Raw genomic sequence first — 61,067 nt, 5'->3', positions numbered from 1 at the left:
ATGATAAGTAGACTAGGTTAAGGTAATTATAAAATGCCTTTTTTATATATATATGAACCAATAATAGAACATTAAAGAAAAAAGAAAGGGACAGGAGAGAGTTTTATTAAGCCTGAGACTATTTTTTATTCTTTCAAGAGATGTGGGCTTCACTGACTAGTCCAGCATTTATTGTCCATCCCTAATTGCCCTTGAGAAGGGCTAATTATTAGAGAGTTGTTTCGATATATCTTGAAGAAAACGAACAACTTTTACAATGCACAAAATCAGATGGTAACAAAACAGGGCATTATGGATTTTGTATTCCGCCAATACAGATATTAATAATACCATAATACTCCCTTTCATAAATAGGTTCAATGTTCAATAGGTAGGTTCTTTACTCAGAGAGTAGTAAGGGCGTGGAATGCCCTGCCTGCAGCAGTAGTGGACTCATCAACATTAAGAACATTCAAATGGTTATTGGATAAACATATGGATGATATTGGAGTAGTGTAGATTAGAGGGGCTTTAGATTGGTTCCACTGGTCAGCGCAACATCGAGGGCCGAAGGGCCTGTACTGTGCTGTAATGTTCTATGTTCTATATAGTGAGAATTCACAATATGCCTGGAACAAAATATGTAAAGTTGTTATAAACTGCAAAGGTATATAAACTGTACAACCACAAATTAACCAAGTATTATAAGCTAAATTGTATTTTCAATATACATGTACTGTGCGCCTTGGCCAACTTTGTTCTCAATACAGCGTGATGGGAAACACAGTGGTAGACAGACCAAATTCTTTTAATACAATGGAGCACAGAAAGGCAGCTTCTGTTATCTGTATTTGGATACACGAAAACAAGTTTAATCATAGGCCTGCTATTTAAGGGAGCAAATTCATTCATGGGTAGCGAGGTTGGAGCAGTCTCTCAAGAGCTGATAAAGGAGGCCCCGGTTCCAGCGAAAGAATGACTCCTTTCACCAATTAAAATCACAGATGTTGACTATGGCCTTGGACATTGCTAATGATGTGGGTTAGGTTTCCTAGGTAGCGGGGAAGGAACCTACATGGGCAATAAGCTCCTATTCCTGTTGACAGGTGGAACGTTATTGGCTGAGGTAATAATGTACGATGTTGTGATTGGGCCCTCCAGTCTGATTGACGAGACTAGGCAGGATATTGAAATGTTCAGAATAATATAATAATTTTACCTTGCAATATTAGCTCAGAGAGGACAGTCAGCCCTCATTGACTGTGTGTCTCTTCTGTTGCATGCATTGGCAAATAAATCCCTTTTTGTTCGTTAACTATATACTGTCTTTCACAGTATATGTATTAGTTGAGTGAGGTTCAACAAATACAGAGCACCCCAGGGGATACCTGAGAAAATTCCTCTTACAATAGACCATCAGTAGATCAACAAAAGATCATCAATAGCAATGCATCAGCAATAGGTCATCAATTGATCATCTATAGATTATCAAAAAATCATTGATTGATCATCGATAGATCATCAGTCAATCTCCCTGTGGGCTTCGTGGAATACGAACTGCCTTATTGAATGAGCGGATGCTTGCCCAATGAGAAGCATGGTGTGGAGGTGCCGGCGTTGGACTGGGGTGGGCACAGTAAGGAGTCTCACAATGCCAGGTTAAAGTCCAACAGGTTTATTTGGTATCACAAGCTTTCGAAGCGCTGTCCCTTCATCAGGTGAGTCAATGAGAAGCGCTCAGCGGGGGTTTTAAATCCTGTTTCTCTACCTGGACTGATGTTGTAGGTCCCGAGGTGAAGACTACTGACTATAAGCTGCAGTCGCGGCCTTTTCCTTTGATGCACAATAAAGGGTGTTGGTGATGGGAAATTGTCGTTCAGCTGAAATACTACATTGACAATGAAGACAACATTTTCTTTTCTCCATCTTTCTCTCCGAACAAACTCTGTAAGTCAAGAATCTTCTCCGAAAAGAAGAAAGCCATTATGTCTCTTTTCAGGAAACCTGAGTCCTATGACACCATCGAATCCCTACAGTGCAGAAGGAGGCCATTCGGCCCATCAAGTCTGCACCGACAACAACCCACCAAGGCTCTATCCCTGTAACCCCACATATTTACCCTACTAATTCCTCTAACCTATGCATCCCGGGGCAATTTAACATAGCCAATACACCTGAACTGCACATCTTTGGATTGTGGGAGGAAACTGGAGCACCCGGAGGAAACCCACGCAGACACAGGGAGAATGTGCAAACTCCGCTTCTTTGGGTGACTCGGTGGCACAGTGGTTAGCATTGCTGCCTCACAGATCCAAGCACCTAGGTTCAATTCGGGCCTCGGGTCACTGTCTGTGTGGAGTTTGCACTTTCTCCTCGTGTCTGCATAGGTTTCCTCTGGGTGCTGCGGTTTCTTCCCACAATCCAAAGATGTGCAGGTTAGGTTGATTGGCCATGCTAAATTGACTCTAGTGTCAGGGAGATAGGGTAAATGTGGGGGGTTACAGAAATAGGACCTGTGTGGGATGTGGTTGGTACAGTCTCGATGGACCGAATGGCCTCCTGTACCGTAGGGATTCTATTCTATGATATCAGTGGGGAAGACTGGACCCAATATACTGAGCACATGCATTACTTCTTCCGTGCTAACAACATTGAAGGAGACAAAAAGCAAAAAGTGATATTGTTGACAGCATGTAGGGCCCTGACTTCCAGCATGATAAGAAGTCTGACCTGGCCGGATGCTTCCTACTCCAAAACATTTAATGAGCTAATAGACCTGGTAAAAAACCACTACAACCCAAAGCTCTCCAGAGGTGTTACTTCAACATGGCTGGGAGAACTCCTGGAGAATCTGTAAGTTCTTGGTAAATTCCAAATTGCAAATTTGGACTGCCTCTTATTGAAATGTTACAGGGCAGATTAGTATGTAGCATAAATGACCGAACCATCCAAAACAACCTATTGACAGTGTAAGCGGACACAAATTTCTGTGATTCCTTAGATTAAATATTTCTTAGAATAAAATCAAATAAATGAAACAGGACAAAGCAGCACCCAGGCACAAAGTGTGAACAGACAAGCAGGTCTTTTAAAATGCAGAAACAAGGCTGACAAAGGGACTCAGGAACTCACATTAGCATAACCTTCCATTTAATTAAATTGGCTCCAAGGATATCAGCGAGCCCTTATCAAACAGAAGGTCTCCTAGACATGAAAGACTTCCTGATAAAACACCTATTGTATAAGAAACTCCGGAGATCTCAGACAGGGTGGCACCAAAGGAAACTCATCTAATCAAATCAGCACCACTGACCTAATCAAGTGATATCAGGAAGCCTTCTTAGCCTCAAAAGACTTCCTGAGATCAGCCAAACACCCATTGATAATCCCATCGGACAGAAACGATTACCATACTTAAACATTGATACTGTACTTAAAACATCAAAACAGAATGGTCAGAGTCAAATACTGTAAACAAAACATTAACATTTGAATCATACAACGTGTCAAAGTTCGAGTATAACTGTAGGCCATTGCGGCAGGCCTTCAGAGTGCTTTCGGGACAGTGCTGTTTGTATGTCCTGATTGCACCTCCGTCGACGTTAATAAAGATGTACCGCTGTTGAACCTGACTCTGAGTCCGAAGTGGTCGTGTTCGCCCACTCGCGCTAACAATTGGGGGCTCGTCCGGGATCATGACCGTCGCTGGAACATCGTCTCTGGGCACTGGGTGAGTATCTTTACTCATTTAAGTCCGCGGGCATCCCCAGTGTCAGAGCGGTGTTTCACGGCTGCCGTGATCTGAACCTGTGAACAGAGTCCGTTCGATAGCTGTACAGCGGTAAAGTAGCGTTTAAGTTTCTTTTTGGGCAGGCGAGTTGGGTCGTGAACTGTGATTGATTGTGTTGCCATTACATTCCGTGTACCCCTGACGATGAACCCAACCATAAACTAACTGACCTATAGGTACCTGACAGGACAGAGTTTGAGAATAGTAGAAGCCGGGAGGACGTCTAGGTTTGGGCCACTGTGATCGGGCTCTCGGAGTTCGGTACAAGTCCGGGCGCTGCAAGTCGGGTAGGACCTCTGCAGGCGCGAAAGGTTCGGGCCACTGGGGGCTGAATCCGCGAGGAGTCTGCTACATGTCCGGGCGCTACTAAGTCTGGAGCCTCTGTGAGTGCCTCGACCACTACAAGCAGGAGACCTCTGGTAGCGCAAAAGAATGGCTATAAGCCAGGGGAACTCCTATCTGCGGTCAATTCCACGCCTGTCTGCACCCAGGTCAGGGTGATCCCGAGGAGATAGGGAAAACGGCGAGCCTCTGAGGATTGACTTAGCGATAGGAGTTGGCAAGGAAAGGGTGGCCCGGCCCCTGTAGTCGTGGTCAGAGCTCACCTGCCTCTGTGCGCGGTAATCTCCCCACTACACGCAGGACGGGCTCTGCGTGTTGCTGATGAAAGTTTAAACACACTGACAGTGGGAACACCAAACCAGTAACCTCAGAGATACCCACACAAGTATCCGTGAGAAGCACCAAGCCAGGATTAGTATACCACTGGTCCTAGTTAAGAGACCCGACATGGATAGCAATGATACCACCTTCGAATGGGGACCAGAAGGGTCCCTCACCCGCTATCTAACAGACAAAAATAAGACACTAATTAAAAGCCTGATCAAAGCAGGGTGGAAACCCCAAGACCCACTTGAAAACCAACGGGAATGGTGGGCGAAAGAAAAGAGGAATAAAGATGATAAGGTTTGGATCCTGATATTAAAATCCCACATCACTCTAGCAGGGCGAGTTCATAAATATGTTCAGGACAAGCAAGAACAGTCCGCACAGCGAAAGCGCGCCGCTGTGATGGCTGCTAACCCCGTGCTGCCAGCACTGTCCGACTCCTCACATGAATTTCCAAGTGTGGAGTGTCCCGATTGGGAATGCTTAATGGATGAAACGGGCTCACTGTGTCCGACAGGGGGGAACCTCCCGTTGACCACCGACCTCCCTCCGCCCCAGGACGCTATGGCAGCTCCCTTAAAGATCGAACGCGTTCCTAGGGGACAAGGGAGAGATGGGCGAGGGCGGCAGACCCAGATTAAAATGATCTATGTGTCACTCACACCGGGAGACACAATGAAATTATTAGAGAAACTCCTGACCCTCCAGCCCAGACACAGTAATACGATCTTCTGGCAGAAGATTAAGGAAATGCAACTGTGTCATAACCTACATTACCGGGACATAGCATGGCTGGTGAGAGCCAAGATGCCCGAGAATTATTGGACCCGGCTTCAGGCAGAGCACCAGAATGGGTCCTGGTGTGCAAACCTGGATGAGAGTCGCCGAGAGCAGGATCAGGCTCTGGCAGACTTTAAAAATGATATCGTCCAGACCAAAGGGACCTTGGGAAAACCTCCAAGTAGATTTCATCGGCCCCCTACCCACCAGCCGCGGGAAGAAGTACCACCTAGTCCTCATAGACCAGTTCACCCGATGGGTAGAAGCCTTTCCAACTCGGGATTGCGGGGCGACCACTGTAGCCCGCATCCTAGCATACGAAATAATACCAAGGTGGGGAGTCCCGCTGCAACTGGACTCCGACCAGGGGACACACTTTACAGGCAAGGTGATGAAGCATGCTTGCAAAGCGCTAGGAATCCGACAGCGATTCCACATCCCATACTACCCTCAAAGTGCTGGAGTGGTAGAGCGGATGAACCGCACTCTCAAAAATGCAATAGCCAAATCCATCGCAGAGACAGGTCAGGGGTGGGTAGATGTCCTTCCTTGTCTTTTGATGCGCCTACGGGCCACCCCAGGTCGTACCGTAGGGCTCACCCCATTTGAGCTAATGACCGGGAGGGCAATGCGACTCCCAGAAAACATTGCCGTGGGAGGGGAAGAAATGGCACCCCTTCAGGTCAAAATCAAGAGATATGTACAGCAACTAGACTTACAGCTCCGAGATTTGCACCACGCAGTCAGAGAGCAGCAAGCCATTAGAGACCAGGCTCGAGATCAAAATGTCAGTCACACCACCACCCTCCCACAAGTAGGGGATAAAGTTTTAATTCGGGTTGCCCCAGACCGACCCGGGTTTGCACCAAAATGGATAGGACCCCACGAGATTATCCTTACCAGCGACACATGTGCCTGTGTCGATGTTAAGGGAAAGGGCCGCTGGAAACATTGGTCACAATTAAAATCCTACCACCACGGGAAAGAGACAGGACAGACTGACTGTAAAGACAGGGATGCTCCGACCACTCCACGTATTGGCCCCTAACCATCTTTGTCCAGACAGCAGAGGTCGGAATAACAACTTTTATTTTTGGCACAAAGGAGTCGTGCGCCAACCGTGGCACGGATGTATATATGTATATAGGAATATAAACATGAATAGATAAATAGATTAAGTTAGTCATTTGATATCAATCTAACGTCTGGTGGCCACCAGGTTTTATATACCCTCCCCCAACCCCCTCTCCAGGACCATGTGGACCACTTAGAGGATGATCCTCACGGCGACCTTCCTGACGGGTATTGCACCCAAAGAACACCCCATCTACCCATGATTCCACGGGGCAGTCTTCAACACATCCGAGGCACTATGTGTGCTAGCTGAACCGGACCCTATGGACAGTAGAACTTATTTTAATGCATGGCTACAAATTTACCCGGGTATCAACGAGATCTGCTTCACTTGCACCTTAGAAGGACTCCAAACATGCATTCAATGATCGGACCTTCGGAACAGAGACGGCTGCACTTTCGGGACCATCTGCGCCCTCCCCGACAACCCATTGATTACAACACCACAGGACATTTTAAAGCCGGACATGGACATTTGCGGCTATTACAGAGTTGTTGAGGCTCCCGCAGTCTCACTGTATGCATGCTTTGCGCCGCTTCCAACGCGGGCCCCCACGACTACAACATCCGAAATCTTACCCTGTCCCTTGCAAAGCAAGGGACCGGAGGGAGGACTGGTGTTGTGGAACGAGGGGGAGATTGTATATGAAAATGTGAAACATGAGGTCGTACCTGTCCTGATTGATATTTCAGGAATTCAGGTGCCAGAGTATTGCTCGGAGCAGACACAAAACTTGTACCGAAGGTTGGGAAGGGAGACCATAAAACCGGCCATTGACTCAATGGGGGCTACACATTACAGGGGAGACACAAACACATACAGGAATAAAAGGGACATTGTCAATGACATATTCACGGGGTTAAACACAGGATCCACAGTGGTTAACTCCATTGACGTCCAGGGCCTTAACAACAAAATTGAACAACTAAAAGGGGTGATGAAGAACATCTTACGGCGATCACTAGTCCAACAGTCTGAGCAAACCTTTCTAGGGGAAGCGGGTGCCCACATCCAATTAGATGGGATTGCAGTAGTAGAAGCGCACGCCCGGACCATTAATCGTCTCATAGACAGGGAGAGGGAGGACACTGCCCGGTACAACCGGGGCAGCTATGCCATGCGTATGGTCCGTGGATGGTAGCACAAGTATGACACAATCTGGACCAGGTACACAGGGTGGAGGTGCCCGACTGGATCGACAGCGCCCAGCTAGTGCAACTCGCAGATCAGAAGGGGGTGCTGGATGACCGGACCCTGAAAGTGACGACACGGGTGTATCCAGTGATCCCCGACTGCGAGGTTAGTTAGGGCACCGGGATAGGAATGGTTTTGTTGGTTCCAACAGTCACACAGGACGCGGGGCCATTCCCTATCTTCCGGATTGAAAACATTGGTGTTGTTAGGGGCAATGCCTCCCTCCGCTACCACATAACTGAAACCATGGCCATCTCCAGGCATGGTGTAATGTCCAGTGTCTCTCTCGCAGGGTGCAATCAGCGGGGAGAGATCACCATCTGTCCCCACCCACTGAGACAAGGAGAGGCAGCAGAGTGTAGGACTGCACCCTAGAAATTACACCCATAGATCCACACTTCCCCCGGGCAGGATATGGGGGACGGGGTAGATACTGTGTGGCCAACACATGTACATCATTTATATACAATGGACTAACATGCCGAATCCCCAACTCAAACTTCTGTTTCACCCCTCGCAGACCAGTCACCATTGGCCAGGCCCACATCACCAACATTCGAGGTAGGCAGACTCTGACACTTAATGCCATGGACCCACTGAGAGATGACCTCAAATACGACCGAGAGCCAGAACAGGCTCCCATCCCACACCGAGCCGAAGTGCTGAGGGAGCTCCGCCTCAAAGTGGGACACTCCGTCCGGTTATACCATCAGCTACAATCACATATCAAAACCTTGGAGCAGGACACCGAAACAGCATTACAAAGCCAAACATGGGCACAGAAGGTGTAGGACTGGGGTCTAAACATAAACATTCACCCCTGGATCCGAATCATTTCATATACACTGGTTGTCATCCAACTCATCTTAGCACTTTCCTGGGGAGTACATGCGGCACATACCGCCAGCGGAAGAAAACAAAATCACGTGAAAACTTAGTTAGGACAATTGGCGTGGTCGGACAGTTAACAAATTGGGAGGATTACTCTCGCATAGACGTAATTTGACAAGCTCCCGGGGCTCCCCCAAACTGTACGACTGCAGCGTGCAGAAGCAGGGAGCACCGGACACAAATTTGTAAAAAGGGAAAGAAAATTCAGTCTGCGGGAGGTGGAACAAGTCCACTCCCGACTGGCAGGGGGGAGCTGTAAGCGGACACAAATTTCTGTGATTCCTTAGATTAAATATTTCTTAGAATAAAATCAAATAAATGAAACAGGACAAAGCAGCACCCAGGCACAAAGTGTGAACAGACAAGCAGGTCTTTTAAAATGCAGAAACAAGGCTGACAAAGGGACTCAGGAACTCACATTAGCATAACCTTCCATTTAATTAAATTGGCTCCAAGGATATCAGGGAGCCCTTATCAAACAAAAGGTCTCCTAGACATGAAAGACTTCCTGATAAAACACCTATTGTATAAGAAACTCCGGAGATCTCAGACAGGGTGGCACCAAAGGAAACTCATCTAATCAAATCAGCACCACTGACCTAATCAAGTGATATCAGGAAGCCTTCTTAGCCTCAAAAGACTTCCTGAGATCAGCCAAACACCCATTGATAAACTCATCGGACCATACCTAAACATTGATACTGTACTTAAAACATCAAACAGAATGGTCAGAGTCAAATACTGTAAACAAAACATTAACATTTGAATCATACAACGTGTCAAAGTTCGAGTATAACTGCAGCCCATTGCGGCGGGCTTTCAGAGTGCTTTCGGGACAGTGCTGTTTGTATGTCCTGATTGCACCTCCGTCGACGTTAATAAAGCTGTACCGCTGTTGAACTTGACTCTGAGTCCGAAGTGGTCGTGTTCACCCACTCGCGCTAACAACAGAACCCAATGTGGGCCTAAAAAAAGCTACTTAAATAACCTTGTCACTTGAGAATGCAGAATTAAGGGCTCAGGAACAACAAGGGGCATCAGACAGCAATGTCCTCCAATTAAGGGGAGAGACCTCATGTCATCAGTCCTCAATGGAGAGTGCTTGTGTCAATCAGGTTTAAGGAGCCCCTTTTGATACAGGAATCCTAATGTCACCACCAGACAGTCAAGGAAAGGCAGTGACACCCTAATAGTATTAGAGAACATACTTCAGAAAGGTGCAGTTGCCAGATGATGAATTCTTGGAAGCACTATCAAAGGACACAGCCACAACAAAGTTTCAGGAACAGGCAAAATGCGTATTGCCTAGGAAGAAAGCTGAGGCCAGTACCTGAGCATGCCATGCAGCTATCCCCTTTTCCAGTTACAGGAACAATACAACTGAATCATATTATCACAACAAAAGTTGCCCTGTTAGAATCACTGGCCATCCCTTGAAGATGGAGGTGGACACGGGAGCTGCAGATTTATAAGCACCTCCAATCAGGCATCCAACTCCTGAGGTTGGAAGTTACAAAGGCCAGACTAGCCACTTACACTGGGGGAAACTTTACAGATAAATGGCACCACAGTGGCCAAAATGCAACAATCAGTTCATCTCCCACTCATTGTTGTACCAAGCCTCTTGAGGAGAGATTGGCTCCAGCCGATTTGGCTCAACGGGTTGGAGATGTTCAGGCTACATGTGAGAGGACTGTACAAAGTTATCAGTAGATTCCTTGGAGTTTTTCAGGAGGGCCTGGGAAAAATAGAAGGAATCAATAGAAGGCCAAGATCTACCGTAAGACATAGGAGCAGAATTAGGCCACTCGGCCCATCAAGTCTGTTCTGCCATTCAATCTTGGCTGATATTTTTCTCATCCCTGTTCTCTTGCCTTTTCCCCATAACCCCTAATGCCCTTATTAATCAAGAACCTATCTATCTCTGTCTTAAGAAGTGTTAGTGAGGGATCACTTTGGGACCAGTGACCATCATTCTATTAGTTTTAAGATAGCTATGGAAAATGATAGGTCTGGCCCAAAAGTTAAAATTCTAAATTGGGGCAAGGCCAATTTTGATGGTATCAGGCAGGAACTTTCAAAAGTTAATTGGGGGAGTTTGTGGGAAGGCAAAGGGACGTCTGGTAAGTGGGAGGCTTTCAAAAGTGTGTTAACCAGGGTTCAGGGTAAGCACATTCCTCTTAGAGTGAAGGGCAAGGCTGGTAGAAGTAGGAACCCTGGATGACTCAGGATATTGAGGCCCTGGTCAAGAAGAAGAAGGCAGCTAGGATCAGGTGAATCCCTTGAAGAGTATAGGGGGTGTAGAAGTAGAGTTAAGAGAGAAAGAGCAAAAAGGGGACCCAAGATTGTTTTGGCAGATAAGGCAAAGGAGAATCCAAAGAACTTCTACAAAAATATAAAGGGCAAAAGAGTAACTAGGGAGAGAGTAGGGCCTCTTAAGGATCAACAAGGTCATCTATGTGCGGATCCACAAGAGATGGGTGAGATCCTAAATGAATATTTCTCATCAGTATTTACTGTTAGGGAACTTGGGGAAATAAATAGTGATGTCTTCAGGAGTGTACATATTACAAAGAAAGAGGTGCTGGAAGTCTTGAAGCATATCAAAGTAGATAAATCCCCAAGACCTGATGAGGTGTATCCCAGGATATTGTGGGAGGCTAGGGAGGAAATTGCGGGTCCCCAGCAGAGATATTTGAATCATCGATAGTCACAGGTGAGGTGCCTGAAGATTGCAGGGTGGCAAATGTGCCTTTGTTTAAAAAGGGCTGCAGGGAAAAGCCTGGGAACTACAGGCCGGTGGGCCTCACATCTGTGGTGGGCAAGTTGTTGGAAGGTATTTTGAGAGACAGGATCTACAGGCATTTAGAGACGCAAGGACTGATTAGGGACAGTCAGCATGGCTTTGTGAGTGGAAAATCATGTCTCACAAATTTGATTGAGTTTTTTGAAAGGTTAACCAAGAAGGTAGATGAGGGCAGTGCAGTTGATGTTGTCTTTAGCAAGGCCTTTGAGAAGGTACTGCATGGTAGGTTGTTGCATGAGGAAATCTAATGGGATCCAGGGTCAGGTAGCTAAATGGATACAAAATTGGCTTGATGACAGAAGCCAGAGGGTGGTTGTAGAGGGTTGTTTTTCAAACTGGAGACCTGTGACCAGCAGTGTGCTGGGTCCACTGTTATTTGTCATTTACATTAATGATTTGGATGAGAATATAGGAGGCATGGTTAGTAAGTTTGCAGATGACACCAAGATTGGTGGCATAGTGGACAGTGAAGAAGGTTATCTCGGATTGCAATGGGATCTTGATCAATTGGACCAGTGGGCTGACGAATGGCAGATGGAGTTTAATATAGATAAATGCGAGGTGATGCATTTTGGTAGATTGAACCAGGGTAGGACTTACTCAGTTAATGATAGGGCATTGGGGAGAGTTACAGAACAAAGAGATTTAGGGGTTCAGGTTCATAACTTCTTGAAAGTGGAGTCACAGGTGGACAGAGTGGTGAAGAAGGCATTCGGCATGCTTGGTTTCATTGGTCAGAACATTGAATACAGGAGTTGCGACGTCTTGTTGAAACTGTACAAGACATTGGTAAAGTCACACTTGGAATACTGTGTACAGTTTTGGTCACCCTATTATAAAAAGGATATTATTAAACTAGAAAGAGTGCAGAAGAGATTTACTGGGATGCTACTGGGACTTGATGGTTTGAGTTATAAAGAGAAGCTGGATAGAATGGAACCTTTTTCTCTGGGTCGTTGTTGTATGTAAAAATACCTCTGAGACTAGTCGTAGGTCAAAGTACAGTGTTTATTTTCACAATTGTGGGAGAGGTCCGATGCTTAACACGGCCTCAGACATCTCACTGAATACAGGTCAAGATTAAACATTTATACATAATTTTCCGCCCCTGGTTGCGTCCTCATCTTCCCATGATTACTGCTTTCTCAGCTATTCCATCCTTCGCATAGTCCGTGTCACGGTGGCAGTGTCAAGGCTGTGTTTTGTCTTATGTGGACTCCTGTGGGTTGTTTAGATTATAAGTTTGCACAAACAGGTTAACAAAAACATAAGAGCCTATTATAGCAATTTATATCAGTTTAAAATAGTATAGATGAATAGCATATAATGAATATATATGAATCTATTGTTATACAAAGACAGAAGGCATACATGTCAGCTTCACCGTGTTAAACAAAGGTACATGAAAATGGAGTCTGTTTAGCTGATTCTGCTAGCTCAGTTAGCCACATTCCTGAGCACAATTGGCAGAGACAGCTGTGTCTCTTATCTGGTACAGACATGAAAACACTGAACTCTGACGAAAACATGAACTCTGCAGTGTTTCTGACAAAATCACAGAGTTCGGGTCTCAATACTTAAGTGTTACAAAGTTCGTTAACCCATTCCCGTCTTCAAGCACAGAAGGCTGAGGGATGATCTTATAGAGGTCTATAAAATAATGAGGGGCATAGATCATCTAGATAGTCAATATATTTTCCCAAAGGTAGGGGAGTCTAAAACTAGAGGGCTTAAGTTGAGAAGGGAGAGATACAAAAGGGTCCAGAGGCGCAGTTTATTCACACAGAGGGTGGTGAGTGTCTGGAACAAGCTGCCAGAGGTAGTAGTAGAGGTGGATACAATTTTGTCTTTTAAAAAGCGTTTAGACAGTTACATGGGTAAGATGGGTATAGAGGGATATGGGCCAAATGTGGGCAATTGGGAATAGCTTAGGGGTTTAAAAAAAAGGGTGGCATGGACAAGTTGGGCCGAAGGGCCTGTTTCCATGCTCTAAACTTCTATGACTCTATGACTCTAATGACCTGGCCTCCACCTGGCCTTTTGCGGCAAAGAGTTCCACAGATTCACCACTCTCTGGCTGAAGAAATTTCTCCTCATCTCTATTCTAAAGGAACATCCCTTTAGCCTGAGGTTGTGGCCTCTGCTTCTAGTTTTTCTTGCAAGTGGAAACATTTTCTCCACATCCACTCTATCCAGGCCTGTAAGTTTCAATACAATCCCCCCTCATTCTCCTAAACTCCGAGTACAGACCCAGAGTCCTCAACCGTTCCTCATACGACAAGCTCTTCATTCCGGGGATCCTTCATATGAACCTCCTCTGGACCCTTTCCAAGGTCAGCACATCCTCCTTTAGATATGGGGCCCAAAACTCACAATACTCCAAATGGGGTTTAACCTGACCCGTATACAGCTGAGAAGTACATCCCTGCTCTTGTATTCTAGCTCTCTCAACATGAATGCTAACATTGCATTTGCCTTCCTAACTGCCAACTGAACCTGCACGTTAACCTTAAAGAAATCTTGAACCAGGACTCCCAAGTCCCTTTGTGCTTCTGAGTTCCTAAGCATTTTCTCATTTAGAAAATAGACTATGCCTCCATTCCTCCTTCCAAAGTGCATAGCCTCCCACTTTTCCACATCGTATTCCATCTGCCACTTCCTTGCCCACTCTCCTAACCTGTCAAAGTCCTTCTGCAGCCCCCCTGCTTCCTCAATACTACCTGTCCCTCTACATATCTTTGTATCATCTGCAAACTTAGCAACAGTGCCTTCAATTCCTTCTTCCAAATCGTTAATCTACATTGTGAAAAGTTGTGGTCCCAGCACCAACTCCTGAGGCACACCACTAGTCACTGGCTGACATCCTGAAAAAGACCCCTTTATCCCCACTCTCTGCCTTCTGCCAGTCAGCCAATCCTCTATCCATGCCAGGATCTTACCTTTAACACCATGGGCTCTTAACTTATTTAACAGTCTCCTATGCAGCATCTTTTCAAAGGCCTTTTGGAAATCTAAATAAATCACGTCCACTGGTTCTCCTTTACCTAACTTCCTTGACCCCAATGTTACACCGAGGTACCTCAGAGCCACACCAGTCCCATACTCCATGCTGGAGAAGGTGGAAACTGAAGTAGGGCACCTTGAAAGTTTGGGTATAATAAGGCCGGTTAAATTTGCAGAATGGGCCTTGCCTGTAGTCCCTGTTCTTAAGCCCAATGGGCTTAAACTGATGGTGCATCAGGCCTCCAAACTTGATAGATACCCCATGCCCCGTCTTAAAGTTCTGAATGCTAAGTTAATAGGTGGCAAGGCATTCTCTAAGTTGGACATGAACCAAGCCTATCTTCAGCTTGAATTGGATGAGTCCTCCCGGAAATATGTGGTCAGCTCAAGTAAGGGACTCTATGAGTATATCTGTTTGCCCTTTGAGTTCTTATTAGTGTGTGCCATCTTCCAAAGAGTTATGGAGAACATCTTGGTCACAGAGGCTTCAGAACAGGAACATCTGACTAACTTAGAGATTTTCCAGAGCAGGAGTTCACTTGAAGAAGGAGAAATGGAATTAGTAAATTATTATGGAAAATGGATCCTGAATTTGGTTTCCATGCTGGTCCCCTTGCACGCCCTGCTACGAAATATTAGAGGTGGCCCTGGGAAAATCCGCAGGCAGAGACTTTTTCTGAAATTAAACATCAGTTACTGTCATCCAACTTACATTTTGACCCTAAGAAAGAATTTACTTTAACTGATGAGGCTTCCCTGTATGGGACTGGTGCGGCGATGCCACATCGCTGGACAGATGGGAAGGAAAAGCCCATCACATTTGTCTCCAGGACCCTTTCAGCCCTTTCAGGTATGGAGCAACGGTATTCTCAAATTGAGAAGGCAGAGTTGGCGGTCATACTTGGTGTGAAAAAGTTCCATCAATATGTCTATGGTCAAATGGTTTTTTATAGTTACCAACGATAAACCTTTACTGGGCCTCTTCAAAGAGGACAAGGCAATTCCCCCCTTTACGACTGCTCAGATACAGCACTGGGCATTGTTATTGGTGGTTTATGAATACATTCTGGAACAGCACCCTGGAACCCAGATAGCTAATGCCATTGCCCACAAGCCCGGCTCCTTTATCAGCATTGGAAGAGGTTGTGATGGGTCTGATGTTTTTGGAAACCTTGTCAGTGTCAGCAAGGCAGATTAAAGCCTCGACCCAAAAAGATCCAGCCTTATCCAGAATAAGGCACACAATCTTACACGGTGGATTCCAAGGACGACCCTCCGAAGAAATGAAACTCTACCTCATTAAGAAAGCTGAACTTAGTGTTGAAGACAGGATCATTCTGTGGGAGTCCTGAGTAATTGTTCCACCGCCCCCCGCCCCCCGCCCCCGGGAACAATGTCCAATAGTAACAGAGCTACATAATGGCCACCCAGTGTATCAAAAATGAAGATGCTGCCAGGAAGTACTGGTGGTTTGGTCTTGATTCTGACATCAGACTTGCTGACATCACCAGACTTGCTGAAGCGAATTGATGTTGGGGAGCCAGGAGGTTATGGCCCAATATTTTGGTGGAATATTCTGCTGATTTACTCTGACAGATCTGAACTGACTGCTGTCTCAACAGTACCCAATAGCTTGTGCACTGCCTTTTTACTATTACAAAAGAAATAATCCTTCACAATTTTGCAATCTCACTTCCTTCCGACTGCTTTGTTAACTATTGTAGAGCAACCACGCATTCTAACGGTGGCCAGAAGTGTACGTTGCTCGGGTGGGTGGACACACCCCTGATCCGGAAGCAGGTGAAATCGCTCACTCATGCAACATTTAAGGGGCGCGGTTGGATGGCTGGACGCTAATGGGAGTCGGAAGTGTGCCCGCCGCAATCAAGATGACAATTAGCTCATTGAGGGGCCAACTCAATGCAATTTTATGTGACCCATCTATTCTTACGGTTGGCGGACGCATTTACATTTTAGCTGCAACTTCAATCCAGGGTAGGATGAAATGTCGGGGCTATAAGGAAAGGTGTCTGGGGACTGAGCCTTGTATTTGAATGTGCTGCCTCGACACTCTTTTTGTAGTTTTTCCATCACAATTTATTTTTCATGGGTCCTCAGGTTCCACAGTGCCTTCCCCCACCCCCCCGCCCCGAGGTAGAACAATAGTAGTGCAAGCCTGTACCCTCCCTCTTCTTGCTGCCCACTCTCTCCAGCAGTGCTGAGTCTTTTCTGGCATGTCTTTCATGCTGGCTCCTTCGTCAGATGGAGTGGATATGCCCTGTTTGAGAGCAGATATCCACTCCATCTGACGAAGGAGCAGCGCTCCGAAAGCTAATGGCATTTGCTACCAAATAAACCTGTTGGACTTTAACCTGGTGTTGTTAAAACTCTTACTTCATTGGTCAGCCAGTGTGAAATCACATTCTGGAGTAGAACCAACATATGAGGCCCTCTTCTGGGTCCTCCGAGTGCGCACATCCAACAGCTGAAAAGTCATACCCATGTTAATAGAGACTCCGGAAAACTAAGAAGAGTTCATGTACTGTCATTGAGGATATGCTTTGTGAAGGGGTGATTTCTAATGAACAGCCGAGACAGGCCAAGTTACTGCAAAGGACAATTTCACAGTCCACAAAGTTGGGATGAAGACAGCTATGACCTGAGGAACATCAAAGACCCTATCTCCTGACCATTCGCACTGCACCATCAGTCTGCAAATGTTTCTGTGGTCAGTGGTCAAAATTCAGTTTCCTGCTCTGAAACAATAATTGCAGCAGCTGTGAACTAACTAGTCAAGCCCCTCTGGAATATACAACCAGCAAGACATTTCAAGGGACACCTTCCCACCTTCACCCCCACCACCACACCCCCCCCCCCCATCACCCCCACCACACCACCCCTGCCACATCCCCCCCCACCACAGCCACCCCCACCACACACCCCCACCCCCCCATCACACCTCCCCCACCCCCCCCACCCCACCCCCCCACCCCACACCCCCCCACCACACCCCCACACCCCACCCACTCCCCCACCACACCCCCCACCACACCCCACCCACCCCCCCATCCCACTCCACACACCCCCCCATCCCACTCCACACCCCCCAACCCCACCACCACACCCCCCCCACCCCACCCCACCACCACACCCCCCCACCACACTCCCACCCACACCCCCACCCCCCCACCACACCCCCCATCCCACACCACCCCCCAACCCACCCCCAACCCACCCCCCCCAACCCACCCCCCCCACCGCCCCACCACCCCACACCAACCCCTCACACACACCCCCCCCCCCACACACACACCCCCCCCCCCCACACACACACCCCCCACACACACACACACACCCCCACACACACACACACCCCCCCACACACACCCCACCCACACACACCCCACCCACACACACCCCACCCACACACACCCACCCCACACACACCCACCCCACACACACAGCCCACCCACACACACACCCCACACACACATCCCCCACACACACACACCCACACCCAGCCCCCCCCACACACACACACCCACAACCCTCCACCCCACCCCCTGGTTGGCAGGCAAGCATGCATGAGTCTGAATGCTTCTCCCAACAGTAATGAAGAAAATTTAAATGAATTAAACACCCATTAGCTGGGATTTTACGTTGCCCATCTCCCATCATAATTGGCAGAAGGGCTGATTGGCCAGGCAGCCTTTACATTTTAGCTGTAACCTCGATCCAGGGAGGGATGAAAGGTCAGAGTTCAAATAAAATTAACATACATGTCTGGGGGGCTGAGGTCTGTGACAGTTCCACAGTGGTTGACCATTGAAGGAACATGTTGAAGCCCACACCCTCCCTTGTCTTGGCACCTGTGCTCCCCAACGTGCTCACCCTCTCAAAGCATGTGTTAATTGGACCTCATTGACACATTCAGTCTCACAGCTCTCCTCTCACACAACCCGGTGTCCCAGCTTTTCCCTATTTACATTGACATGTTCAGTCTCACAGCTCTCCTCCCACACAACCCAGTGTCCTTTAATGCCAAAGATGTGTTGGTTAGGGGGATTAGCTATGCTGAATTGCCCCTTAGTAAGCAAAGGTGTGCAGGTTAAGTCGAATGGCCATGGTAAATGTGCAGTGTTATCATGATAGGGTGGTGGTGGGCTGGGGTAAGATTCTTTGTTGGAGAGTCGATGTAGACTCCATGGGCTGAATGGCCTCCTTCTGCACTGTAGCAATTCTAAGAATTAACTCCCAAATCTTCAGAAAGGTACATATCTGACACATGGATGTAAAAGATCCCATGACCCTGTGAATGGCCCCATGATCCAAGGGGCTGCTGCCCGGTGGATCCAGAACTGGCTTGCCCAAAGGAGGCAGAGAGTGGGTATAGATGGGTCTTTTTCTAAATGGAGGTCGGTCACCAGTGGTGTGCCCCAGGGATCTGTTCTGGGACCCTTGCTGTTTGTCATTTTCATAAATGACCTGGATGAGGAAGCGGAGGGATGGGTTGGTAAGTTTGCCGACGACACGAAGGTTGGCGGGGTTGTGAATAGTCTGGAGGGATGTCAGAAGTTACGGAGGGACATAGGATGCAAGACTGGGCCGACAAGTGGCAGATGGACTTCAACCCAGATAAATGTGTCGTGGTCCATTTTGGTAGGTCAAATGGGATGAAGGAGTACAATATAAAGGGAAAGACTCTTAGTACTGTAGAGGATCAGAAGGACCTTGGGGTCCGGGTCCATAGGACTCTAAAATCGGCCCTGCAGGTGAAGGAGGTGGTTAAGAGGGCGTATGGTGTGCTGGCCTTTATCAATCGAGGGATTGAGTTTAGGAGTCCGGGGATAATGATGCAGCTATATAAGACCCTCGTCAGACCCCACTTCTTATTTAAGCTGCAAGTCTGTGGGTTGCAAACTGCAGCACTATAAGCTGCAAGTCTGTGGATTGCAAACTGAGCAGAATAACCTTCCACTTTTCGTCAGTTGTTAATTCATTTCCTACTACAAAGTAATGTACTTGCTCAATACAGTGACCCCAGTTTTCGACATTGGGTTTGAAATGTTCTAATTTTCCGAACTCTTGCAGCTTAGAGTACTGTGCTCAGTTCTGGTCGCCTCACTATAGGAAGGATGTGGAAAAGATTGAAAGGGTGCAGAGGAGATTTACAAGGATGTTGCCTGGATTGAGTGGCATGCCTTATGAGGATAGGCTGAGGGAACTCGGTCTTTTCTCCTTGGAGAGACGAAGGATGAGAGGAGACCTAATAGAGGTGTATAAGATGTTGAGAGGCATAGATCGGGTGGATTCTCAGAGGCTTTTTCCCAGGGTGGAAATGTCTGCTACGAGAGGACACAGGTTTAAGGTGCTGGGGGGTAGGTACAGGGGAGATGTTAGAGGTAAGTTTTTCACACAGAGGGTGGTGGGCGAGTGGAATCGGCTGCCATCATTGGTGGTGGAGGTGAACTCAATAGGGTCTTTTAAGAGACTCCTGGATGAGTACATGGAGCTTAATAGGATGGAGGGTTATAGGTAGGTCTAGAAGGTAGAGATGTGTTCGGCACAACTTGTGGGCCGAAGGGCCTGTTTGTGCTGTAGTTTTTCTATGTTTCCATGACTCCATGTTGAAGAGCATGGAAGCACACTCTGTCATGTCTGATATTAATCCATACAAGGCAAATTGGACACTGAGAAATCTGTGGAAAGTAACTCACCTCCTGACTCATCAAACCCTGTCCACCATCTACAAGACATCAGTCAGGAGTGTAATGGAATTGCTTCGATGTGCGGCTCCAACAACTCTCAAGATTCTCAACACCATCCAGAACAAAGCAGTCCACTTGCTCAACAAACATTCACTCCCTCTACCACCCATGCAGTGGCAGTGGTGTGTAACATGGCTCACTAAGGCTTACAAAAGAAATTCAGGATAGAGGAATTCAATAAATTTGCTTGAAAAAATAGCAAGAGGATTGGGAGTTCAGTATTCAGCAAAGGGGGAAAAAAGAGATTAAGGGGGGCCTTCCCTAATAGCCCTGTGGAATGTTGAGATTGGATTCAGAAAGGAGTAGTGTAGAGTCGTCTTGCTATTCTGTCTGATCCGGTTGTAAATGTAGTTATTTTGTTCATTGGTAGTGAAGCCTTTTATTCTTTAGCCTCATCCAGTCACCTGCTATTTATTACACTGGAGATGAGGAAAAACTTTCCAAGTCCTTGCGGATTGCAGTGCACAGCTGGAGGAAGGAGAGACTGGAGTGTTGAAAATAAGAAGCAAGATATGGGCACAGAGTTCGGAAAATTAGAACATTTCAAACCCAATGTAGAAAACTGGGGTCACTGTATTGAGCAAGTACCTTACTTTGTAGTAGGAAATGAATTAACAACTGAAGAAAAGTGGAAGGTTATTCTGCTCAGTTTGCAACCCACAGACTTGCAGCTTATTGAAAAGTTTAAAACAGCCTGATGTTCCAGACACCAAGGCTGGAATTTTACCAGCACACCCACCCCAATTCCGGGGATGGGTGAGGCTTGAAGAACAGCATTCTTCGTTGGCCGCAGCGGGATTGTACGAACCTCAGGTGGATGTGCTGGAAAAATTTTGCCCCAAGTCTTTTAACCAGACAGTTGAGCTGGTTAAGAATCAGTTCAACCCCTTACCCTCAATCATTATGTTGAGGTACAAATTTCACTCAACAGTCTGAGAGCTGAGGGGGGGTGGGGGGAAGCAGTCTCAGGCTTCATAACCAGGTTGATAGGATTAGCAGAATAGTTTGGAGAAATGTTGAGGGACCTTCTGGTGTGTGATGCAAACAGCCTAATTATACAAAAGTTACTGGCCGAGACCAAAATCTCTCTAGAGAAAGCTGTGGAGCTGAGCCAGGCAACTGAATGTGCAGAACAGAGCGTGAGAGTTTCAAGATGTGCCAAAAAAGGTTAAGTGCTGGTGGTAGGAAACGGCTGTTTTGAAGAACAACCCGAATGTGGTTACTAGAGTCCAATAAAAGGAATACAGCATCGAGAGCAGAAGCTTGCTTTTGGTGTGGATGAGAACATTCCCAAGAAGCTCACTGATGTAGGAATTGTTTGTTTGAGGTGCAATATAAAGGGTCACTTACAAGAGTGAAACTGTCAAGACAGAATGTACAAAAAAATTACCCCACAATGACGAGTTTAACTCCTTTGAAGAAATTGGGTAAGGAGCCTGACAAGAGAGCCGAATCAGTTACCCTAAACCAAGTCCAACTAATTAAAGTGCCGCCATCGAGGTAGCCTTGATGGTAAATGGCAGATCTCTTAAAATGGAATTTGACACAGGGGCTGTGACTAGTCATAAGGGAGCAGGTATTATGTTACCTTTGTCTCTTCAAAAAGATTCCCGACCATTGAGATTAAATGAATCAGAAGCCATATTATCTACCTATAACCGGAGAAACATTGCAGACTTTAGGGGCAGCCATAATTACAATGTCATATAAGTATCAGACAGCAGTTACCTGGCTTGGTAATTAAGGGACATTGACTTTGTTTAAATGGGAGTGGGCCTGAGTCTCCCTCAATCTATACAGTATATGACAGTAAACTTGCAAGTAACACGAAACTGGACTGTAATATCAAAATGTACATAAAAAGATTAGTGAAGATAAATGTTGGTCTCTCATAATTCATAATAGCGAACAAGGAAATGGAAGAGCAATTAAACTTTAGTTCTGTCTTCAGGAAGGCTCAAATAACTTCCCAGAAATGCTAGGGAATCTAGCGTCTTAGTATTATTAGAAAAATAGTGCTAGTGAAATTAAAACTGATAAATCCCATGGGCCTGATAATCTAACTCCCAGGTAGTTAGGTGGTGGTCATGGAAATAGTGGATGCATTGGTTGTCGAAGTCTGGAATTAAGAATCTACCGATGATCACGAAACCATCGATGGTCGGAAAAACCCATCTGGTTCACTAATCTCCCCTTTAGAGCAGGAAATCTGCCATCCTTACCCAGTCTGGCCTGGATGCAACTCCAGAGCCACAGCAATGCAGTTGACACTTAACTGCCCTCTGAACTAGGGATGGGCAATAAATGCTGGCCAGTCAGCACCACTCATGTTCCATGAATGAATTTTTAAAAAAATCATATTTCAAAATTCTGTCCCGACTGATTGGAGGAAGGCAAATCTAACAGCACTATTAAAAAAGGAAGGAGAAAACAGGGAATTATGGACAGGTTAGTTCAACATCAGTAGCAGGGAAAATTCTAGTGCTTATTAATTGGATGTGGTAACAAGACATTTGAAAAATATCAATGGGATTAAATAAGTACAACTTGAATTAATAAAAGGGAAAAAGGAAAAGCTGGAGTTTTTTTTTGAGGATGTAACCAATAGAATAAATAGAGGGAGAACGAGTGAACATGGTGTATTTGGATTTTCAGGAAGCTTCTGATAAAATCCCACATAAGAAGTTAGTGTGCAAAATTAAAGCACATGGGATGGGGGAGTAATATATTGATATTGACATGGATTGAGAATTGGTTAGCAGACAGCGAACAGAGTAAGGATAAATGGGTCTTTTTAGAAGTGGCACACAGTGACTAGTGAGGTCCCGCAGGGATCAGTGTTTGGGCCCCTGGTGTTCACAATATACAATGATTTGAATGGAGGAACCAAAATTAATATTTCCAATTTTGCTGGTGACAAAATTGAGTGGGAATGTCAGCAGTGAGAAGGATATTAAGAGGCTTCTTTTGCACTGTAAGGATTCTATGAATATGATTCTATGAATTAAATGGCCAAATCCTGAATTCTAGAATGGTGCCAGAAGATTGGAAGGTAGCGAATGTCAGCCCACTCTTAAGAAGGGAGGGGAGAGAGAAAACAGAACTCCAGACCTTGCATCAGCAGCAGGGAAAATGCTGGAATCGATTATAAAAGAATGTGATAAATGGACCCTTGGACAATCGTAATCCGATTGAGCATAGTCAGCATGGATTATTAATGGAAAATCATGTTCCTGCTGATAACTTTGGGAGTTTTTTGGAAAATGTTACTAATAAAAATTGAAAATGGCGCATCAGTGGACGAGGCCTATTGGATTTTCAGAAGACGTTTGATAAATTCCCCCAGAGGAGGTTGAGAGGCAAAATAAAAACACATGGAATTACTCCCATCAATTAAGGATTGGCTAACGGGCCATTCTTGCATTGGCAGGCTGTGGCTAGTGAAGTACCACAAGGATCAATTCTTGGGCTCCAGCTGTTCACATACGTTTTACTGATTTGGATGTGGGGCCAAAATTTAATATTTCCAAGTTTGCATGTTATACAAAGTTAGGCAGGGACGTGTGTTGAGAGGAAGATGCAAAGTGGCTACACAAGAATTTGGACAGATTTAATGAGTGGGCAAGAGTATGGCGCATGGAATATAATGTGGAAAAATATGAGGTAATCCACTTTGTAGGAGGAACAGATTTGGAGAGCATTTCCTAAATGGTAAATTAAGAAATGTAGATATACAAAGGGACCTGAATGCTCTTATCCAGAAGTCCAAGATGCAGTTGCAGCAAGCTATTTGGAAGGCTAATAGAATATTAACTTTCATTGCAAGAGGATATGGGTACAGGAATAGTTTGGTCTTGCTTTAATTGTGTAGGGGCTTGGTGGAAATGTGGAAGAAATGGGTTAGAATGGTTACAGGGACAAAACATCAAGTGGATAGACTCAGCAAAGAACCACTTGAAGAAATGTGCAGATTTCTTTTTGCAACAAATGCACTGCCTGATAGTATTGTGAACTCTACTGGCGTTCAATGCATTCCCAATTCCCCAAAGGAAAACCAGAATACTGGTTCTTTATTTATTTCTGCAATATGGAAACAGTAAGGGGATGAAACCTGGTGAGGAAAGGTGTCAGTGTTGTAAAGTATTCAAATAACAAGATGTTTATTAAACTTTAAGACACACAAGAGCAACAGTCAAGAACGTTTAAAATTGACAATATCCTTCAACTACTTCCTCCCAATCAATCTACTCTGAGAATACATCTTTCCAAAACAACATCTCATTGGTGTTAACACAATGAGCCAAGTCCAGCAATTAGCACACATGACATGTAGCTTGTTTTTAGACAAGTTTGTCGAATTTAGAGTAGGATTTCTGGTCTACCGGACAGCAGCTGCTTCCTTTAGCACAATAACTTGACTTTTGGGGAGGGGGAGGGGGAGGGGGAGGGGGAGGGGGAGGGGGTGTGTGTGGCAGAGGAGAAACTCTGCAAACCTGCTGTGATCGAGGTCTCTGGACTGTTAGACTCCTACTTCGCTTAAAGTACAAGTTTCACCCTACTCAGTGTAGTTTACATGACTATCTTTACAATTATTCACTTTTCATTTAATTCAAACTTCCTACTAGGATAATGGATACAGACAATTTTATTAAATAAGTTCTTGGGAGAAAAGTTGCTGTTATATGGGAAAAGAGCAGAGAAGTGAGACTAACTAGACTGCATTTCAAAAACAAATAGTGCACCCAATGACCTGTATTTGCTGCACTATTCTGAGTCCTGCTACAGTTAAGGGAGAATTTTGTTTGTAAACTAATTTCTCCTGTTTGGAAGTGCAGTGTTAACTGCGCAACTTTCTCCAAGAAAACACAACAAGCTTTGTGAAAATTTTTATTGAACACACACTTTACAAAAAGTGCCTCAAAACATCTGCAAGAGAGGTTATAGCCCTCACTAAGGAAAACATTTTACATTTATGTGCTTCAGCTATACTGTATTCCAACAGATATACAGAAGGTTTAGCTATACACACAAGTTTACAAGAAAAATAAAATTCCCCCAAAATCAACTGACGAAAAAAGGGGAAGGGGAGGGGAGCAGGGAAACCCTTCAAAGGTATATAGCCATTTCTAATTTGGCTACCTGAGCAGAGATGTAGTTGGTACCTGATACTAGAGGGCTGTATGGCCAAAGTAGTGAGCAACAATGGTATGCATACCACCACTGCCACTAATAAGCCACGGACAGGTCCCACATGCATTGCAGGTTGCATATACAAATGGTGTCAAGGACAGGGTCTCACCCAGCTTAACAAGATAAACTTTTGGCCTTCTGCTCAGTTTATGACTGATTTGCTACGTGAATAGCTGTCTCAAACATCTGCTTATTCACATCAATCACCCAAGGTTGCTTTTTGCTCATTGCTGGTCAACTTTCTTCTCAGCCTTTGCATTGTCCCAAGAGATTAGAAGCCATTAACTTTTGAGGAGCCAACATTACATCTTTAACTCCTTTCCTAAACTCCTTGACAAAAAGTTAGTTGCAGTACTATTTTGAATAAACACCAATAACCTAATTTCATTAAAACTTTTTGTTTTCCCCCTTTGTGAACTATTTTGCAGTTGTAAGGTTGAATGAAGAATGCCTCCACCATTTTGTGAACAGGTAGAGAAAGGGGAGGCACATGTCTCAATCTCTTCATTTCCAATCCAGAGTATATTCTTTTCCAGTTACCAAACGGAGGCAACTCATCATTTACCCGAGTAAAAATTGGATGTCACAGCACCAGGATGTAGCCAGCAGTTAAGACATTTAAAAGGCCACAGCCCACATTCCAGTGAAGGATCATTCTGGTCAGGTCCCTCCATTTCATAAAGAGCAAGGTTTCCCAGTTTCTTTGTGAAGTCTACACTTCTGTTGAGTAGATGTTCAGTGGTATCGTTGGCCATGATCTTCAACCAAGTCTATAGAAAATCAAGATCCTAACAAGTCACCCTAGTACTTGCCCCATCACTCCACAATTGAGAATTCAGTTTGGCAGCATTTTACAGAAATCCAATCTTTCTCTGTCCTTCTGGGATGATATAATTTCTCTCCAACTGCAGTATGAATTGTCTCACATTTAGCTTATAACAGAATCACAGAGCTGGACTTCCAAATTTTAAAATATTTAATTGCCTTTAAAAAGCATTACTGTCATTACCATGACAAGTTGACAGCTACAGGTATGGTCTGGAGACAGAGATCACTAGCAAGACAGCACAAGAGTGTAAAGAGACAGGATAGAAACTAAGGAGAGAGGAATGAACACAAAACAGTTAGAAGACAAGGTGTTGATGCATCGCAAATATAGGATCATTGCACTCCTAACCCCCTTAATCAAGCCTAATAAACACACACTAGTTTGGATACAGCTCAGCTCTTTCTACATGGCTCCACATTTAACAGGAGCAGTGCATTAGAATTAAATTTTTCATGCTTGGATGCTGGGTGCAACTTTGATCCTACTTGTGTTTTTCTCTTGAACAGATGATTGAAAGGTTTAATATGGCACAAACCTCCTTTTAGAATCCCCCTCCTAGCTCTGAGAGTCTGATTAAAAGGCACTGAAGCACACAGCTCACAGTGTCTGAGGGCTTTTGATCTCCGCCAAAATCAACCAATGTTCATCAAACCAGCAGTTCAGGCTTCATAAATTTCCATTTACCAACATTATCCAATTGATTTCTCTGTTGAAGGGAGGGAACGTGGAAGGACAAAAAAAAAATGAAAATGTGGACACACTAATGAACTCTTACCCAAAGATGCAAGCAAATGTCAAGTGGTATGAGGGGGCCAGAAATGAGGTCCCGAGTTAATGCCTGCAGCTTTTGATTTACCTCATTGGTGTTAAACCCAGGAACCACAGAATTCCAAAAAACAGGAATCACCGACAGACCCTGGGGAAAACATAAAACTAACTTTCTTACTGGACACAGGCTAACATTCAGCAAATTATGGCCCATGTAATTGGGAATTACGCTGTTTTCCTGCAGCTGACAAGCTGGCTTCGTGCTCTTGGCATCTGCAATTAAAACCAGGCAGCTGCTTTTGCCATAGGTCTTCACCTATTAGAGTCAGCCTTGTGTACTCAATCAGGCTGCAGGCATGTGTAAAAAAGTGAACTTCATAATCAGAAAGGCCAGTCTTAGGTCAAGCTCTACACTTCCTACCTCATTTACAGAAAATATTGTTGCAATAAACCACGCAGAAACACCTTTACAAAGGACTGCCAATGCTGATTGACTGTTTGTATTTGCACTGATGCAGGGGCACCACGTCACAAGCTCTTCATCCACACAGACCTACAGGAAAGGACTGAATAAAAGAGAGTTTGTAATAATGGGCTAATTACTTCTCTTTATTTTACTTCATATAAAGAAGTTAATTAGCTTAACAGTTAATAGAGTCAATTATTTCTGTTCCAGCTAAATCTTTCATGGAGAAATATTCTGCAGAAGGACCCTTCGGCCCTTTTCATAATCATCTTCATCTACATTGACTAGCAGCTGGATTGCCTCTTGCCCCACAGCTTGCTTCAGTGAGTCTGTTATAAATACACCTTTCAGCGCCTCCAGCAGTGAACCATTGATGTAGTCGTTCCAGAAAGCATCCAGGTAGGAGAGCTCGGAGAATTTAATGTCACAGATGATGGATCCCAAGTCCCGGCTTTTCAGGATGGTGTTTGCCTGCCCAAAGAGGTCAAAACAGCGATCCAGTGGGTCCTGTTTCACAGAGACTACATTCCCTCGGAGCACAGTATTCTGATCAGAATATACAGCTCGCACGCGTAGCCTTATGTCTGCATTAGGAAAGAAAACACCAAACATTCTGCATTAGCACTCCAGCCACAAACACCACTTTTCAGTCACTGTTAATGAGTCTGTATGCTGAAAGGAGCCAATCATCAGGAACCCTTTGCCGTCAGCAACCAAACAGGCAAATCCTGCCTTGCATGGAAGGGATAAACTTTAAAAAGGGGATGAGAATGGGAACCACCACTCAGAAGGACATGATCTGGATTCTTTCACAATGTCACTCACATTTCAACCAGTTCTTTAAATACTGGACACACAGTTCCTGGTAACTGTATCCTTTCAACTGTGATTCACAAGAAGATGGCAACTCTACCCACCCCCACCCACTGAAGTAAATAAGATTGTCATGCAATGAGCAGAGCCAGCTGTCGTTTACACTAACACCCTTTCAATGCCTATAACAAACCTGCTGTTCAGCACCAAAACATTAGGTTCCAGCCAGTGTGGCAGAATTGGTCTCAGTTAACTGGATTCTCACAGAATTAGGACATTTCCATTTTAAAGAGTTGACAGAAAGTTAACAGGATGCAGGTGGTCTTGGTAATTCCAAAAGGAATATTTCTAATACTACAATATTTAAACACTCTTTGGCTGGGCTACTTTACACCAAGTTACAGAGCATACATCTGAAATGGGCAACCTTAGTCAGGCTGATTAACAGGGTCAAACTAATATACTTGCAAATTATAAAGTCAGAGGATTGCTATTGGCAGTGTCAACTCTATTTTAAAAGCACAGGCCTTTAGATCAGAATAAGCCATGACTTGCATTTACAGATGTCTACCAGTTGATGGCACAAATACTCCACTGGAAGGTGGATGGGTGTTGTTGAGTACAGAGGACTGAGATATGTACAGAGAGTGTGAAAGGCAGAGTGCAACAGAATGAGACACAGGCAGAGGGAGATGGAGGGAGACAAAGATGGAGAAATGAAATTTCTCCTCTGTTTCAATTACTTTTACAACAGATAAGGGATGCCACCTCTTTAGAGCAAATGTTGCTACAACACATGAATGCTGCTCCGAGTGTTGATGTCACAGGAACATGCTGTGGCTGAACCACTACAAGGACATCTCGAAGTTTAAACAAAGTAACCAGCAAAGAGGAAATACCACTTTCCATTGCTCTGCACTGCACCAAGTGTATGTCGCTTAGTTACAATGCCTGACATGCAACTGACTGACTGTCATGTCAAAGTGGCTGAACACTGAACAAAGAGGACAATTTAAGAGAATTGGAAGAGACAAACACACTTCTTCCTTCCGTGAAAGGGTTTTAAATTGTGCATTCTCACATTGGCTAGTCTGTACTGTAAATGCAAGTCACCAGCCTGGTTACATGGTCAGCATTTCAACAGCCTGACCTCCAATGGACTATGTTGTTTATTATGAGCAAGAAGTGGAAGTGGAATCTAATGTTGTGGTCAAATATTTTCATTTTGAAATTGGATACTGCCTAGATTGGCTACACTACAAGTTTTCCCGTTTAACCCAAGGAAACATAACAGAAGCTTCAACATCGAGAGCATATTAAAGTTACAGAATGGTTCAGAATTTAAAACTCTAAATGAAAGCCACTGGAACCAGAACTTTTTGGAAGCTATACTATAACTTTGCTGAAATCAAAGTATGCTTTAATGTTGGATCAGTTGCAATGAGTTTCCTCGCACTGGCTTAGAGAAATCATATGGAATGTGGAACATTAACTTTCTATGCCTGGTTGAACTGGAGAATTACTTATCAGATCCACCCAGAGGCTGCAGCATAGTCTCTACAAAATGGCTGGAAATTTTGGGGACAAAGAATAGAGAGAAGGGAGGAGGAAAGAATTCTGTAGCTGAGAGAAACTGTGCCTTTATTGCAGATTTAGATTTTAGTAAATTAGAAGTCCCCTTTCAAATACCTGTACAATATTCAACTTTTACAGAGAGAAGTCACTAATGTTTGTGCCAGGATTTCGTTAAGATTTTATCTCAGGACAGCGTGGTTTGCTGTTGCTAGCTACAACTGAATTCACAGCCAAATATCGGGTGTAGTTTGTTGTTATGCTCCTAATACCAATACTTTTAGTCGCAGCTGTACACAGAGGCTCCTGTTTCTCTCACTCTCCTTTCTCTTAACAGTGAAGAACAAGACGAGCAAGTCAGTTAATACCATCTAGTGAAGAAATGCAGGTGATTAAAGGATTTTACATACGCTGAGCACCATCATGAATTTTCTTTACATCACTTTCCCCTCATGGACGGACACCTGTGGAAGCAGCAACTTGTATAAACACATCTCTGACCCCCTCCCATCAAGGAGAAAGCGGATTCAGCACGTGACATTTACCACATCAAATTTACTATTGACAAGTTGTGTAACAAATCAACAAGATAGGAGTGGTCTCCATTTACAAAGCAGATTCAGTTTGACATTTTGATGAACAATATCTGGTTACTATGAAAAAGGATTTCAGCACCCAACTCTGGACTCTTGGGGTACATTGCTGCCTTGTAAGATTTCATGGCCCGCTGGCATCTGGAAGTTATACTAACCCCCTCCACCAAATCATCAGTAATAAATAGAGCCAGAATTGCAATTGAACCCTTTGAGTGAACACTCAAGTGCCGTAATTCGATGGGAACTGTTTTTACATGAAGGATAAGGATACAGCGTATAACGACCAGTTTTCAAAAACAAAGTTGCTCTTCAAAATAAAATACGAACACATCCCAATACAATAGCCATTATACAGACCAACCAAGGGAATGGGAGACAGATAGGACCCTGAATGTAAATATAGGTGGGTACCTAAAGCAATGTCAGGGTTCAGGAGCCCTGCTGAAAGGAGCACAGATTTTTAAAGAGAGTGGAATCTCTAAACAAAGAACATATTGGAAACAAGTCATAACAAAAGAATCGTATTGATCTATATAACCTCAACAGTGGTCAGAAATTCCCCAGCACCATTGACAGCATTACACTTTTAAGACTTTGCTCCGGTTGGTTAATCTAGCTTTCAGTAATTGGAAAGTTAATTGCCAGAAACAAAGCTGAGAGTTTTACAGGCATCCACATACAAATACGAAGGTAGTTCAGAGATTCCACTCAGTCCTCATCTCTGCCAATAGTTTAACACGTGCACAGGAACCTGAGTTTTCCGCACAAATTAGATTCACAAAGCTTTGTCAAGAGCACGGCAGTACTAAAAGCAGCAAGAGGCGTGCTTGTCTTACAACAGAACCTCCATGGTTGATGTAAAATTCCATTTCTGTAGTTGGGGATTCGGGGTGGTGAAGGGAAGTCTCTCACTATTGTGAGAGAAGTTGTAAATTAATTTGCTCAAGGAATAAATTTCAGAAATCAGCAGCAGTAAGGTAGGTTCTGCACTCGCGTGCACAATAGACATTAGGACAGAGTAGGAAAGAGACAGGGACACATGCTAAGCCAAGTTGGGCTAGTTCTACAGCACACTCAAGGTGCTGTGCTTTGTATCAGCTCAGTTCCAGAAAGCTGGGAAGCTTGCACACAGTGAGATACCTGGGAAAGCATCGGTCTGCAGTGCAGCACATCATTCTGGATTTTTACCTCTTTCCAGCCCACTTCCCAGTAAGGGCATGACACTTCAGCACATTAATTACATCAAATGCTCGGTGATCAATATACTGCAGCCTCCTGGGTATGAGTGTCCCAAGCATAGCAGCTCCTTTCCCAGGTAATGCCCAGAGCTTTGAGCCCCCACAACACAGACATACTTTAGACTATTTGGGCTGGACACATTAAATCAAACCTCAGTGGATTATAAAACAGCATTAAGAGTCATTTCTTTACAAATTCAAGCCTTGCTTTTTGACCTTAAAATAGAAGCAGCTGGATCAACCAAACGAGTTGGACACTTCGGAATTTGAACTTACACCCGCTGAGTTACGACTAGGAAGCGGGTACATATCTGGACAGGAAAGCCTTGTCTGAATTTTTTTTTAATCCAGCATTTCTCCAAAGTACTTGTGTAATCCCGAGATGTACAGCATCATTAATTGGCTGTAACTTTTTAATTCTGTCACAAGGTTGTTCGCCCTATTGGATGGGAACCATGTGGTAACCGAAACTGCACCCAGAATGATGGATTCTTGACAAACACATTTCAAGACGGATATGCCAGTTGAATTCACTGACAAACACGCTGTTCAGCATTTTCCAACCTTTGGTTATTGTGGGGATACAGAATACCCCCATTCCAGCTCTGAATCTCAAGCTTCATTGTGAGAAGATGTGCACCTTAGTCCAAAAGACAACGTAGATACAGGAGAGCAGATTGCTTTGAGTGTAACTCCTATGTAAGTTGATTTCCTTGAGGCTGAGGGGACCCCCGTTTGTTTAAATTCCTGCGTTTTGCTGGTTGACAATTAGTCCACCAGCTGTTTCTTTGCGTCTACTTTATCATCTTGCTGCAGAGTGTTAACTGTGAACTGAGAGAGACAGGTTTTGACTTTTAAAACATTTCTGCCACTTGATATATGCTTCATCAACAGAACAGTTACGCATACACAGCTCAGACTATACAATTGGCAACACAGACAGGCAGGTCTCACCTTCACAACACATACCCAGACTAGATTCAGAGCAAACAGTGGCAGGGAATGCCAGTGAAGTACCTCCAAGACACATGTGCTGCATATTGGAGATAACAATGATCACACCACTAGCAGCAGGCTACTGTTGCTTTTGTGCAATTGGCCAATATTAATAAAAAAATTTCACCCATTCAACCACCATCATGCAGCTATTCGCTGAAGTGTGGCAGAACATGTGACAAACACTGCAACCAGTGCTCTTCGTCCAAGGGAATCACATCAGTTCAGTTTGATCAGACCAGGTGTTGTGGCAGGAAAATAGTATGGACAATGATAGCAAATCAAAGGGCGGACAGGGTTTCACCTTCAAGGTACCAAAAGATAAACCAATTCTAATATCTGGTTTTGGTCCGAGAATACTAACTGGTTCATTACATGGTATTCCAATCAGAAATGTACAGAAATGCCCCGGACCAGTAAAAAAAGGCTAGAAAAGGCAGTTAGTGCCTTAGCTGTTCTTATGGATGTCATGTGATAATGAGATGACATTCCCTATGTCCAGATCCTTGCATTCTTAATGCTCAATGGATTTGGCCCTGAAGTTAATTACCCTCCCAACACAACACAGTAGTAGCTTGTATGCTAAAAGTCTAATGCAAAGTAACAAGAAAACTCAGTCCAGGACTACTTTCCAACACATATGTTGGGTGGGGGCAGAGGGAGGGACAGGGCTTTCCCAATACCCTGCCTCCCCAGAAGGCCGATAACTGAATGTAATCATGAAGTTTCAAGTCAATGGCATCCATCTCAGAGCATCTCAAAAGTGTCACGACTGCCACAAACCAACTCCCTTTAACCTTGCTAAATTTTAGTGATAACCTTTGACCAATAGTCGTATGCAAATTCCAGGAACATGCAGGTTCTTTCGGAGTTAATCCTTTTGGGTGTTTCTTTTAGTAAAAGATGTGTGTTGAAACTAGTTTTATCTAACAGCAGAAAGCAGGTAGAGCCCAGGCTTCCACTCCATGGATAGGCAATTCCAAATGTCTACCATCTAGCTCTAAGGGGCAGTAGTGGGTGGAAACCTGACTGACCTCACCAGCTGTAACCACATTTTGCACAGGAATTTTAGTAACCGCCTGGATATTCACACCCACCAGACAAAAGGAAGTTAAAAATCTCCTTAGTCTGGTTAAACAGAAGCATCAATAGCTTCGTACCAACCTTCCCCCACCCCTCAGGACGTGTCACCAACACATTTGGGGGAGTTGTGAGAGTTGTTGAGATGCTCGCTTACTAGCTGTTCAGGACTTTATAGTGCAAGATAATGCAAGAACCAGGTAAACAAAGGTCACTTCATATTCTTAACAAGTGGAATCGGAACGCAGGACTGGGTGGAGGCCAGTTGCTGATACTGTTTTTTTGGTAAGGACTCAGGATTGTTTACAGCGTCTGTTTGTTATGACAAGATTGTACACAGGAGATTTCAGGGTCGTTATCAATTCCAACAGCTCCTCTTTTTAGTCTTAAGTAATTCTGGCCTTTCATGAGAGACATGGAGGGCACACTTCACAAAGTTCTTTTAATGAGAACAGGACACTGTGTTCCATCTACAGGGTCTAGCCTGGCTGTCACCTTCGATAATATGGTCACTGAGTATTTTAGTTTGCTCCCCCTCAACAAGTTTAAAGGTTTACCTTTTTTGCTATTCTCGAGTCAGAACATTTCCTTAAAGTCGAATCTTTGTCAGAGACACAGACTCTCTCTTATCACCAACCTTTGAATGGTACACCTGCAATTAAATGTTTGATCACAAAAATCCTCAAAAACACATCTCACGACAGAGGCTGAAGTGTTGTTCAAGTATAAAACAAGTTACACTACTTTTCAAAGCACGTACAACTAGATTGTACTATAATATTATAGTATAACAAGAATCCTTGGACTGCTTTTAAAGAATTAAGGCTTTTTTTGCGATTAATATTTGAAGAAAATCACATACTGCTTTTTTGTCGTTGATGCTGTGCTCGGACCTACCAGAAACTTCTGTTGTCACATCATGAAGGAAGTTGTTGTACAAGAGAGCCAACCTATGTTTTTTTGAAAGAACGTGTGCATAGAGAAACTCTTCTTTAGAACAGATATCTTGCGGATCGCTCAGAGGATAGGATTGCTGTCACGTAGGCAACATGGACACAAACAGGATCAACATATTTCACCAGACTTTTGAAAAGCAATGTTTTGTTCCACAAAATTCCTCATCATTTATTTAACACTCAAGTGTGAAAATGCAAGTAATCAAACTCCGAGGAAGGGCTCCTGCATTGTTCAAGTAGATATGTAAATTGCCAGGGTGCCTTACCGTAGAGTTACAATCCTCAATTCACCAGCAGTGACAGAGTGCTGTAACACTACAGTTAAACTCAAGATCAATATATTGCAACAATCCCAGTTCATTCAGAAACATATGCTGAAGCTCTTTGGACTGTATTGATTATTACAACATGCTCACAGACTGGTGAAAAGTTGCTAGTTTGAATGAGTAATGGAAAGGTTCAAGGGGCAAGCCTCGCTCACACTGGCATGGAGGTTAAAAGATTTGCAGCTTTAACAGTTGTCAGTACAATTGTAACTTTGAGAATGTAAATAAGATGTGCTCTGGTCCCTAAAGTACAATGTACGATTGTGTATGGTCAACTCCCACGCAGGTTGGTAGATCTGAAATCTGTCGCTGCTGGTCACTTCAACAGTCCCACCCTTAATATTGGCTCCTTTTTTGGTGAGGATGAGGTGGGGAAACAAAAGTGGGAGACGAGAACATATGGACTGACCACTATAGTGTCACTTCTTAGAACATATTGATCAGGGATGTTATAATAAAAATTGAGGAGGATTAAATTTTAGTGCAGCCAGGAACAGAATTGAAGAGAATGTTATTCAGGAAATTGAACACTCCAGTCGAGGAACTGCATCTTCCAAAATTCTATTGAGTATCCTTTAGCAAATAATCTCACAAAACGGCCTTAATAATGGCCTACAGCAGATCTGTCTGGAAATGCTCCGGGACAATGAGTCGGACAAGAAATGGAAAGGCTTGACATTTCTATTGGTCGGTGAGCTCTGAATGAAGGGTATTATAGTTGAGCCCGATTCTGGATGATATCCACACAAATCCCATTTCTAAAACAGGCCAGGAACAGAAGGCGGGCCTTTTTTCACTGCCTAGCTCTGTGCTACAAAAACAGGCATTAATTTATGCACTTACCCACCAAGGAAAGCTAGTGACATGCCCAAGATGCTGTCTGTAAGTGGCTGAACTTTGAACAGAGGAGTCAAGCACCCACCCACCAATGGGCGTAAAGATATATATGAGCTAGATATAGGTCACATGAGCAAACACGTCAAGTATAAGCATATCACTCAAAAGACTGCATACTTATTTTAAGCAGCATTGGACCGAGAGGATTAGTATGGGATTATTCACACAATACTATCGGAAGACCAGTCTGTGAGCATTTGAGTATGATCGTGATTGTTGAGTTACCCAGAGGCATGCTGAGACAGTTCAGTTCCAACACTTGCTTTTTTCTCTTGGGCAGGCTTTAATCCTGCAGTAGTTTACAGATTGCAATCTCATACTGTAATGCTTGAAGTGAACTGAGGAACATTACAAACTGCGTAGGATACAGAAAAAACAAACCTCCTGTTTCTTCAAAGATCGATACCATGCAAAACTCTGATCCGTGGATTATATTAACTTGGAACAGCCCACATTTTCAAAATGAAAAATAAAGTTTTAATAAAAAGGCAATTCAGGGTTCTCATGGGAACATTACTACAGATCAGTCCCATGCACACATTGTTTAAAATTTCTTACAAGTACAGTTCGAGTACTTCATGCAACCCCCTACCCCATTTCCAAGATTAGTTGTCTGTGGTTTTTTGATGAGAAATGATAACATTGGGAATTTACATAGCTGTGAGAAGCTCAGCTGACAGTCTTTAAGAGTATAAAATTCCCCACAGAGACGAGCTCATTGCACCGTCACTCCTCACTGACCCTCGTGAATATTCAGGCCCCACTTGTGCACAATACCAATAAAAATGGAATTGCACAGTTTTGATAATGAATTGAAACTTTGCAATGCACTTCAAACACAGGCAATGCTCCTAGGAGCACAGTGAGGCTTTCTTCTGCAGAGTACCATCCCCCTCAATACAAAAAAAACAGATTTATTGAAGTTGCATTTTGGATTGACTGATTTCTTTGAAGAATACTTGAAATGCCACTGCCCACTGCCAGTTTTTAATCTGGCACTTATTTGAAAACAATTCATATTAACCAGTTCTCTGGAAAGGGTGGTGAGGGGTGGAGTTGGGGATAGGGAAGGATTCGTAATTACTAGGCTTTTAAAAATTCATTTGGTAGAAAAGATTTCAGTTAACAGGACGTGCCTTTGCTGATGATGCTTTTACCTGACGGTCCTTTTTATCATACCAAATTACCACATTCATTCTACCCCCATATTTTCAATTTTACAGCAACTCCATTTCATTTTGAAAAGTTATTTGCAGTTTTTAGAAGGAGGTAGCACTTAGTGCCCAATATAATCAACTTGATCACTGCATATTCAATTACCTAGATTGTGCTCAGCAGAGCCAGCAGCTCCCCATCAGAAATTTTATTAAGAACTTATAAATACATCGACATCAGCCATGGAATAATTTAAGAAATTAAAATGAACTCTCAGGGAAAAACACTCACCACAGGTTGCTCTTGGTTGATGGGGAGACTCTCTTTGTTCATGGTTACGGAGCACATGCCCCTTACGTCCCCTCCGCTTACCAGCGCCTCGACCTCTCCTGCGGTTTGTACTCTGTCGTTTGCCAAGAGATGCACCTGTAAAGAAAGCACTGGATTCAGTACAATTTCCAATCCAAACATAAGTAGATAAAAATCACAGGCAGCTATCTGGTCGTGTATCTCTGCTGGCTTGAACTGAAGCTATCCAATCTCATTTTCCACGATGCTTTTCAAATACATACAAAGACAAAGTCCTGCAAAACAGAAGCCATTTCAGCCCATCTTGTCAATGGCAGCTCTTTGCAACAGCTATCCACTTAGTGCACTCCATTCCTCTTACGACATAACCAAACTAATTTTTCATCAAATATTTATACATTTCCATCAAATGTTATTACTAAATCTGACCCATCATCCTTTCAAGCAGAACATTCCAGATTATAACCCTCCGAGTAGTTCCCTGGACCCCAAATCTCATGCTTCAAAATAGCTGGAACACTGAGGAGAAATTCAAGTGAATTCTGGAGAGCTGCAGCATACTTGATGTTGTATGAATAGTGGAATGCTTGGATGGAATTTGCAAGTAAGTGCAGGACTGGGTTTATACAGTACCAGAAGTCTTAACCACTAGTGTTGTTACTTGCTTTGTATATTATATACGTGCATGGTGTTTGCAACATACAACATCACAAGAATTAAGCAGCCACCGGTTGGGACTTCTACTTCCCTTTATATTTTAAATGTGAACCAATTTCCCCAAATCTTCATCGCCTGGACAGTTTCTCATCCTGTATCCTTCTTGCTGGATGTAAAACTGATTAAGGAAACTGCTGTAGAAGCATTATTAGAATCAACTCTCTATTTGCACCGCAAGTATTTATTACTCTTGCAAACCTCTTTCCCACAGGTTTTAGCAAATATGATATACCCTGTTTGACTTCCAGGATGTTTCCACTCCATATTCTTCCCATCATGGACTGTCAGCTTCTCCCATATCATACAGCTTCTGCACTGTCAAAATAGTCAACTATTCCCATTGTCACCTCCAGACTGTTGTTCTAATGCTCACCTGGCCATCACAATTCTCCTGAAGCTTCTGCTGCCCATAGGGTTTTTACCCCCATCACACCTGCCTTCTGATCTACATTACCTTCTCAGTGCCCCAGATATGTCTTCAGTTTCCTCAGCCCCTCACTCTGGAATTTCCTTCCCAAGCCCGCTGGTTCTCTTCTTTAACTGCCTTAAAGGCCCACTTTTACCAAGCTTTTGCCCATTCTTTCCAACTTGAATCCTAGATCCATTTTTTTCCCCGACAGCATTGTAAAGCATCCCAGGCTATTTACCTAAATTTCCAAAAGCACAGGAGTGATGCAAGTCATTGCGCTTGTTAATTTACAATAGGCTCAAAATGGCAAACAGATTCCTTATGATTAACAATTAGGATATATTGATTCTGTCCTCAATAAATTGAATTTAATTTTTGGATGAAATTATGAGAAGGCTGATAAGGGAATGCAATGGGCGTTTTGTATATGGATTGAAAGAAAGCATCTGACAAAGCACTTTAAAAAAAAATTTCATTCTTTCTTGTGGTGTGGGTGTTACTGCACAGACCAACAATTATTGCTCACCCCTAGTTGCCGTTGATAAGGTGGTGGTGAGCAACCTTCTTGAACTGCTGCAGTCCAGGTAGTGGAGATATAGAGTGCTGTTAGGGACTTGGTTTGAGGATTGACCTAGGGACAGTGAGGGAACAGCCGATATATTTCCAAGTGAGGGGACCCTCTTGGTGGTAGTGCTCCCAAGTATCTGCTGCTCTTATCCTTTTAGATGGTAGAGGCTGTGGGTTTGGAAGGTGCGGTTTAAAGAGCCTTGGTGAGTTGCGTCAGTGCATCTTGTAGATAGTGGTATCCATGTGCACTATGTCGGTGGTAGAGGGACTGAATGTGCTGCCAATTAAGCAGGGCTACTTTGACCTAGATCGTGTCAAGCTTCAGTGTTGATAAAGCTGCACTCATCCAGACAAGTGGAGAGTGTTCCGTCACACTCTTCACTTGTGCCTTATAGACAGTGGATAAGCTTTGGGAGTCAAGTGGTGAGGTGAGTTACCCGTCACAAAATCTCCAACCTCTGACTTTCTCTGGTCGCCACAGTATTTATATGGATGGTCCAGTTCAGTTTCTGGTCAATGGTAACACGTAGAATGTAAATAGTGGGGAATTCAGTGATGGTAACATCATTGAATGTCAGGGAATGTTATTCTCTCTAGTTGGGGATGATCATTAGCTGACACCTGTTTGGCACAAATGTTACTTGCTACTTATCAGCACAAGCTGGAATGATGCCCAAGATCTTATTGAAAACATCTGTGCCCATATGTAGCATCCGAGCTGTTGCGAATGAATGGTGTTGAACATTCATCAGCAAACATCCCGACTTCTGACCTTGTGATGGAAGGGAAATCAATGATGAAGCAGCTGAAGGTGGTTGGTCCTATGGAACTCATGCAGTGATGTCCTGCAACTGGGATAATAGACCAACAACCACAACCATGTTCCTTCGTGCCAGGTATGACTCCAACCAGTGGAGACCCCCCACCCCCGCTACGGGTCCTTGAGGCCACACTCGGTTAAATGTTGCCTGGAGTCAAGGGCAGTCACTCTCACCTCAGACATTCAGCAACTTTGTCCATGTTTGAACCAAGGCTGTAATGAGGTCAGGAGTTGAGTGACCCTGGCTGAAGCCAAATTGAGCATCTGTGAACAGGTTGCTAACTAATTGCTGGCTGATAGCATTAATGATGCCCCTTCCATCACTTTACTGATTGAGAATAGACTGATGGGGTGGTAATTGGCTGGGCTTGTCCTTTGTTTTATACAGGACGAACCTGGGCAGCTTCCCAAATTGTTGGGTAGATGCCAGTGTTGCAGTTGTACTGGAACAGATTGGTTAGGGGCACAGCAAGTTCCGGAGCACAAGTCTTCAGTACTATTGCCAGAATATTGTCAGGGCCCATAGCCTTTGCAGTATCCAGTGCCTTAGCACTTTCTTGCTATCACATGGAGTGAATTGAATTGACTGATGACGGACATCTGTGATGCTAGGGACCTCCAAGGAAAGCGGAGATGGATCATCCGCTTGGCACTTCTGGCGAAGCTTGTTGCCATTGCTTCAACCTTATCTTTTGCACTGATGTGCTGGGCTCCTCCATCATTGAGGATGGGATATCTCTCGAGCCTCTTCCCCAAGTCAGTTTTTAATTGTCCGCCACCATTCACAGCTGGATGTAGCAGGACTGCAGAGCTTGAATCTGATCCATCAGTTGTTGGATCACTTAGCTCTGTCATGTTACTTTTGCTATTTGGCATGTTAGCATGTAGTTGTCCAAGACAGACTCCTCATTTTAATGTATACTTATGTTGCTCCTGGCATGTCCTCCTGCACTCTTCATTGACAAGTGTTGATTCCCTGGCTATGTGGTAATGGTGGATTGAGGAATACGCCAGGCCATGAAGTTACAGATTGAGGTGGAGTACAACTCTGCTGCTGTTGTTGGCCCACAGCGCCTCATGGACGTCCAGTCCAGAGTTGCTAGATTTGTTTGAAATCTATGCCATTTAGCATAGTGGTAGTGCCACACAAGATTTGCGAAGATGGGACTTTGTCTCCACAAGGACTGTGCAGGGGTCATTCCTACTGATATTGTCATGGACAGATGCAGCTGTAACTGGTGGCTTGGTGAGGATGAGGTCAAGCAGGTTTTTCCTTTGTTGGTTCCCACACCACCTGAAGACCCAGTTTGGCAGCTATGCTCTTGGCCAGCTTAGTCAGTCAGTCATGGGGGACATTAAAGTCCCCAAAGAAAGGACATCGCCCTTGTAACCCTCAGTGCTTCTCCATGTTGAAGACCACCTGTAAGAAGTACTGATTCATCAGCCAAGGGCCTGGTAAGTGGTAATCAGGAGGTGCTCTTGCCCATATTTGCACTGATGCCATGAGACTTCATGAGGTCCAGAGTAGATGTTCAGAGCTCCCAGGGTAACTTGCTCAAATATGTAGCACGATGCTTCCACCTCTTGTCATGTTAGACAGACAAGACGTACCCAGGGATGCTGCCTGGGACATAGTCATATTCATGGAATCAAACTTTACAGACAATGTCAGGTGGTTGCTTGACTCATCTGAGACAGCTCTCCCAATTTTGGCACAGGCCCTCAGATGTCAGTCAAGTGGACTTCGTTAGGTTGACAGGGCTAAGTCTGCTGCTGTCGTTTCCATCCAGTTGCATTCCTTTTCATTGACTTTTTAGCGGTTTGATACAACTGAGTGTCTCGCTCAGCCATTTCAGAGGGCATTTAAAAGTCAACCACATTGTTGATCAGAAGTCATATGTAGGTTAGACCAGGTAAGGACGGCATTATAGAACATGGTAGGTCTTTTATGATAATCATTTCATGGTCACTATCACCGAGACTAGCTTTTTAATCCTAGATTCATTAACTGATTTCAAATTCCACCAGATACCATACTCCCAGATCATCAACCTGGGCCCCTGGATTACTTGCCCTTGATACTAATTTTATCCATACATCTTCAGCATCAGGACTAAGGGGATCAGAACAGGGATCTAAATATGCAAGGATATGAGTCCTATCGAAAGGGCAGGCAGATGGGCAAAGGGGGTGGGGTTGCATTGTTAGAAAGAAATGAAGTTAAATCGGTAGCAAGAAGCAATATAGGATCAGAAGGTATAGAACCTCTACGGGTAGAGTTGAGGAATCACAAAGGTAAAAAGACTCTGATGGGAGTTATGTGCAGGCCCCCTACCAGTAGTCAGGATGAGGGGAGAAAAATAAATCTGGAGATAGAGAAGGCATAAAAAAAAGGCAATAGTACAATAATCATGGGGGCTTCAATATGCAGATGGACTGGAAAAATCAGGTAGGTAGTGGATCCCAAGAAAAGGAATTTGTGGAATGTCTAAGAGATAGTTTTTTGGAGCAGCTTGTGATAGAACCTACTAGCGAACAGGCAATTCTGGATTTGGTGATGTGTAATGAGTCAGACTTGATAAGGGAACTTAAGGTGAAGGAACCCTTAGGGAGCGGTGACCACAGTATGATAGAATTTACCCTGCAGTTTGAGGGGGAGATGCTGGAATCAGATGTAACGGTATTACAATTATATAAAAGGTAACTACAAAGACGAGGGAGGAACCGGCCAGAGTTGATTGGAAAGGGAACCTAGAGGGAAGACAGTGGAACAGCAATGGCAGGAGTTTTTGGGGGTTATTCAGGAGGCACAGAAATTCATCCCAAGGAGGAGGAAACATGCTAAGGGGAAGACGAGGCATCCATGGTTCATGAGCGGCACGGTAGCACAGTGGTTAGCACTGCTGCTTCACAGCTCCAGGGTCCCGGGTTCGATTCCCGGCTCGGGTCACTGTCTGTGTGGAGTTTGCACATTCTCCTCGTGTCTGCGTGGGTTTCCTCCGGGTGCTCCGGTTTCCTCCCACAGTCCAAAGATGTGCGGGTTAGGTTGATTGGCCAGGTTAAAAATTGCCCCTTAGAGTCCAGGGATGCATAGGTTAGAGGGATTAGCGGGTAAATATGTGGGGGTAGGGCCTGGGTGGGATTGTGGTCGGTGCAGACTCGATGGGCCGAATGGCCTCCTTCTGCACTGTAGGGTTTCTATGATTTCTTCCATGATTTCTATGAGGGAAGTCAAGGACAGCATAAAAGCAAAAGAAAAAGCATACAAAGTGGCAAGGATTAGTGGGAAGCCAGAGGATTGGGAAGCCTTTAAAATCGAGCAGAGGACAACTAAAAAAGTAATAAGGGGGGAGAAGATGAAATATGAGTGTAAGCTAGCTAGTAATATAAAAGGTAGGAAGAGTTTTTTCAATATATAAAAGGTAAGAGAGGCAAAAATAGACATTGGACCACTGGAAAATGAGGCTGGAGAAGTAATAATAGGAAACAAAGAAATGGCAGAGGAACTGAATAGTTACTTTCCATCAGTCTTCACGGTGGAAGATACCAGTGGGATACCAGTGCTCCAGGAGAATCGGGGGCACAGGTGAGTGTAGTGGCCATCACTAAGGAGAAGGTTCTGGGGAAACAAAGGTCTGAAGGTGGATAAATGACTTGGACTGGATGGACTACACCCCAGGGTTTTAAAAGAGATAGCTGAGGAAATTGTGGAGGTATTGGTGGTGATCTTTCAGCAAACACTGGAGGCAGGGAGGGTGCCAGAGGACCAGAAAGTAGCTAATGTAACACCGCTGTTTAAGGAAGGGAGGCAACAAATGGGAAATTATAGGCTGGTTAGCCTGACTTCGGTCATTGGCAAGATTTTGGAGTCCATTATTAAAGATGAGATCGTGGAGTACTTGGAAGTGCATGATTAAATAGGACTGAGTCAGCATGGCTTTGTCAAGGGGAGGTCACGTCTGACAAGTCTGTTAAGAGCTCTTTGAGGAGGTAACAAGGAAGTTAGATAAAGGAGAACGAGTGGACGTGATTTATTTAGATTTCCAGAAGGCCTTTGACAAGGTGCCACATAGGAGACTGTTAAATAAGTTAAGAGCCCATGTGTTAAGGATAAGATCCTGGCATGGATAGAGGATTGGCTGACTGGCAGAAGGCAGAGAGTGGGGATAAAGGGGTCTTTTTCAGGATGGCAGCCGGTGACTAGGGGTGTGCCTCAGGGGTCAGTGCTGGGGTCACAACTTTTCACAATATACATTAACGATTTGGAGGAAGGAACTGAAGGCACTGTTGCCAAGTTTGCAGATGAAACAAAGATATGGAGAGGAACAGATAGTACTAAGGACACAGGGGGGCTACAGAAGGACTTGGACAGGCCAGGAAAGTGTGCAAAGAAGTGGCAGATAGAAAACAATATGAAAAAGTGAGAGATTATGCACTTTGGAAAGAAGAAAGGAGGCATAGACTATTTTCTAAATGGAGAAATGCTTAGGAAATTAGAAGCACAGAGACTTGGGAGTCCTGGTTCAAGATTCTCTTAAAATTAATGTGCAGGTTCAGTCGGCAGTTAGGAAGGCAAACGCAATGTTAGCATTCATGTCGAGAAGGCCAGAATACAAGAGCAGGGATGTAGTTCTGAGGCTGTATAAGGCTCTGGTCAGATCCCATTGTGAGCAGTTTTGGGCCCCGTATCTAAAGGAGGATGTGCTGGCCTTGGAAAGGGTCCAAAGGAGGTTCACAAGAATGGTCCCTGGAATGAAGAGTTTGTCATGTTAGGAATGATTGAGGACTCTAGGTCTGTACTCATTGGAATTTAGAAGGATGAGGGGGGATCTTATTGAAACTTACAGGATGCTACGAGGCCTGGATGAGGATGTTTCCACTAGTAGGAAAAGCCAGAACCAGAAGGCACAGCCTCAGACTAAAGGGACGATCCTTTAAAACAGATAGAGAAATTTCTTCACAGTAAGAAGTTTAACAACACCAGGTTAAAGTCCAACAGGTTTATTTGGTAGCAAATGCCACTAGCAAATGCTACCAAATAAACCTGTTGGATTTTAACCTGGTGTTGTTAAACTTCTTACTGTGTTTACCCCAGTCCAACGCCGGCATCTCCACATGAAATTTCTTCAGCCAGAGTGTGCTGAATCTGTAGAACTCTGCCGCAGAAGGCTGTGGAGACCAGGTCATTGAGCGTCTTTAAGACAGAGATAGATAGGTTCTTGATTATTAAGAGGGATCAGGGGTTATGGGGAAATGACAGGAGAATGGGGATGAGAAAGGAGCAGACTCAATGGGCTGAGTGGCCTAATTCTGCTCCTATGTCTTATGGTCTTATAGCATCAAAATCCTCTATTATCTTGGCCACCCCTCCAATCTCATGTCCCACAGATACCCATCCCTCCTTGGCAATCAACTCACTCCCCATTTTCACTGCTCAATCATTCCTGACCACTCAGTCTCTACCTTCAAGTGTCTTTCAAAAATCTCTCACAAACACCTCTTCAACTTTCACATTCTATTTTTCCTACCTCTTGGCTTGATACCAGAACAGTGTCAGAAGTGCACGCTGTGGTATGTCAGCTAATATGAAAATGGAATTTGTTGACAGAATAGGCAGAAGACAAGACTGAAGATTACCAGATCGCCATTCAGTCTGTGTTGCGTCAGCACGCTCAGTATTCAAACAGCTTTCCACCTGCTCTCCGACTCTTGACACAGGACCTCCAGAACTGCACCTCTCAGGAGATACTGGAAGAGCATGGAGAAAATGAAAATACATAGTTATGGACCTGTTAATGAAACCCATTGGCAAAAAGTAATAATTTTAATTCTCAGCAGCTGATACATGATTAACCTTGTAGTTACCAAATAAATTTTGCAGCTTCATAACATGGCTGTGTTACAATAAAATCAGTATAGGAGGGAATACCAGACCAATAGGTTTGCCATCACAGTTCACTTAGTGGTGGCAGGGGGTGAGAAGATCCAATTATTAATACATATTAATTCTGAGAATTGAGAGAAATAATAGGAAAACAGACAGTGGAATTAATCGATGAAAATACAGCCCTGTTGCAGCTCTCAGTATTTTCCTTTTCTAAATAAAGCCTGAAGAAAATAAAAAAGTGGCAGACCACCATGGAATGACTCTCAGCAAGTCAAAGGTTGCACGATTGCAAACAGGGAGCACAGTGAAGAGATTTCCTTATCAATTAAAATTTGTTCCCCACTCAGTCCAAAGAACCATGCATTGAATATAGGAGAACACTGTCCTCTGTTGTAAGGTGTTGGGTTTTTTGGCTGTGACCATGAAACGTACATAATTTAAGATCAAATTCCTTTACATCTTTCCCACAGCACTGAACAGGCCATTTGATCCAACAGGTATGTGAGTGTTTATTCTTCACATGCTACAATCTTGCTCTTATTCCATCCTACCTGCTTCAGACCCTCCATATGTAGACCAGATCTGCATATAGTGCCCCAAGTGCCCTCTAACCAAAAGGCTGTATCAATTTTACATTCCTGCCATGTTTTGATATTCCATTCTTCCAGAAATAAATTCCATTACTTGTTTTGCATTTTTGTGGCCTGTAGTTTTGCTACTTCTAGTGATTAGTATCTGTATTTACAGATCTTTGCGCTCTCATTCTCCATTTACATTTCTTACCTTGCAATCCTTCCTCTCAAAATGAACTAGCTCATTTTGAATTGAATTTGCCATTCATCCAGCCAGTCTGCAAACCCGTTCACAAATTGGGACAGGATAGGTGATGCTCAACGGGCCTTTGAAATAGTTGTCCATTGCTCTTTCCCTTTAGTCCTGTAAATGTTTCAATTGCCCATTGAAAGTTACTGTTGAATCTGCTTACACCACCCTTTTAGGCAGTGCAGTCCAGACCTACACTCATTGGACAAAAAAGAAACTCATTTTCCACAGGTCTTTTGATCGTTTCTCACCTTATCTGCTACACATCCAATTTGCTGAGACCTGTACATACTGATGCCATAACTTCCAATTCAAGAGTCCAAATCATTGATATGGATTGACTAGCAGCAGTCCTAGCACAAATGCCATGAGATGCCATTTTCCACTTTCTGCCAGCCATGGGAAACTTGCCATAATCTCTTCAATTTTGTAATCATCTTTCAATCTGCTCTACTTCGCAGGAATCTCTCATGTAGCACATTTATCGAGGGCCTTGAGTCTATGTACACCACCTTATCTATGTTTACTGTTACTTGTCAAATGATCTTCCTTTTCGAAATTACCTTCTCAACCTCTACATATTTTCTTATCTAACGTTTCACTAAAGATTCCAGAATTGTATAAATCATCCAGTGGGAGGAACATGAATTACATTTGCAATGAAGGGGAACAGATTAGCTGTAATTGAGGATTGGTGAGCAAGAAAACTGGGCTGGCAGGCTCTAACTAGCATAATGCCACAAAGATGTGGCCTCAATTATTTGCAATATATATTAACAACAGACGAGAGGACAGCATGCATTGTATCCAAGTTTTCTGACCATACACAGTTAGGTGGGAAAGCAAACTGAGGAGAACACAGAGGCTGCAAAGGGAAATACTGAGTTACAGATTAAAATGTGGGGAAAGGGTGAAATTATCTAAATTGGTATGAAGAGAAAAGCAGAATGTTAATTGAAAAGATTAGTAAATGTCGGTAAGCAGAGAAAGTTTGGTGTCCTTGACTTTAACTTGTGATTTGAGTCAAAGTACAAGAAGCAACTGGGAAAAATATCTTTATTGTAAAGGGATTGAAGTACAAGAACAACAAGTCTTGCTGCAGTTATATAAGTGCTACGACTACACCCAAAGCACTGCACACAGTTTTGGTCTCCTCACCAAAAGAAGTGCAGTAAAAGTTCACTAGATATTCATGAGAAATCAGGAGGATGGTCAATGAGGAGATGTCAATCCCAATAAATAGGTCCACGTTCTCTACGGTTTAGAAAAATGCAACACCAATTCACTGAAACAAAAAAAATTCTTAAGAGGTCTTGATAGGGTAGACACAGACTGTTTCCTCTGGTTGGAAAGTCTAGAACTAGTCTCAAGAGAACAGTTGTCCATTTAGGGCTCAGATGAGGACAGCTTTCTTGGGAAGGTTATGAATCTTTGGAATTCTCCACTCCAGACAGCAGGAAAGCTCATTGAGTCTATCCATAACAAAGATTGACAGATTTCTGGACACCATATGGGGACAGGGCAAGTTGAGGAAGATCAGCCACCTTATTGAATGGTGGAGCAGGCTACAATTTTATAGACTGTCCCCAGCCGATATTCCCTACCTTCTGTTCCAGCAGCCTTTGGGGACCCAAAACTTAATTCTAATTAATTGTTAACATAGAAACGAGGCCCTCTGCTAACTTCTAGAACATTGGTTTGCTTTTTTCTATCTTTCTTTCCTCAAGTGTTGGAAACTCTCTCGATGCCTTCTACTATTGTCATTTTATATCAACCTATTCAGTATTCAATCCACTGAAGCATATTTTACTAAATAAGGAAAACAGATGGACACAATGCACAAACAGATGGGCAAACAATCACAATTTACACTGCAGCAGAGAAGGCGCCGAGTGATCAGCAAATCAACTGATTGGCCAGTGTTGCCATATGGAAAACAACAGAAAATGATAGGCTCACCAGCCTTGCTTCCAGGTAATTTCTTCATCCAAGATATGGATATATATTTATAAGACCAGAGGCCACAGCACAGATCCCACTGTGTTCACATGCCACAGTATACTGACATGATCCCTCATACTGTTGTGCATCTCCACATTTCTGTCAATTCAGTGGAACCTTATCAAGAAGGCTATTGGGATATCTACAGAAGCTGTCCACCACACAGCTTCTCAAAACATTCAACTAAACGGGTGGCAAAGTGGTTAACACTGCTGCCCTCTTTTTAGGTCAAACCAAATAAACAAACTCAGATTAAGTCAGGACAAAGTAAAAGGGGCAGCTCCCCAAAAAGAGGGAACAGGCCAAACAGAAATCAAAGTAGCACCAGGGATCTGGGTTGAATTCCTGGCTTAGGTCACCGTCTGTGGAATTTGCACATTCTCCCAGTGGGGTTCCTCCGGGTGCTCTGGCTTCCTCCCACAGTCCAAAGATGTCTGGGTTAGGTGGGTTGGCTATGCTAAATTGCCTGTCAGGGGGACTAACTACGTTAAGTGCATGGGGTTATGGGGATAGGGCCTGGGTGGGATTGTGGTCAGTGCAGACTCGATGGGCTGAATTATCTCCTTCTGCACTGTAGCATTCTATGATTCTAAATCCCTCCATTATGACATACCAATCACAAATCCTTGTAGACTCTTCAATCAGCCAATACTTGAGGAACACTACACTAGCTGCTTCCTCAGCCACTTCTGTCTTGTCAGAATGGAGTGACATTTGCAGTTTTTGAAAGGCACAATTCCTAAATCAAAATCATTTGGAAAACTATCACAATTTCCCTTTGTTTCTCAACATCCTCGAGGGGGAACAAAGAGGACCTGGAGATTATTGGTCTCTAGTTCCATTATCATTTCTAAAAACCATGTTAAAGTTCCTCCGTGTGACTTATTTGAGATGACCTTTTGCTGCTGGTATGTTGCTCTCTTCCTCTATTGTGAAGACATACAAAGTACTCAATCACCAAACATGTTATTTCCTCAATGTTGCTTAAAGCACCTTACTGCAAGCCATTTCCTTTTCTTTAAACAGCAGAAACATAGATGATGAGTCGTGTAGCAAAATTGGAGGGGAGGCAGGCAAATGAGGGAGGGGGGAGTGGGTTTGGACAGTATTTTAGCGAATCTTGCAGGCGACTGAGCGCAGTTCATGGTGCTTAGGCAGTATTTCAGCGATTCACAGTATTTGAGCATTTTAATGTAGTAGTCAGCCCACATTTGGATTGAGGCCATGTAGTGTATTGGGATACTGAGGGCATTTAGACAAAATTGGAAGGGGCATTCAGACAATATTGGAAGGGGTATTGAGGGCATTTAGACAATATCTGAAGGTCTATTGGGGGTATTTAGGCAGTATTTCACCATCCTTCTCACTCTCTCCTACCTGCCGGGCCGCTTCTCGGGCCCACACAGGGCAGCAGATCTTGCCGGCGGATCAGCCTCAGTAGGTGGAGCAGCTCCCTCAGGTTAGCCTCGTCGCAGCGGCCGCTCCGCTCCAGCTCCAGGAGCATCCTCAGGGCCGGCGGGAGTCCGGGGACTGGGCTGAGAGCCGGGCCTGGACCTGACCGCTCGCCCTCGTCTTCGTCCTCGGCCAGTAGGCCAGCCTGCAGCGCCTCCATATCGGCCTGGCTGAGTTGCGAGGCCAGCAGCTGGAAGCGCTGGTGTAGGGACAGCATTCGATGAGCGGAGAGAGCCTCCTCCTCTTGCCACCGGGCCCGTTTAGCCATCGCCGCCATCGCTCCCAAGCCTGAGGCCTAACTCCCGCAAACTACACCGATTAAATTAAACAAACCGCGACCCAGCCAGCGGCTAGTCACGAAATGACGAGGGAAAACGAATTCACACAAACTCTTCACAACCCCTGCCCAACTCGACTTCTCTCTACTCTGCTCGCCCTCACTCGACGTCGTCGTCGTTGTTGTTGTTCTTCTTCCTCCTTCTGGCACTTTCCACACTGCCCGCGCAGGCGCCAACCGCTCAGCTCCGCTCGACCTCTGTCTCTGTGTGCGCAGGTGCACAGCGCCCCTCCCCCCGGCAACCAACTCCATTATTTGTCTCTCTCTCGCTTTTGCTGCCGCTGCGCCTGCGCCGTTTGGGGGAGGGGCGGGGAGGGGGAGGGGGAGGGGCTGGGGACCTGCTCCAGGGCACGCGCGCCCCTCCCTGTACTGTGGGTCAGTCATAGTGACGCGCGCGACACCTACCTCCTCCCCGCCCTTCCCCAGTGAGAGAGAGAGAGCAGTCTGTTCACAAGAAAAAAACCGTTAACTGGCGGGGGCGAGGGGGAGAAAGGTGCGAATGTGTGTGAGAGGTGTAAGTGTGTATATGTGAGAGGTGTGACTTTGTATGTGTGTGAGGGATATGAGAGGTAGTGTTTATGTCTGCGTGAGAGAGAGGTGAGTGTGTGTGAGAGGTATGTGTGTGCGTGAGGGGTGTGAGTGTCTATATGTGTGTGAGACAGGTGTCAGTGTGTATGTGTGAGAGAGGTGTGTATGTGCGTGTGCGTGAGAGGTGTGTATGTGTGAGAGAGGTGTGTGAGGTGTGTATGTGCGTGTGAGGTGTGAATCTGTGAGAGGAGTGAGTGTATGGGCCCGATTTTACCATTTTCATTCTAAATGCTGAATCCGGGCGCAATTCAGATCCAACTTGAAAAATTGCTCTCAGGCGCCCCGATACGCCGGGAAAAATAATCGCGGGTCTGAATCATGCTGTGGGCGGGGCTTATCGTGCCCAAAATACTCCAGCTCCGATCGGAGCTTCGAACTGCGCATGCGCAGTGAGAAAAAAATTTGAAAAAAACGCGCCCCTGTCACATTGCTCCCGGGCCGCAAAAAAAAAGGATAAAGCGGCCGGGGAGCGAAAAGCGGGAGCGATGGCCCCACAGGCATCGCCTCGCCCCACCCCCACAACATAATTGTCCCCCCCTTATCCACCCACCCCCCCGCTACCCAGACCAATCGCGACCCTCTGCCCCCCACCGATCGCCCACAGTGGCAGCGGACTCCCCCAGCCCTCCCAACCAGAGCCCCATCTGGCCTCCAACCCATCCCCACCCCCCACCACCAGACAATGATCGGGCCTCCTCCTTCCAGAGAATGATTGCCCCCCCCCCCCCCCCCCAGAGAATGATCACCCCCCCCAGAGAATGATCGGGCCTCCCTCACCCCCCCCCCACAGAGAATGATCGGGCCTCCCACCCCCCCCCCCCCCCACCCCCAGAGAATGATCGGGCCTCCCTCCACATCCCCCCGCCCCAGAGAATGATCAGGCCTCCCTCCCCCCCCCTACCCCCACCAGACAAGAAGTTGGCCTCCCTCAGCCCTCCCCACCCCCCCCCCCCAAACCAGAGATACATCTGATCCGCTTCCTCCTCCTTCTCCACCCCCCCCCCCCCCCCCCGCACCAGAGAATGATCTGGCCCGCCTCCCTTCCCCCATCCCCACCCCTGATCTGAGTCAGAGAGCCGCTGGAAGCACTGAACCTACCTCTTCAGAAGCTGGAACGCCCGAAACAGACCTTTGCCAAGCATGTCTGTTTTGCGCCGAATCTGGACGGGCGAATGTGATGGTAAAGGGGGAAATGCTGGTAAAGTTGGGCAGGCAGTCCATTAATTCAATTTAAATGCATGCAAATGCATTTAAATCGCCGTTGCGCCCGTTTTGGGCACGAATCGGATCGCGGCCAATTTCGGGCCTTGGTAAAGTGGCCATCTGTGCGGATGCGGGCACGGATTGCGTTAATGGCCTCACCCCCAACTTTACCAAGTTTTTGTGCCCGAAAACAGGCGTGACGCAATGGTAAAATCGGGCTCCATGTGTGTGAGAGAGAGGTGTGAGTATGTGTGTGTGTAGGTGTGTGAGAGAGGTGTGGGAGATATATGAATGGTGTGTTTGAGAGACATGTGAGTGGCTATATCTTTGTGAGAGAGAGGTATGAGTGAGAAGAGATGTGGATGTGTGTGAGAGAGGTGTGAGTGTGTGTGTGAGAGAAAGGTGTAAGAATGAGTCTGTATATCTTTGTGAGAGAGGTGTGTGTGTGAGAAAGACGTGAGTGTGTGTAAGAGAGATATGAGAGTGTGTATGTGTGAGAGGTGTGTGAGAGAGAGAGAGGTATGAGAGAATGTATGTATGTGTATGAGAGAGAGGGGGGGTGGGAGTGTGCTATATGAAAGAGAGAGGTGGGAGTGTTTGACAGAGAGAGATGTCTGTGTGTGTGTGTGTGAGTGAGGTGTGAGACTAAGTGTGAAGTTCTAGAGCACATTACCATTAAAAAGGAGGGTGTATTAGATGTTTTGGCATGCATAAAGGTGCTTAAATCCCCAGAGCCCAATGAGCTGTATCCCAGGCTGCTGTGGGAGGCAAGGGAGGAGATTGCAGGGGCCCTGATGGAGATATTTAAATCTTTGCTAGCCACAGGTGAAGTGCCAGATGACTGGGGGATGGCTAATGTGTTATCTTTATTCAAGAAGGGCGGTAAAGATAAGCCAGGTAATTACAAGCCAGCTGGTCTAATATCAATGATAGGGTAATTATTGGAACAAATTCTGAGAGTCAGGATTAATCAACATTTAGAAAGGCAGGGACGGTCAGCACAGATTTGTTGGTGGGAGATCCTGCCTAACTAACTGAGTTTTTTGAAAAGGTAACTAAATATATTGATAAGGATAGCGCAGTTGATGTGGTTTACATGGATTTCAGTAAAGCCTTTGACAAGGTCCCATGTGGAAGGTTGGTCCAAAAGGTTAGAGCCCATAGGATCCCAGGCAAGTTGGTAAATTGGGTCCAAAATTAGCAAGTTAACAGGAGGCAAGATGGAGGTTGCTTTTGTGATTGGAAGACTGTGACTAGTGGTGTACCAAAGGGATTGGTGCTGGGACCTTTGCTGTTTGTTCTATAAATTAATGACTTGGGTTTGAATATGGAAAGTGTAATTAGCAAGTTTACAGATGACATGAAAATTGGTGTCGTCGACAGTGAAGAGGATAGTCTGAGGCTACAGACTGATAAAACATTGGTTAGGACACAGAATATTGTGTGTAGTTCTGGTCACCACACTATTGGAAGGACCTGATTGCACTGGAGAAGGTGCAGAGGAAATGCAACAGAATGTTGTCTGGATGGAACATTTAAGCAACGAGGAGAGACTGGATAGACTGGGTTTGCTTTCCTGGAGCAGAGGAGGCTGAGGGAGGATCTGACAGAGGTATACAAAATTTCCCCATGGCAGAGGTGTCTAAGGCATAAGTTTAGGATGAGGAGTAAGTGGTTTAGAGGTGATCCAAGAAAAACATTTTTTTCACCCAGAAGGTGATGGAAGTATTTAATGTGCTGCCTAAGAGAATGGTGGAGAGAGGTGGATGTGTTTGTTTTTATGTACATGTGTTTGAGAGGTTGGGGTGTGTGTGGGTGTGAGAGAGGGAGAGGTGGGATTGTTTGTTTTTATGTGTATGTGTTTGAGAGAGAGGTGTGTGTGTGTGTAAGAGTGTGTGAGAGAGTTAGGTGGGAGTATGTGTGAAAGAGGTGAATGTGTGTGTGTGAGAGAGGTGGGGTGTATATATGAGAGAGGTGGGAGCGTATTTCTGTGTGTGAGCGCAAGATAGAGGTGGGAATGTGTGCTTCTTTGAGAGATAGAGGTGGGAGTTTAATTGTGTATGTGTGTGTGTGTAAGAGAGAGATATGAGTGAGAATGTGTCAGGTGTGAGTGTGTCTGATATAAGAATCCAGCTCTCCAGACATGCTCTGAATATTGGACTAACTTGTGAGGAGAATAAGCAGCATCACTCCTCCAATTAAACCGTCAGAAAGAAGATAAGACTTAAGTACTTTATTGAATGAGAGTACTTTCATTTTAATAAATGTATACGGGTAAGCAATAGAAACTATTTGTATCAATGTGGTTTTGTATGTTTGTACCTATTGCACAATAACAATAACTTTTATGGTGGTTAAACTCTCAACATAATAAGCACATTTCTCAGAGGTTCTGTAATGACTTCAATGAGGCCATTGTGGTTGGCCTCTTGAAACATGGACCCCCTGATTAAGCTCATTATTGCTTGCCCAATTTCAGGAATCTTTTCTGTATATATAACTGTGAGTGTCAGGTCTCCTGGCACTTCGGATGCGAACACTGAACTTGTAGCACTCCATGAACTATAATAAGGCTTGCAAAGAGAAACTGGCCTCTGCAGACTTATTTTACTGGCGATGAGGAAAAATAATGACTCAAAGGAATTGTTTGCCAACAGCCGGTACACACTGGGGATAAGCCATTGTCAGGCATCATGACTCTGTTTGGGAAACTGGACTCTTTTGATCCTGCTGTAGAGTGGGCCCAATATGTAGAACAAATGTGTTTTTTTTTTAAGGCTATTTGATTTGATTTATTATTGTCACATGCATTAGTATACAGTGAAAAGTATTGTTTCTTGTGCACTATATAGACAAAGCATACCATACATAGTGAAGGAAAGGAGAGAGTGGAGAATTTAATGTTGCAGTCAGAGCTAGTTGTCGAGAAAGATCAACTTAATGCAAGGTAGTTCCATTCAAAAGTCTGGTGGCAATAGGAAAGAAGCTGTTTTTGAGTAGGTTGGTATGTGATCTCAGACTATTGTATCTTTTTTCCGACAGAGAAAGGTGGAAGAGAGGATGTCCGGGGTACGTGGGATCCTTGATTATGCTGGCTGCTTTTCCGAGGCAATGGGAAGTGTAGACAGTGTCAATGGATGGGAGGCTGGTTTGAGTGATGGACTGGACTTCATTCATGGCCGTTTGTGGTTTCTTGTGGTCTTGGGCAGAGCAGGAGCCATACCAAGCTGTGATACAACCAGGAAGCATGCTTACAGGGGTGGTTACAGCACCAGCGACCTGTGTTCAATTCTAGCCTCTGGTCACTGTCTGTGTAGAGTTTGTACATTCTCCCCGTGATTGCGTGGGTTTCCTCTGGGTGCTCTGGTTTCCTCCCACAGTCCAAAGATTTGTAGGTTAGATTGATTGGCCATGCTAAATTAACCCTGGTGTCAGGGGGTTTAGGAGGGTAAATATTAGAGGTTATGGGAATAGGGCCTGGGTGGGTTGTGATTGGTGCAGACTTGATGGGCTGAATGGCTTCCTTCTGCACTATAGGGATTCTATGATTCTTTCTATGGTGCATCTGTAGAAATTGCTGAGATGTAGTGGACATGCCAAATTTCCTTAGTCTCTTGAGAAAGTAGAGTTGTTGGGCTTTCTTAACTATAGCGTCCGCATGGAAGGACCTGGTCAATGACATAGTGTCAGATAAAAAGCAACAGGTCATTCTTCTGATTGTGTGCACAGGTGGCATTTGCCGTTATGTGCAGCTTAACTTTCCTGGGAGCCACAGGTACCAAAACCTTCCAGGAATTGGCAGTCCTAGTGAAAGAATATTATGACCCCCAAGCCACCTCTGATCCTGAGAAGGTACCAGTTTTACTCAGCAATCTAGGAGATGGGGGAGTCTGTAACCAGTTTCTTAACAAGGTTGAGATTTCTGACAGAAGCCTGCGAATTTGGGTTGACCCTTAATGAGATCCTAAGAGACGGTTTGGTATGCGGGATAAATAACATAACTATCCAAAAACACCTGCTGGCGGAGGCCCAACTGGACTGCAAACAAGCACTACATATTGTTTCGTCGTTGAAAACGGCAGCAAGTGGGGCATACGAGTTACAAGGGTTCCGGTTGGAAGTGGCCACCCACACCGGTGCAACTGAGTTAGGGGACCACCACTTGGGGGCAGGCAATTGATGCCCTCAGGAAGGATCTGGAAACTAGTAAACCCAGGTCTGCCCGCAGGACTGTCCCAAAACAAGGCCAAGTTTGGACCAGACAGAAAATGGTCCCTGCACAATCCTGCCCAACAAGACATTATAACTGTTGTCGGTATTCGCGTCAGAGCAGCAAAAGAAAGTTTCAAAACCTAGGTTTAGAAAACCGACATGTAGGTTGATGACCAGGAGAATGCACACTCTGGAAGCTCGACCTACATCTGACGAGAATCAATTAGACTGCATAACAAGGAGTAAATCGAAACCTATTAAATGAAGGGTGACACAGGCGCGGTTGTATCCATGGTTGGAGAGCAGCGTTCAGCACAATTCTCATTGGACTCCAATCCTTATCCCTAATCAAGACTGAGGACTTATATAGGGGAACCACCAAGAGTTGTGGGTACAACCTTTGTTCCTGTTATGAAAAGCAGCTGGCTACCGTTAATGGCAGTGGAGGGCTCTCAGCCAAGCTTAATGGGGCAAAACTGGCTGAGAGAAATCCAACTGGATTGAGTGAACATTTTCCAGTCGGAGTGAAGTCCTGCTCAAATACCCGGAGGTTTTCCGAGAAGGGCTAGAAACAATAAAAGGAGCCAAAGCTTGGTGGTCCTACATGTTGATCTGGACGCAGTCCCATGATTTTGCAAGGTCCGCCCACTCCCATTTGCTTTAAGGGAAATAGTAGAAACAGAAATTTGAAGATTGGAAAGAGAAGGTACAATAAAAAACTGTCCAGTTTGCAGAATGGGCAGCACCTGTGGTACCTATAATGAAGCCAGATGGCTGAGTCTGTCTTTGTGGGGACTTTAAACAAACAATAAACTGCTATTCAAAACTGGGCAAATACCCGATTTCCCAGATTGAAGATTTATATGCAAAGATAGCAGGGGTGCTCTTACTTTCGAAATTTGATTTGAGTCACGCTTATTTGCAGTTGCAGCATGAGGATTCGCAGAAATATTCAACAATCAATACTAATGGCCTCCTAATCAATACACAAGTTACCTTTTGGCGTATCATCAGCTTGCACGATTTTTCAATAGAGAACATATCACAAGCTTTACCACAGGCAGCCATACCTGGATGACGTGCTCATTGCAGGTAAAACAAAGGTAGAACACTACATTAGGGGCGGCACACTGGCACAGTGGTTAGCACTGCTGCCTCACAGCGCCGCGGACCCGGGCATGATTCCTGGCTTGGGTCACTTTCTGTGTGGAGTTGCACGTTCTACCTGTGTCTGCGTGGGTTTCCTCCGGGTCCTCCAGTATCCCCACACAATCCAAACAAAATGTGCGGGTTAGGTGGAATGGCCATGTTAAATTGCCCCTTAGTGTTAGTGGACTAGCTAGGGTAAATGGATGGGGATAGAGTGGGATTGTGGTCGGTGCAGACTTGATGGGCCTCCTTCTGCACTGTAGGATTCTATGATCTATGTTCTATGAAAGTTACTATATAGAGGAAGTCCTTAAGATGGTTTTCAACAGCCGGGTGTGCGCTTAAGGAGGGAGAAATTTGTTTTTTTGGCACCTCAAGTGACCTATCTGGGTTACAAAGTGGACAAAGTAGGTCTACATCCTTTGGAGGATGCAGGAGATTAAGATGCCCTGGCACCCACCTTAATCCAGGAGTTACAGTCATTTAAGGACTGGGAACCGTACTACAGGAAATTCATACCAAACCGGGCCTCCATGTTGGTTCCCCTACATCAACTGCTAAAAAAGGATCAAGCTTGGAAATGGTCCACCTGTCCAAGACCTTGCTTTTAAGAAAATAAAGCAATAGCTGTCATCAACGAAGGTGTTAGCACATTACGACCCCAGAAAAGAGTTGGTGCTCATCTATAATGCGTTGCCATAGCACGTTGATGGAAGAATGAAGAGGAATGGCCAATAGCTCCAGGACCTTGGCTACAGCAGAAAGAAAGTACACCCATATTGAAACAGTAGATTTGGCGTAATATTTGGAGTGAAGAAATTTCATCAATATCTATTTGAGCGGAAATTTGTGAATGTCACCAATCACAAGCATTGTTGGGACTATGAAGAGTTCAAAGTGGTGCCACTGATAGCATCAGCTCAGATCCAGTGGTGGGCCTTACTATTGGCAGCTTACAACTACCAATTGGAGCACCAGCCGGGAATTTGAGTGGCACATGCAGATCCCTTAAGCAGACACACCACCAATGGTACCCAAAGTAAAAGAGACAGTAGTAACTATGAATTTTCTGGATACCCTTCCTGTGGCCGCACATAATATATGTTTCTGGATGCAAAAGAACCCTGTACTCGCAAAAGTGAAACGCTCCATACTGACGGGGAAAACAGACCAGTCCAACCCTAATTCCACCTGATTGGAGTAGAAGCAGATCACAGTAGAAGACAGAATACTGCTGTGGGGGGCACGAGTGTTGGTTCTGAGTGAGGATTGCCGTGCCATACTGGCTGAATTATATCACGGCCACCCAGGCATGCCCAAAATGAAGATGCTGGCCAGGAGCTATATTTTGTGGCTGGAATCGACGCGGGTATAGCGGCACTAGTGGGTTAGTGCCAGAAATGCCAGCAAGGATACAAGTTGCCGCTGGCAGCTCCCCTAACCCTTGAGAATGGCCAGGCAGACCATGGATTCAGCTGCACATGGATTATGCAGTCTCATTCATGGGCTTGATGTTCTTGGTCATAGTGGATGCCAATTCAAAGTGGTTGGACGTACGTAGGGTGAATTCTGCGAACACAACGATAATGGGAGAGAAGCTTTGCACCTATTTGCAGCACCTGGCATCCCAGAGGTGCTTGTCTCTGACAATGGATCGACCATTCAACTACAGGACAACCCCACATTTCACTATGGAAATAGCAACCACAGAATTACTCATGGGCAGACAAATCCACGCCAGATTAAGTCTGCTATTCCCAACTCTGTGGGGGACGGGGGGGGAAGGCGGGCGGAGAGAGGAAGGTGGAAAGGCAACAAGAAGCCCATGCAGATGCCACGACAATAGTCGCTGGGAGAGACAATTGGAGGCTGGTGATAAAGAATTGAACAAATGATCCCACATGATTACCTGGAATGGTTGAGTCCAGAACGGAGCCAGTATCTTGCCCAATACACAAGGGAGAGGTCCTCGTGAAAAAACGCCTAGATCAAGTGCAGGCCTCGAAACCACAGTCTGTCCCAGAGCTAACTCAGCCCAGTGGTCCGAGGAGACTCTTCCCAGACCAGTCAGCCCACCTCTCCGCCACCCGTAGTTAAAACTTCGGGGTTCAAAATGGACACTGCAGATGAAGCTGTGACTACTCCTCTGCTTTCCGAGGAAGGGGGGCAAACTAGAACTCCAGTGCTCGCTATGCAAGAGAAGGGTGCCTATCAGATCCCTCCTCCAATGTCAGCTGTCGAGTTGGAAGATTTGGACGCCGCATTGAAATGTCGAAAGAGATCAATTAGGCGTTCAAAATGCCAAGGTTCCTTGGACTTAGGAAGGGATGGGGTGTAATGACTTCAATGAGGCCATTGAGGCTGGCTTCTTGGAATATGAACTCCCTGATTGTGCAGGCAATAATAAGCTCAATCAGGGAGTCTTTTCTGTATACATAACTTGGAATGTCCGGTTTCCTGGCACTCCGGATGCTGACACTCTATGAACTACTGAGCTTGTAAATAAAAGGGAATCTAGTGATGGACACCGGCCTCTGCTGTCTTATTTCAGGTTGCATCAGTAGTCTTGGGAGGCAATAGTGTTTGGTGGTGGGTAAAGTTTGGGGAACCCTAGGGTAGCTGATTTAAAACTGCTTTCTGGAAAACAGACACTTTCTGTGTTGGCTGGACACTGGCAGGAGCACACAAACACACATGTTCACACACTTACACACACACATATACACACACACAGAAGTGGGGGAAGGGAAGGGGAGGAAATAAGGGAAAAAGATGAAGGGGAAAAGTAAGTTTTAAGTTTATTTATTCGTGTCACAAGTAGGCTTACTTTAACACTGCAATGAAAACCTCCTCGACGCCACTCTCCAGCACATGTTCAGGTACACTGAGGGAGAATTTAGCATGGCGAAGGCACCCAACTAGCATGTCTTTCAAGCTGTGGGAGGAAACTTGTGCACCCTGAGGAAACCCAAGCAAAGACGGAAATAAAGTACAGACTCTGCACAGAGTGACCCAAGCTGGGAATGGAACCCAGGTCCCCGGCGCTGTGAAGCAGCAGTGCTAGCCACTGTGCCAGAGGGGATGGGAAAGGGGGAGAGAGGAGAAAAGAGGCATGGGAGGAATGGGGAGGAGTGGAAAGGTGGAGGAGGGAGAGGAAAGGGGAGGCTGAAGGAGGAAAGGGGGAAGGGGAGGGAATTGGGGAGGGGTAAATACCCATAACCTGGGAATGAATAAATAATTTTATTAAAAAACAATCAGTTTTGTTGATCAATACCACAGCATCGTTTGAAAAAATAGTTAAAAAATCATTGAAGCCGAATGCGTATAAATAAAAGAAAGTAATAAAAGAAACCCATTCTTCAGCCGATGTGGGTCTCGAACCTCTGATGCTCCGCAATAGTCAATGGAACTCAATACGGCTGCGCGGCTGCGCGGCTGCGCGGCGGCGGCCCCTCCCCCACCACTTCGCTCCTCTCCGAGAGGATGGGCTGAGTGACGTCACCCGATCTGCATGTTATTACTTTCCGGCCCCGGGGACTGCGGGATGACTGACAGCTCCGGTTGCCCCTGGCGACGCGCGCGGCAGATTGGGGTGGTGGGGGCGGGGCGGGCGCTGGGACAGCCCAGGCAAAGCCTTGAGCTTGTGAATGGAGTGAGTCAGCGCCCACCGATGGAAGCACCGGTAATGTGCACTCTC

General features: G+C 45.0%; 1 protein-coding gene across 1 annotated transcript; it reads right to left on the bottom strand.

Moving 5' to 3' along the window:
- Positions 1 to 24,888: 24,888 nt before the first annotated feature.
- On the bottom strand, positions 24,889 to 50,407 carry LOC144485961 (DNA-binding death effector domain-containing protein 2-like). The gene is made up of 4 exons (XM_078204036.1): positions 49,807 to 50,407; positions 45,357 to 45,467; positions 37,189 to 37,323; positions 24,889 to 27,852 (listed from the first exon to the last, which is right to left on the bottom strand). The coding sequence occupies exons 1-4, from the start codon at positions 50,156 to 50,158 to the stop codon at positions 27,488 to 27,490; spliced, it is 963 nt and encodes a 320-aa protein (XP_078060162.1). The 5' UTR covers positions 50,159 to 50,407; the 3' UTR covers positions 24,889 to 27,487.
- Between the last annotated feature and the right edge of the window lie 10,660 nt (positions 50,408 to 61,067).

Source organism: Mustelus asterias, unplaced genomic scaffold (assembly GCF_964213995.1).
Source record: "Mustelus asterias unplaced genomic scaffold, sMusAst1.hap1.1 HAP1_SCAFFOLD_255, whole genome shotgun sequence".
NCBI classification, from domain to species: Eukaryota; Metazoa; Chordata; class Chondrichthyes; order Carcharhiniformes; family Triakidae; genus Mustelus; species Mustelus asterias.
Note: the sequence above shows the minus strand (reverse complement) of the source record. Positions and strands in the feature narration are given on the sequence as shown.

Bases quoted from the DNA above. Each gene is read 5' to 3' on its own strand.
- LOC144485961 (XM_078204036.1), bottom strand. From the start codon at position 50,158: ATGGCGGCGATGGCTAAACGGGCCCGGTGGCAAGAGGAGGAGGCTCTC. The intron at 37,324-45,356 runs GTAATCTTCAGT...CTTTCTTTACAG, and splicing joins ACAGACTGAATGGCGATCTG to GTGCATCTCTTGGCAAACGA. The intron at 27,853-37,188 runs GTGAGTGTTTTT...TTCCTAATGCAG, and splicing joins TCAACCAAGAGCAACCTGTG to ACATAAGGCTACGCGTGCGA.